Source organism: Carya illinoinensis, chromosome 16 (assembly GCF_018687715.1).
Source record: "Carya illinoinensis cultivar Pawnee chromosome 16, C.illinoinensisPawnee_v1, whole genome shotgun sequence".
Lineage (NCBI taxonomy): Eukaryota > Viridiplantae > Streptophyta > Magnoliopsida > Fagales > Juglandaceae > Carya > Carya illinoinensis.
The window spans coordinates 10,200,071-10,272,159 of NC_056767.1; the positions used below are offsets into that span (position 1 = coordinate 10,200,071).

A 72,089-nucleotide genomic window follows, 5' to 3' on the forward strand; every position below is an offset into this window, starting at 1 on the left:
TTGTAATGGCCTAAATTTTCATGATTTTCTTGTTTCTTTTTCTTTCTCTTAGCTAGGTGTAAACTCCTGTGTACCCCCTGTATACTCGGGCTATGCCTATTCTTATTAATATAAATATATTTTACTTAAAAAAAAAAAAAATCCATCAAGTGCCTTATAGAAAAGTGTGGTGGCTGTGTTGGAGGTGTAGGATAACTAAGAACGAACTCATTTAGCCTAAGTTTTGCTTGTGGACCCCATTGCTTGGAGAGATTTAAGGTTGACATAATTTCTCTCTTAAATCTTTCATTATCTCTCCTATCGTGGATTCTGGGATGGAGAAATTATAGAATTAGTGGGAAGTAGAGAAGTAGATTACTGGAAGACAGATGAAGAATGCCAAAAGGACAACTGGCACACATTTTCAAATGGAATTCCTTGAGTGCTTAAGGATGGCTACATTAATGAAGTTAGCTCAAGAGTTGTCCAACACCTATTCTTGATTTGTGGTAAGTGGCACATTAAACCATGCCATAAATGATGGGTGAGAGTGGTCAAGAAAATATTTTATGTTCTTGCCTAGGGAAATCCTTCATTTTTGGAAACCAAATGAGATTATGTAAGACTTGAAGATTATGTAAGATAATAAAATAAAAAATTATTGGCCACTAGAACTTTGTTTAAGAACATGAGAAAATATTTTCTTTTGAAATAAATCATGTTAACCATCTTGGATTCCATTGCTGATCCTTCTTTTGGTAAGATATCCTTTAAAAGTTTTTGCAATGACAAAAATTTAAAAGAGTTCCCAATACCTTGCAAGAATGTTCTGATAGCCTGGATGGTAAGGTTTTTTTTTTTTTTTTTTTTTTTTTCTCTCTCTCTCTCTCTCTCTCTTTTTGGGGGACAATCTATGGCAGAAGGAACAAGAGAATGGAGAATGACTGTTTATAAACTTTATAATGCAGCCTAAAAAGATCTGTCTGTAAAATGATACCCAATTATATTAATTTGTCAAAGTAAATTGGCTTACCATGTAGGTTTAAGTCTTTATATGCTGTCAACTATCCTTGAAAGTGTCGTTGCTGAATTTGGTTTATTATAAGTAATTTTTGTCTTAGTTGCGGTTTTCCCTAAACAGAAAGATAGTGCACAGGATTTTAGGAAATTTTGTGGAGCTGTATCAGAAGAAAATTGTTCAATCCAAAACAAGGACATCTTCTCATTCTGTTGTTGGTTTTTATGTGATAGAGACAATTGCATGATTATTTGGAAGCTACTATATTTGAGTTGCGGTTAAGATTGAATGATGGCCATAAAACTCTGTTTTTTTTTTGATAAGTTGATGGCCATAAAACTCTATTTGAGAGTTTGGTTTTAAGTTTGTAGTGGATCATGTTGGTTGTTCATAGGTCTGAGGCAGATGATCTGTGATGAGTTTTATTATCGTACTGGTGTTAGCCTGAATGTTAATTTTAAGTTGGGATACCAAGTAGAGATAAGCATTGTGCTTTTCGGTGCTATAGAATGAGCGAAGGTCATGTTTGTAACCAGATATGGCACATATACTTGTATGTTCAATAGCATCTCATTTTTACCCATAAAAAAATGTTACATAGCATCTCAATTGGGTTTAAGGTGAGAACCATGATATCCCCTTTGTTACGAGTGCATGGATGAGACCAGGGATGAAGCCAGAATTTTAATCTTGGGGGGCAGGGTTGAAGCTTTATGAGCACTTCCTTAGGAGATAAGTGAATGGATCTTTGCTTTCTCAATGAGTCTGAAGTGTCATTCTTAGAAACTCTATGTCCTATGTGACCTGAGATGGATGTTTCAAGGCCTGTTTGCCTATGCCTATGAATAATGTGATCTGAAAGGACATCACTGAGAAATCAAGGGAACTAAAGGTAAGTGACATGAGGCCAAGAGTTGACTATTTGTAATAGATTTGTATTTTGTGTTTACCATTGTGGTTGCATTGCTTGCGTGTTGGAACATGACTGAGCTTAAGTGGGAATGGAGATGTTGCTTTGTGAGTCTTTTACCAGATTTGGTGAAATGTTCAGAACCTTTTTTGACTAGTTTTCAATAGGATTTTGATATGGAGGTATGTAATTATACGGTGACTATTGTATGAGAGTAGATGTTAGAAACTAACCTAGACCGACCCAAAGGACATGCCACTAGCAGGTTCAACCCTATCCAAACCAGCTGACCTTAGAGTACATGGAACCAAAGGGCAGAGAATATGGGGTGGTGGATAGTTAGTTCCCTGAGTCCGACTGTTTCATAGGGGTAGCATAAAGTCATGGTTTGTTGACGTCACTCTTGTTGCCAAGGTATGCTTAGGCTGTGAAACCTGTTTCTTACTCTAGTAGAGGTGATGTGGTCTGTTGGAGGCTTGAAGCCATATCTATGAGGACTTCCGGGTGGTAGAGGCAGGGGCTAACAAAGTTAAGCATCCCCCTCAAGTCCTGGTTCGTTGGTTTAGGTGAGGGACAAAGGTGGATGATCTAGAGAAACATTTTTTGCTTAAAATGTTTTATTCCAGAAACTGGTTTATATCTATGTACAAAAAAATATGTAAAAATTTATTAAAGAACCGCTTTTTGCTTGAAATGATAGACTTGGTGGTCAAATTGTTTCAATTTCTGTCTTTGTTGGTGTTCAATGATAACATTTATTTTTATGTCTTGTCCCATTAGTTATGCTTTGTTATTGCTTGAACAGTCAATCCCTTCTGATTGGATGTCGAAGAATCTCTCGAAGGAAAACCAAGAAATCATTCTGCGTGTCGAAGATAATACATGGCAAACCAAGTATTACTTTCATCAAGGTCGTGGCTATGGAGGGATTACTGGTGGGTGGAAACAATTTGCTTATGACAACAACTTGGAAGAATTTGATGTCTGCCTGTTCAAGCCTGCTGGTCACATGAATTACTCCATTATTCTGGATGTTAGCATTTTCCGGGTTGTCCATGAGTTAACTCCTCTTACTCAACTGTCTTCTGCAACAGCAACACCAAAGAAGAGGGGCAGAAAAAAATTAATCTAGGGCACCTAAGCACAAGGTTGTGATTACTTTAAGATTTTCTGCCCAGCTGCAGTTTAGACTTCGTATGTGTCTCTGCGGATTTAACTTTATGTTAACTTGTCCTTTTAGCACTAAACTTGTTTCCAGACTACTACTTAAATGTTAGTATGGTTGTAAATGTTGATCCGGTTGCTTCAAGGGGGCTTTGGTGATTGTTTATATATCTAGTGGAATGGTATCTGCCTACCATGTCTAGAAGAGTTCAAACGCATCTCCACCCCCTTTCGTTAACCGTGATCAACAACTAACAGATATTTTTAGAGGCTCGGTTTTTAGAGATTGACCATGGTTTATCTAGATATTGGTTCTTCTTGGTATTATTTGGAGAAATGGTATTTACAATCCTAGGATGACAAGTCTCGCCACTCCCTTTGAAATGGTAGGTAAGTTTAGAATTCTCATGAAAAAATTACTTTTTTAATAGTGTATCTCGCTGTATTTTCAGAAGGAATGGGTTGACTTTGTACATCCGAAGATTTCATATTTTTTTTTTAAATGTCGGAAAACCTCTTCAAGGTAAGGCCATTCGGATTTATTTCTACAGAGTAAATTTTGATTCCATGCATTGCACTTTCGGAAGTTTTTCTATACAGAACTGGTTAAATAATTAGCTTTTCACCATGAGGTGTGACCCTAAAGGATTATTCGTACTTATAAGAAGTTGAATCTCAGGTCTTGAGGGAAGTGATACTCCAAGATCAACACGTTTACCGCTTAGGCCAATCCGTTAGAGATCTTAAGACTATTGAGTAATTTTATTGTCTTTAAATCATCTTTTATTTAAAAAATATTCAAAAATTGATTGGCAATGCAATCTCATTACATGCTTATAGAATTTTCCATATTCTTAGACTAGGATTAATTCATTGAAAAGACCGCATGCCTATTGTAGAGGACAAGCTAAAGCCACGTAGGCAAGTTGCCTCTTTGGCGGACCATCTTCTTGTCTGTCAGCCAATCAAAGTCGCTCTCACCTTATCCAAACTCCTATTGGAAAAGTTGCCGTTTTGATCCCCCGCTTCTTCTTCGCAAGCAAATCCCACAGCCTACTCAGATTTCTTTATAGCTTGTAGATAGGATTGAGAGAAGGCTCAGGCTCAGGAATGGCCGCTCTCAGTTCGGCAACAGTCGCCAGAGCCCTGGTGAGCTACGACAGCCAGACCACCCAGAAGAAAAAAAACAGAATGATGCACGCAAGAGGGCTGAATTCTTATGGTGGTCTCAAAGCTCACAACAATTTGGTGCTGTCTCTGGGATTGCCCGTATGCACTGAGCAGTGCTTTGCGAAGGTGGTCAGTTCTTTAAGAGCAAAATCACGTGGCAAAAGAAGAGGTGGAGGAGCACTGTTTTCCACGTGCAATGCTGCGGACGAGATATTCAAGATTGCTGCCATCATCAACGCTCTTGTGCTCATTGGGGTTGCTGTTGGATTCGTTCTTCTCCGAATTGAGGCTTTTGTAGAGGAGTCGGAAGATTGAAAACCAGATTTATTGCCTCTTATAATAAAAACCCATGTAGATTTTTGTTTTGTTTGTTTTCCTCATGATGCATGATCATGCTTTAGCAGCCTCTTGATTTGTTTTGGCTGATCCTGGGAAGGTATTACTCTGCTTATATATAATAGAGAAATGATATTTGTAGTCGTTTATAATTCACTGGCTTTAGATCAGAGTCATCGACATCAGATTTACATCGATGGTGCTTGACTGTCAAAATATATCCATTAGATTTGATGGGAGAGAGAACAGAAAGGATAAGCCTCATTCATTTCAACCATCATGACTATGCCTGAAAGTATGAGCGAACCCTTCAAGGTGCCTCTGAGCAGTTAGGTCTAGGTGTATAAATGATAAAAGGTTAAACGAGTTCTATTACATACAGTCACTTTTATGTATTTTTTACACACTTCAATAATGTGATTAGCCAAAATAGTTATCTTATATAAAAAAAAAATGACGTAACCAATCACATTAGTAGAATATACAAAAAAGATCTGTAAAAGTAACTGTACATATAGTTTTTGATATAATTTATCAAGAACCAACATGTACAGAGTTCGAGTCTCAAATCGAGTTGAGTCGTACAAGTAAGAAAATTTTATCAATTTTAATTTTATAAGTCAAATCGTACTGCTCCAATAGAATATATAGTGTCCTCTACATTTGCTTATAAATAGAATGAGTAATATACGTGTAACTGTTTTACATAACTATTTTATGACTCATCTGCTGGCAACTAATGAAATTGTGCCATTTCATAAAAAATAATTTTTTATTTTACATAACTATCGTCCATTTAAAATGGAGATGTAAAATAATTACAAGTTTATTATTTTTCATTATTGAAATTAGGGTTCTCTTGTATTTAGTGAAAAACTTTGTTTGTTTGCTGCAAAATGTGTTTTTTAGTGAGTTTTTGCTCAAATGCTTTTCGCTAAAAAAAACAAAATTATTGTAATGGATGCACTTTTTGGCTGCTGTTCCTTGTTAGTTTCTGTGAATTCAAACCCTTTTCCCACCAAAAGAAGAAAAGAAACATAGGACATGGAAGACTTGCTGTTCTACTACCATACCAAGGCAGAAACCTTGGAGATACTTGCAAAAGAACAATGTCCCAAACAGGTGGTTTAGATCCTAACAAAGAGGCAAATCTTTTGTTTGGATTGACCTCTAACCCCTATTTTACCAACAGACAAAGGACCCTCTGTACAAGTTTACAGCATCTTTCTTTCTCTCTCTTGCAGTCACATTCCTTCACTATATATATTGCCATTCTCATCTCTTGTTTTTCATTTTTTATTGCAACTTCTACTTCTTCCCTCTGGGCAATTTTTTCCTCGCCTTTTGAAAGAAGGTAACTCTGAAGATTTTTCACATTAGCCTCTCTCTCTCTCTCTCTCTCTCTCTCTCTCTCTCTCTCTCTCTATTATTGATTCTCTGGCCTCGTATCCCATCTCTCTTGCTGTCTCTGATCCTAAATCAAGTTCACCACAGATCTCTGACCACTTTGTTTCTCCCATAAAGACCCCTGCCATAGATTTGTAGACTTGTTAGATCTTCTGATTCATATATGTACTGTTTCCTCTCCTTTTTTTGTTCTTTCCTCTCACATTGACAGACAACTCACTTCTGCCAAATTGCCAGAGAAGAACATTCCACCTCCGATATTATAATTTTCTTAGAATCCCATCAATCGTACTTGGAACTTGGAAAAAGATTCTGCTTCTTTGTCCAGTCTGTCCTCAAATTTCTGAGCACCCGCTTTTCGGCTTCCAGTTGCAGGCCCTGACGTTTGAATCTTTTACACCTGCTGGTCCTTAATTTCTTCAAGCGACATGCCATCATGCTTTTGAACTATTCGAGTTTTTGTAAGTATTCTTACTGATAATCCCCATCTCCCTCTAGTTTCTACCCTTTTTCATCGTATTTCCTCAGTGGGGATCAGAGATTGGTATTGATATGTGCTCGAAACAAGTCCTCCTAGATTATCTTTCTCCCATGATCTTGGCCAAGCAGAAGTTGTGCCAATAGAACACACAGTTAATCGAAGAGACTCGTCCCTTTTGGACCCAGATTCTGAATTTGAGTACAGCATTAGCTGCAGCTTTGAGAATGAATCTTGTTCAGCAGACGAGATTTTCTCCATTGGGGTGCTTCCTTTCCAAGTTAAAGACTAGGTTCTTGTTTCCCCAAAAGAAATCCGTAGTTCATGTGAGCCTCGGCCTAGTGCTCAACTTCCTCCTCTTCCTTGTGATAACTCATCAAAGAAACAAAGTGTGGAAGAATTGTTGCTTAGAAACTCAGATAATTTAGAGAAAGAGCAAGCGTTCAAGTCTTTCTGGGGCTTCAGGAGAAGCTCTAGTCTCAACTCTGTTGAACATATTGTGTATCCCGAGCCATCTCATTAGCAGCACATTTAAGGGATAGGACAAAGACTCGGAGAGGATGACTTATATTTCATGGCTGCAAGCAAATTAAATGGGTGCTGCTTTTCTCTATCTTTCTCCTAAATACCCATTTGTGATTTTAGGAATGTTTTTATTTTGAGCAATGTTAATCTATATTCTCTTTAGTTATATATTTTATCTGACTTCGTAAACCTACTTAAATATATATATATATATATATATATATATATATAATATAACAAAAATTTTATTCACAAATATGTTGATTGACATAATAAATACAATATTGATATGAAGACTTATTACATCAACTATCTTAAAAAGATAATATTTTGAATTTGTTTACAACTGTTCTAAACTTCTAATTCTTAGTTCATTTTTATTTACAAACATGTTAAGAGATGTATGGAGTATGAGATGAAAAAAATATCTATGGAGTATGAGATGAAAAAAATATCTTGTAGATAATAATAAGATAGCTTATTAATAACAGCAAAATAGTTTGAGTTAAGAATTTATTAAGTTTTAGGAAATGAGATAAAAGAAATTGAATAAAAAATATTATAAAGTTAAAGAGTAATTATATTCATTATCCAATTTTCATCATCTTCTTATCATTCTATGATATGGCAATAGATGATTAGAGACTATTTATTATATTTGATTTGTGAACCTATCATCTAATGCCACATCATGAGATGATGAGAAAATAAATAATGAATAGATTTTTTTAAAGTTAAATATTATTATAATATAATTTTTTAAATTAATTTTATTTTAAGATTTGAAAAAATTGAATTATTTTTTATGTTTTATTTGAAATTATAATAATTAATTTAAAAAAATTGTAATGATTAGTTGGAATTGTTTGTGTTTGAGTGATATTTAAAAATAAAATAAGATTGAATAAGATAACACGGGATGAGATGGAATAAGATGAAAATTATTTTTAAACAATTCCTGTTTATCGTGTCATTGCATCACAAATATTATTTAAAAATTTATAAATAATATTTTTAATACCAGAATAATTGGATTGAAACAACTTGGAAAATCGTAAAATCCAGTTCCTTTGAGAAGAATGAATCATTACTCGCTTTTGGAGCAAAACTTTGTAATGCTCAATCATCTTAAATTAATTTTGATAATTGAATTAATAATACTTCTAATTTTTTTTTTTCTATAAAAGAAAGTGTGTTTTACGAAAACATTCAGTTCTAAGTTAATTTATATTTAAATTGGTGTGTAAAACATATTATTCAAATTATAATTTAATTTATAAGATTAATATTTAAAATTTATTTTTTTAAAAAAATAATATTTATAGTTATAAGTACGCAAGTGTCATGTAATTATTTTAAAAAAATAAATAAATATAAAATTTATATAAAAAAATTAATTTTTAATAATAAATTTTATTTTATTTTTTAAAATAACTGTATAATATTTACGTAATTTACGGTTACATATAATATTATTTTATTTACTTTTTATTTTTTAAATTAAATTGTGTTGGATAAATAATTTGTGTGAGACTGCACAAATTTAATTGCAAACCGCAGACACAAAACAAGGGTTACCCCAACACAAATATTACTAAAACATTTCTTCAATCATGAATTCCTGATACCCCAACCTTTCCTTCTTCCTCTTCGTATTGGGACAAGCCCAGAAAGAAAGGAATAAAGGTTGAATTTGCAGATCAAAATCAATTCAGTGCACGAAGAAACGAAGTGGGTTTCTTTGGTTCTCCGAAGAAATGGCGGGAGGAGTTTCTTCTTCTTCCATCATGGAGACTCTCTTCCAACGAACTCTGGAGGACCTGATCAAAGGCCTCCGCCTCCAACTCATCGGCGAGTCGGCCTTCGTCTCCAAGGCCATCGAAGAGATCCGCCGCGAGGTCAAGTCCACCGATCCCCACACCAAGTCCACCGCCCTCCAAAAGCTCTCCTACCTCGCCTCCCTTCACTTCCACGACATGTCCTGGGCCGCCTTCCATGTCGTCGAGGTCATGTCTTCCTCCCGCTTCTCCCACAAGAGGATCGGCTACCACGCCGCCTCTCTATCCTTCCACGACGACACCCCCGTCCTCCTCCTCATCACCAACCAGCTCCGCAAGGATCTCGCCAGCACCAACGAGTTCGAGGTAAGCCTCGCCCTCGAATGTCTCTCGAGAATTTCCACTCCTGATCTTGCTAGAGATTTAACCCCCGAAATATTCACTCTTTTGTCGACTACTAAAATTTTCGTTAGGAAGAAAGCCATTAGCGTCGTTTTGAGGGTGTTCGCCAAATACCCAGATGCCGTGAGACTTTGTTTTAAGCGTTTGGTTGAGAATTTAGATAGTTCGGACCCCCAGATTTTGGCTGCGGTTGTGGGGGTCTTTTGCGAGTTAGCTTCCCAAGACCCCGGATCGTATCTTCCGTTGGCACCCGAGTTTTATAGGATATTAGTCGATTCCAAGAATAATTGGGTCTTGATTAAGGTGTTGAAGATTTTCGCCAAGTTGGCTCCCTTTGAGCCAAGATTGGCGAAGAGGGTTGTTGAGCCCATATGCGACCATATGAGGAGGACGGGGGCAAAGTCATTGATGTTTGAGTGCATTAGGACTGTAATTAGTAGTTTCAGCGAATACGAATCTGCAGTGAAGCTTGCCGTAGTGAAAATTCGGGAATTGCTGGTTGATGATGACCCGAATCTTAAATATCTTGGATTGCAGGCACTTTCAGTTATTGCCCCAAAGCATTTATGGGCAGTGTTGGAGAACAAGGAGGTTGTGATTAAGTGGCTGAGTGATGAGGATCCTAATATCAAGCTTGAGTCCTTGCGTCTTGTGATGGCAATGGTTTCTGAGAGTAATGTTGTCGAAATTTCCAGGGTTTTGGTGAATTATTCTCTTAAATCTGACCCGGGATTTTGCAATGAGATTCTTGGATCCATTTTATGTACGTGTTCTAGAAATGTGTATGAGATTATTGTTGACTTTGATTGGTATGTTTCACTTCTTGGAGAAATGTCGAGGATTCCACATTGTCAAAAGGGGGATGAAATTGAGAATCAGCTAATTGATTTGGGTATGAGGGTCAAGGATGTTAGACCTGAGCTTCTTCGGGTTGCTCGTGGTCTGCTGATTGACCCTGCATTACTTGGTAACCCTTTCTTGCATAGGATATTAGCTGCGGCTGCTTGGGTATCAGGGGAGTATGTTGAGTTCTCAAGGAATCCATTTGAACTTATGGAGGCTCTGTTGCAACCTCGTACAAGTCTCTTGCCACCATCAGTAAGAGCAGTTTATATCCATTCTGCCTTTAAAGTCCTAATCTTTTGTCTGCACTCTTACATCTTGCAAAGTGAGAGTATTACATCTTCATTTCCTGATAATTTGGTGTTGGGGGTTTCAGAATTAGTGTTGAAAAAGAACATGCTAGAGGGTTCTGAGTTGACAACATGTGAAGCTCCTTCTGCTCATCGTAGTGAAGGCTTCAACCCAAGGAACCAGTCATATGAAGATCTTTCAATAAAAAATGGTGGGGATAGAACTATTAATCACGGCCAAACATCCACACCTGCTTTTTCAGAGAACATTTTCACATATGATTCTATTATTAACCTGATAAATCAAGTTGAATTGGCTCTGGGCCCGCTTACAGGAAGCCATGATGCAGAAGTATTTGAGAGAACACGGCATATATTATGTTTCATTGAGTTGATTAAAGGAGAAATAACTGAATGCTTAGTACAGAAGGGAAAAACACTGGAAAGTGAAGAAATGAAAGCTTCCAAAATCATCAAACTGATATCTGATGCCTTCTCCGAGGAGCTTGGTCCGGTCTCAGTTAGTGCTCAGCAAAGGGTTCCTATACCAGAAGGGTTACTACTTAAGGAGAATCTTGATGATTTGGAGACAATCTGTGCTGATTTTCAAGTACCTGAATCAAATTTATTTTCTCTTGGAAGTCCTTATTATGGGGAGGAGGTTGGTGTTTCTTCCTTTGGCCTACAGGACAAAGAAGAGTCAGAACCATCTAATGAGGCCACATCTCTGCTCACAGAACACCGTAAGCTACACGGATTATACTATCTAGCTTCAGAGAAAAATGAAATTGTAGGAAATGATTATCCACCTGCTAACGAGCCCAAGCTTCAGGTTAATCCTAATAATGATACAGAGGATCTGGTTAAGCTTACAGTGCAATCACTTGCTACCAACAAAAAGCCAAACCATGCAAAGACTAGGCCTGTAGTGGTGAAATTGGATGAAGGAGATTTAGTAACTGTTACAGCCAAAAGGCCAGAGACAAAGGATGATTTGGTCTCTGGTGCTGTGCGGGAAGTGCTTTTAGGAAGTGACACCCGAACTGCTACATCACAAAGTAATCCATCTGATAAGTCATCCAGTAAGAGAAAAGGGAAGGAAAAGATAAATGTTGATCGTTCCGAATTGAAAGAAAATCTGGGTGATTCAGAAAAGCCTAAACATGAAAATCCAAGTTCAAGAAAAAACAAACACCGTATTAGTGGGAAAGAGAGAAGGCATAAGAGTGCAGGAAAGATTGGTGAAGAAAGAGAAGAAAATGGTCAGAAAGGGATGCAAAAGAGTAGTCATCGGCACGCTAGGCACAAAGCTCCGCATAGATCTGATGCACCCTTGAATGTGGTTTCACAAACACCTGTAATCCCAGATTTTCTTTTGTAGCATTAAAGATCATGACTCATTATCTTGCCATCAGATGCCACAGAGAACTTTATTGTCCCCTGTATTCGATTGCTTTGTATGATAAGGTGAGTTCTTTATAGATTTTACAAACTTTGTTGTCTGGTGAGGGCTCGCAATTGTCTTAAGTATGTGGAATTGGTTTTCCCATCTTACACAAAATGAATCTCATCAAATTAAAATTTCAGATGTAAGGTTGCTTCGCTCCTGTATAACAGTAGTGTGGAAGCTTTCTTTATGAGCTTTTAACTTCTTGAGTTTCTTTGTCATTATGCTTATAGTTTGAGGTGCTCTTGTAATTCTTGTTTGTTTTGCTGATGAGGTACTTGTTATTATTTATTTTTATGATTGCTTAATTCAGAGAAAGAGGAGGGAGAGAAAGAGAGATGAGATAATAAATGATAAGTTCAATTTCAAATTCTTGCTTTGCTTTCCTGATGAGGCCTAACCCCAAACTTTTACTTGCCTGTATTGAACTGTAATCTTTGTTTCTCTCCCTTTTATTTTGATCAATTAGTTTGGAAAATGGTTTCAAATAGTTAACCCAATCACTAGGGGTTAAGGCATGGTTGGATAAAGTTGACTTGGACCCAGTTTTCTGCTTGCTTTTTTTGTCTTTTGTTTTTTCAGTGGGGTTGTTTACCGCATAGGGTGCAGCACATCTAGCTAGAGTCTGGATTTGAAATCACAGTATGTTTTAACAAGGCATAACTAACAGGGATATTCCTGCCTTCAGATGGATGCATGTCGGATCTGGAATTATAGCTTACTGAATTTTGTTATGACATAGCTTTCAAACTAAACTTGTCCATACTCCTCCGACTTTTTTAGAAGAGTAATGTTAGGTGCAAACTTCGTGCAAGTTCTTTGTAAAAAAGTGACTCCCACTAATAAAATATATATATATATATATATATATATATATATATATATTTATACTTTTTCAAAGTGGGATCCGCTTTTTTATAAAGGTTTGTGCAAGACTTATTTATTTGAGACTTGTTCAAATCATTTCTCTTGTTAGAAATGCATAACATAAATCACTTCAAATACACAACAGAATGGAGACGGCAAATGTCCTCTTACAACATATACAATGCTTAGAATTGAAAAATAACAAACGAAAAATGGAATGAAAGTTTATTCCGGACTCATGTCTCACTGTAGAGTTGAGGAAGGAACTACCGTATAGGTTGGTTTTTGCCAGTATGGATTACGATATTGCGTCTAAAAGGCGCAACAAGTAATTTAGCAGTGGACTTGAATGTTTCCAAGCGTTTGGAAGATCTTTCCATGCATTCATCCTCTGTATCCTAAAGAAAGGGAGCAAAAGAAAATTTTCATAGCAAAACAGAGGATAGGTAACTGACTCTTGGAGCGGAAAGAAATTCCTTGGGGATGCTACCGAGTTAGGTGGCGCTTGGGTACCATGTGCGTCGAAAATGGTGCATGAGCTATTTGAAAGGAGAACGGTTTTAGTCATAAGGAGATTTCATAAAAGTAAATTCATAAATTGATGTGTTTTGATTTTGTACATTAGATTATAAAGTTATTTTTCATTATAAAGTAGATCTAATTTATCCTATAAAGTCATGTCAGTTTATGAAATTATTTTTGTAAAATATCTTTTTAACTGTAGCACTTCAAGGGATATGGTAGATTAAAGGTGGTCATACCATTATAAGTTCGCATGAAAGATGGTGGTGGGAATTGGAAGGCAGCATATAGTGTGTATTTTCTTTGAGCCAAAAAGGCGGTCACTCAATTTGAGAGACCCTCCGAACACCCGTTACACTTGGGAGAGAGTGATCTCTCCCTATACTCCTTTATCATTATCCCTCCATTCTTTTACTGTCGACATCATTTTTCTCTCTACTTATCCTCCATGCTTCCCATTTTCTTCAATCAATCGAGATTCATTAGAGCTACCCAGCTTCCATTTCTCATCAATCCACAGGGTCACCACCATTGGAATCCTTTCTGCCAATCTACCTAAAACTCTCGCACATAGCATCTTTTGCCTCATGTGCAGCACACATGCCTCTGCATGGGTGCATGTGAACCCAAAATGTTGCTATCTTTGGCGTGATCTAAACTATTTTTGCTGCACCACCTCCATTTCTCTTCACTCTTATGGTTCGGGTTTTTTCAAAGACTTTGGAGCTGGATTTGTTCTACTCTACCGCCTATACACACCACTCTGGAAGACTACTAACATCCCTGCAGTCCACCCACCCACTTCGCCCATATTCTCCTTTTGATCGGCGGATGTCCTATTTTGTATATATATTTTATTTCTTTTAGGAAACGTGACAAATAGAAATAGAAGAATTATAGACATAAAATTATTATATAAAATTAAATTTATAAATTGATATAATTTTATATTTATTTTATAATAAAAATAAGTTTACAATTTAATATATCATATCAAATCACGTTATTTTATGAGTTTACTTTTATGTAATTTTTTTATAGTTAAAATATTTCTCATTTAGAAAATGATAAACACATAATTATTTTTATAACTATATTTTTAATGATGGACATTTTTACGAAATAACTTATAAACATAGTATTATTTAATATAAATATCTTCATTTTAAAACATGGTTATATAAATAGTTGTCAAAAAGGGCATGCATGTAACATTACTCTAAATATTTTATACTTTTTTGATCTTATATATATATATATATATCACCCAAAAATAATAAATCTATATTAAATCTATATTTTCATCAGGTGGGGTTGAGATGTAGGGCCGCAATCTTCCAACATCTCGGGTAATAAAAATAATAAATATTGTCAAATTGTAAAGCTATTAATGAAAATTATAAATTATGGTTTGAAATCACTTGAGTTAGCCGCCGTATTAATATATAAAATATTTTATTTGTTAGTATATATATTATATAATTATATAATATATAAATATAATTTTCAAAATAAACACCTTGTTCTTGTAAAATTACATTGTTTATTTGTGCATTAAATTATCATAATTAAATTTAAAAATAATCTTAAAGGTCATTTGATCATCATTAAGCAAGCTGACAATTTAAAAGTTCGAAAAAATTCATTTAAAATTTTTTTTTCCATATATATATACACTAATTAAAAGGCCACATCCAGATTATTAAAATCAAATTATGAACAGAGTAAAAAAACAGAATTTAAAATTAACATTTTTTTAAACAGATGCGCCAATCTCTCTCTCTCTCTCTCTCTCTCTCTCTCTCTCTCTCTCATGCGATGAAGAACAAACTTGTACAAAATTCATCAGCAATTTCTTAACACCCAAAACTGCAATTCAATGCTCAAATGGCACATCTGCAAAACCTTGTCACCTGTTTCTTATCTTTTGCTCCGGTTTAGCCCTCGGACTTACTCTTTCTACCTGAGGGAATTCTCCTTCAACCTGAAACTCAACCAGCTTCTTCTTCCAATATCTCCTAAAATGTCATCATCTTCTCCTTTCCTCTCATTCAAAACTGCCAACATGAATCTCAGCAGCCGATTTGGGTTGACAGAGTTTTTGAAACCGCCCCACGTTATTATGCACGACATGGAAGACGAAGAGCTGCTTTGGAGGGCTTCGATGGTTCCTAGGATTCTTGAGTACCCATTCAAGCGCACCCCAAAAGTCGCATTCATGTTTTAGACTAAAGGGCCTGTGCTGTTGGCTCCACTCTGGGAGCTGTTCTTTAAAGGGGTACATGAAGGTCTGTATTCTATATATGTGCACCCAAATCCTTCTTTCAATGGAAGAGTGCCCCAAGGTTCTGAAGTTAAGCTCAACATAAAAATGTCCTAATTGAGTCAAACGCGAGCAGCTAAAAAGTTGAGTAGAGTCTGAAGTTAATCTGGGTACAATCAAAACCCGATTACAATCCTAGTTGTGTTTGTTCAACAAAATGCAAATAGAAGTTAAACATCGTAATTTGATTGAAGCAGTCGTGAAACACACGAGATATAAAGTCTACCAAGTAAACACATCAATTTCCGTTCAAAATCTTGATGGGTTCTATCCAAACAGATTTTATCTGTATCCAAAAAAATGAAGTCAAGTGTCTAAACAGACTAATCTATCGAGAAATTTCCAGAGACCACATTAAAAGACGACGTGGGGAACAAATAATTTGAGACTTTGGCCCCTTGGAGAAAATTATGCTGTCTTGAAGACCTCTCTGCGTTACGAAATCTGCAGAAATGATAGCCGTCTGTCTTATGAAGAGGGTCTCTGACACGCAGCAAAGAGCTGACAACTAATAAAAGCCATCACCAGTGAAGTGAACAGTTCAAAGCCGACCACCTTTGGTAAGTGCCAGCCCAATCCTCGCCTCAGATAGCTGCAAAAGAAGAGAAAAATATAACAGAATGAATGAATGACTTAAAAACAGTGAGTTTTGCAATGGAGCAATCATACTGATCGGTAATTAAAATATATGATTATTAAAAGTTTCAAGTGTTTTAATTACAATCAAGGCTAAAAAAATCTTGTCAAGTAGTAATGGTTCTATTGTAGTTGGAACTATTAGGACAAACACCCCCATGCGCTTTGCCTCATTTTGCTTTTAAAATCCCATTTTCAACCTTTCGACTATGAACTTTGGTCCTATACAAACCAAGATTGTTACTGTCTCTGTTAAGGTTTTAATTTTTTTTTTCTCTACAATTATAACCTCAGTTTCTCTCTCCTCTTTCTGCACCATCTCCATCTCTCCCCTCTCTAACTTGCATTCCCTCTCTCAAACTCCATGGCCATGGCCATTGAGGGACCTCTTTGGCATGGTCATGGAGGTTGGTTCCTGTGGCCATGGAGATTGAGAGAGAAAAGTACAGAGTAGAGATAGGAGACAAACTAGAGTATGGATAGAATGACAACATTTTCCATTTGAAATGTTGATGGAACGAGTAACAAAGTCTTCAATAAAAGAGGATCATGGCTCAAGTTTTTAAATCATAATAAATAAATAAAAAAACTGCGGTCTTAAAATCAAAATGAAGTAAAACACGGATTATTTATCCAAATTTCCTTTATAGTTGGGAAAAATATAAACCAACTTCTACATAAGGCAGCACTAGGAAATTTGAGAAGCAGACCTTGTAATAGATGGCATGGTTGCCACTATCCCTGCACATGCGTATATTATGGGAATCAGAGTCCTGGGTTTATTTTTCCGGAGCCATATCAAAGAACCCAATGCGGCTAGGGATATACTCAACACCTGAATTCAGAAAAAGGAAGCAAAATATCAATAAGGACACAAACAATAATGAATTTCCACAGAAAAATTAACTTAACATGCATATTAAAAATTAAAAAATTATAACAGCCAAGTTTCCAAATCAACAGAATGGCCTATGGATAATCCTTTGAAATCTGATAAACATTCATTACGTGAATCTTCAGATTATCAAAATGGGTATTATTTGTTCAAGACCACTTGGAACTAAGGACATTGTCCAAAGCTGCAACCACCAAAAAAAAAAAAAAAAAGAAGATAAACAAGAAGAAATAGATATACCAGATTTGCATTTGCTTCAATGCCTTGCAAAACGTAATCCCATGTAAATTCTAGTCCTCGAGCACCCACCCAAAGCGGTGCCAGTCTATGCAGAACAGAATCAGCAAAAGCCCACCCTAACAACAGAAGAAAAGGCGTCATAACCCTCACATATGTGGTTGCAGAAAAGAGATTATAAAGATGAAAAGTACTTGAAAGTTGATCCAGACCACTGGTCTCTCAAACATATTATTTTAATGTCTTACTCACCAAGTCCAACAGCTTGAAATTTATGATTCTGAGAAATGTTCCTGTGAGTCAACTGAGTCAAGGCAAAGTAAAGGCCAGCAACATCTATAAAACCAATGAGAGCTTTCAATAGTTCCTGAAGACAAAAGGTACTATTTATTAAGGTTAGCAACTCAAATTCAATATGAAAACAAATGACTGCATTGAATTTAAATATCAAAACATTATGCTGGAGCTTTATTTTACTCTCACTTGTCCAAAGAGCAATTAAGAGCTGTCAATTGTGCAATAATCTGATAGAAAGGCATCCAAAGCCAGCACTTGTAACCACTTGACATGGTTTAAGATATTGTAAGAGGTTTGTCAAATGTCAGCTTATGACTACCCAAAACAGAATACCTAACAAGCATTGAGTATATAATATTACCATGCTATATGCTTTCCATCTTCAATATTAGCATGTTTCAATGTCTGATCTAGACCCTCAAGCACCATAGACAAGTATATCTTTCAAAACTAGGTATCCTCTAAATATATGCTGCAGATGTTTGGTTTAGCTAATTTAAGACACTAGTCAACTTGAATTTGAGCAATTCCAGCTTGTTCTTCCCCCACACACCTACACCAAAAGCTAAGATAGGTACGAGATTATTTAATCCATGTAAAGCCAAAAATAACAGAGAAAACCCAAGAGATCCACCAAGATTTTAATTTTTTCTTCAATAAGTGGGTGACATGAGCAGCCTTTGAGATAGAACCTTCAAAATTGTATATTTCATAATTTGTAATATTATGGAGTTTACATCCCTTCCCCCAAGCACTCACGAAAAGAAAATCTTATCCTTTCTATCTATGTAACCTAGACTGTTACAACTTCTCTACATTCTTAGAGCTGCTTTTAGTACCAATACCAAAATTGCAGTATTCTTCACTCAACAGAAGATTTCTCCGTATTAGCATGAATGACGGTCCTAGAGTACAAAGAATAGTAGCTACCAACACACATATGGAGGTGGAAAAGGATTGGGTCGAAATAGTAAGTGTCTTCCTTTAAGAATAGAAGTTGTGGTGTTGACATATTGGAACTCGACATCATTAGAGAAATCTGTGAGCCTTTTCTTCAATATATACAGCAATAGTATTCTTCAAGTCATGCGAAGTACACTAATGCAAGCAATTCATAAGCCAAAAGACAAAAGTACCTGATATGGATCAAAGCTATCGTTCTCTGATACCTTTAGGAAAGTTGCCAGGCAAACAAGCTGCCAACATATTTACAGCCAAAAGAAAAGGTGGGTAAAGGCATAAACAGAAGACAGATAATTAGAGGGAAAAATCCCAGGAAAGCAAAACAAACATATGGTAGAACCAGGGATGCAACTTGAAGGGTGTTATCCAATTCAGAGTTTTGTTTATAGCAATGTCGACAAACCTTTACTAAAGCTGTTCCGAGATAGACAAGAGCTGCTTTAACAGAGGTACCTAGTGTATCGTATTCGGATCTGCACATGTACACTAGTTACTACTGCAAAACCAATTTATATATTGATATAGCAGATAAATCACATAAATCACATAACAAAGATCCCTCTATGTCCAATAAATTGTTCCAACATATAAAAGTTTCAGCAACATTCATATTGATAATTCACTTATTAATTCGCTTGTTTCTGCAAGCCTGGCGTGTCAACACACCACTTGTGTTCAATTCACTTATTACATAGGAAATTTCTAAAAAAGTGTTCTTCATACACAGGGAAACACCAACGGTGCATAAACAGATCGAGTGTCTAATAAGTTAGGGTTTCCGTTACAAGATAGCAATCCGAAGTCAATGAACATAAATTTGAGCCTCGGAAATGTAACAAATGGGAAATCATGAGAGCAATGGGGGAAAATTACAGATATATATTCTAACAAAACATGAAGAAAAACAGAAGAAAAGAAGAAGCGAAACTCACAAGGGAGTGGCAGAGTAGTAAACGGCATGGGGGCCGAATGTGAGGATTGCACAATTGAAGAAATGAAAAACCGTCATTCTTTCTCTCTTCTCTCTCGCTCACTCTCTCAGCAAGTCCGGAGCGAGATCAAGCGGGTTAGGCAACCCAAGCACAAAAGGAAGGAAGGAAGGAAGGGGAGAGAGAGAGAGCAGATGGGCTTGAAAGTCCACTTGATATGGCAAGACCCAATAAACTGAATCCAGCTGTGTTTGCCTGTCTAGGCTTTGTTAAAGAGGCTTGGGGCTTGGTTTTGGTTTGGAATATAAAAAGACAAGAAGGCTTAGCCCAATAAAAGAGGGCCCAAATAAAAATACCATTTGATACTGGTCAGATAAAACTCAAATTGCTAATCTCAAATTCACCAAATCTCAATGGGAGTATACATTTTCTTTATCTGCCTTAAAATCCCAAACATGATTGCCAAAACAAAAAACCAACGAAAAAAGAGCATTGAAGAGTAATCATCAGAAAATTTTGTCACATCTATCGTAGTTAGGAGAAGATTATAATTTTAGGAGTTCTTATGCAATTCTTAGGCCTGTTTAAATTCGTAAAGTGTTTCATTTTATCTCATCTCATCATTACAACTTTTTCAAATCTCAAAACATTAATAATGTTAAAAAATAATATTCTAATAATATTTTATTCAACTTTTATTTTTATCTAAAACCATCTTATCTCTGAATCCAAACCAGCCAATGGTTTTCCGACCACATGCAACTAGAGAAATAATCTCGGGTGATCCAAATAAAGGACGCCTCCAGTGTTTAAGTTAGAAAAAAAAGTTGTGATCTCTTTACGCATAATGATTTGTAGTGCATACCTAGGGTATGTTCATGATAATGCAAGGCGCCACACATGGTGAAGCCTTCCTCGAGGATAAGCTACTAATGAAGTTGATAGTGTCTTGCCATTGAAGGTATCTCTATTGGACTTATTTTACTGGCGTAAACCTCTACTGAGATATGTCTTGTCGATTAAGGTTTTTTTGCCCACCACGATGGCTCCTTGCATTATCTTATGATCCTAAACGATGCATTTTACTTATTTTCAACCTTTCGTCACTTTATATCATGTGAACTTCTTGTGATTGTTCCTTTGGTTGCCTAACGGCCTTTCCTCACTCACATCGTACACTTCTGCCTAACTAGGAGAATTATTTTTAGAGAAGTACTAGATCTATAAAAATATCTTATAAAAGTAAATTAACAAATACGAGGATTAATCACAGAGAATTACAAGATCCACAAAGATATGATTTTATAAACTGACGTGATTTAATATAATGCATTTTACGATAAATAAAAATTTACAATTTAACGTATCGTATTAAGTTACATTAAATTAGAAGTTTTACCTCTGTAAAATTTCTTTATAGACGAAACATTTCTTTCTTCCTATTTGTGTCTATGCTGCGACATATGAAGTATATACTTGTTTGGCACTAAAACTTGCCAGCAATCAACTTCAAAAATTCCTGATTTCCCAATCTGATCGATCTGCATCTTTATCTATACTATTCTTTATCAGTCATATTAAGGTTGTTGACCTAACATTTTTTATTCTTTGGTAAGAATATGACACAACCATGTGTACTGTCTTCCAATTTCCAATTTGTAAGCTTCTCTTGTATTTTCTGAATTAATCCACCAAATTGAGACTCCCATAAAGGGAAAAAAAAAACACAATTCTTTGAGTAGATCAATTGCACTCATGACCACCTTATCATAAAAGCATGCTATTTAGAAAAAAAAAAAAAAAAAAACATTATTCTTGTTCTTGGTCTAGTTTTTAATTCAAGGAACTTCATGATCAAGAGGTAACAGACAGAATATTTTACAAATAAACACTTAGATCTAAGAGAAGATACAAAATGACTTCCAATATTATATATACTGATCAGTGACAGCCTCATTTTATAAGTATTTTCTTTTTTAATTTGAATTTTAAACTTCAAAGTTTAAAATTTTCATAATTTTTCAGTAGCTAACACATCATCACATATAATTATGTAAGTAAAATTCTAAGTATAAAAATAACATTTTCATTTTTTTTATTTATCCCTTAATAATTCGCTACTCTTTATGTCGTTTTCATAACTATTAATCTACGTACGCTTAGAACAATACATAAACAGCAATTTTTTTTGTTCTTTTCATACGTGAGATCAACTAGAACAAACATCATATCATAAAATAGAGAACAATAGTTAAAAAACATGAAAAATTAGCTTAATTTCTAGTCAATTTAGCATGAAAGTTCAAACCACATACGACATGTAAGAAGCTTATAATTCCTCTCTTCCTTACGTATGAACCGAAAATGGGGAATAATTTTGATGGATGTGGACATCTAAGGTTTCAGGTTTTCTTGCATATTCATTGCCGATGAGACTGACTGATCACAACTTGAAAGGCTTGAAAGTAGAGTGCAAGTATTCTTTGTATCACTGTTTGAAAATGTCAGAGAAGAGAAAAGCAATCAATACAAATATTGGAGAGACAACATTAATGGGAAAGAAATAATAATTGTACGTACCCATCTCGTGGTCCATACGACAACCATGGGAAAAATAATAGAGAGACAGTTTGACGAGTATATTTGAACACACACTTCTCTGCAGATAAAGGAGAGGTGAAAGAAAAGAAACAAAAGCATGCAGATCAAAAAGAAAAAGATTACAAAGTGAAAAAGAAAAAAAGGGAAAAAGGGAAAAAAGTTGAGAGCGAAAGCTATGGGGATGGGTACTATTACAAGATCATGACAACGCCATCAGCTTTGAAAGTTTTGGAAAATTGCATGAGAAAATTATAGAAAACGAGAAATATGAATAAAAAGTAAAAGAAAGAAAGATCAATGATAAAAACAAAGAGCGGGATTCACGCGTTTTATATAAAACAGACAAATTCTTTTACTGTTTATTGCACTGTTCAAGTCTGTGAATTCTTTTCGTTGGTTGTAAGAAAACAGAATGCTTTGTAGGCATAGTTTTTCACAAGTGCATCGAAAAGAAAATTGGACCGTTATTATTATTTTTTACTATAAAAATGATTATTTTTTTGTTAAAATAGACTTATTTTAATAGGTAATAGTTAATTTTGTAAGAAATAAACAATAATAACTGTCAAGTTTTCTTGTAGTGACATAGGTATGTACGCTCGTTTACATCGAATAATTTAAGAAAAAAATTCTCTAATTCTGTGGTTTTTTGAAATTATTTACACTTAAGAGGATTCGAATTTTATATCTGGAGAGATCACACTACTAAAATTAAGGGCATGTTTGGGGTTGCGGTAGGAATATTAAAAGTTACTTAAATATTCTTAAAAGCTCTTTAATAAAAAAATTAGATCGTTTGGGTATTACATATTAAAATATTTTTAATCTCAAATAAGTTAAAAAATACGTTTGAGTGTTTTTTTAGATAATGCAGAACGTAATTCGAATTTTAAAAAGACTGTCAATAGACGAAAATATCCATACAACTTTAAAATAATTACAACTTTCAAACTTTTAAAGATATGATCATAACTTTTAAAAATTCAAATAATCGTCATTTTTACTTCAAAAAATATTTTTTTTTTAATTTATTTTCAAACAAAAGTAACATTCTTGAAAATATTTTAAACATATAATTATTAAATAGTAAATAATTTTTTAATAATATAATTTATTATTTAAATTATAAGTCATAACTCTTAAAATTATAAGATATATTTTTCATCGTAATCTTAAATATGCACAAAGACTTTTACTGTATGAGCTAACCTAGAAATCGATATTTTGAGTCTATCCCATTTTTAAATTTTTTTTAATTATATGAGCTGTTGCGGCTATGTGGAGACATCTTGCAGAGATTTTTCACTCTCTCCTTTTATATTTATATTTGTAGATTTTAATAAAATCTTAGAAAAGCTACAAATTTTAGTGGTAAGTATGGTGATAATATCATCGTTTACCCTAGCTAGGAGATAAAGTTTTCTACTTTTTTTTCCATCCTTCTCTGCCAAATGCTCTGATGACTAGATAAGCTCTGAAAACCAAAAAAAGGAAATGATTGTACGGCCAGCTGATTTCAGTGACCACTTTGAAATTCTCAACAACTGGTTCCAGGCAAATAATGACCATCTGCCTCTCAGTGGCCCGACTTTGATGTTTATTAACAAATTCATTTTAAAAGTTTATATTTCTCTAAGAGAAATAAGGTAATTCTTATAGTTGAGCCTGTCATTCAGGCCATTGTTTTTTTTTTAATATATTTAAATATTTTTAAAAAATAAAAAATATATCAATATATTTAAAATTACTTCCTTAATCATTAAATTAAAAAAAAAAATTTATTGAGCGATATACTTGTACAGTACATCTTAGGCATCATAGTAACTTTTTCAAAAAAAAAATATTCTAGTCATAAAGTTATTATATAAAAATAATTTTATAAATTGATGTAATTTGATGTAATTTGTTAGATTATAAAATTACTTTTATCATAAAATAGATGTAATAGATCATATAAAATTAAGTCATTTTGTAAAATTATTTTTATATAATCTTTTTGTAGCTCTAGCATTTCTCTCTATCCAAATAGGTTAATTACGTGTATAGTTAAAATTTGAACTCAAGACGTCTATTTTGATATTATGTAAAATTATTATTTATTTTAAAAAATTAAACAGATAATAAAATAAATTTTATATCTTAACATAAATAAAAAGCTCTAAGCAATATGGCTGATTTTATTTTTTGAGCAATATTACGTCTGCCTAAAAATGTAAACCAATTTGTTCTTTGTCATACTGAAGATCATCACAGTACTTTCTCAGGCTTTTTATTAACATTATTAGGCCTTTTTCCAAGCCTTATCGTATCACTGTCTTTTTTTTTTTTTTCCTTAAAAGAAAAATGAAAATGATGGTACGTCGTTTGAATTTATTTTTTTATTTTGACTATTTATGTATCTAATTTTTTTTAATTTTTTTTCTTTATTTAAAGATTTAAAAAGAAATTTTTAGTGTATTAATATATTTTTTTATTTTTTAAAAATGTTTAAAAAAAATTATACTAGTAGAAAGGCACCGCTTTCAAAGTTGGGCGGACGACCACCACCCAAAAGAAAAGGAAAAATATAGTTACAAGTATAATTGTGTACTAATATGATGTGATTGGTAAAAAAATAAATTTTATTGAAAACAATATTAATTTAAATTTTAAATATGAATAAATAAGTATTGATACACAGATTAGTATACGACTGTATTTATATATAGAAAGAGTTTTGCTACATACAAGCACAGTCACGTACTAATCTGTGTACCAATATTGATTTATTTATATTTAAAATTTAAATTAACACTATTTTCAATAAAATCTACTTTTTAATCAATCACATCATATTAATATATAAATTAGTACATAATTATATTTGCAACTATACTTTTTCATATAAAAAACTCAAAAGAAAATGGTGTATGTGTTGTGAGATGGTACAAATTCGTCCATGAACTTCATGTATGGAAGCGCTAGATGATCATGAGCTGTGATCAACGGTCAACCCAAACCAACTGACGATAGTTGCCAACCTTAACCAAACAATTTGATAACTATTTGGTAATTGAGAAATAATTTTTGCAGTCAGCAGATGCAGTTTACGTGTAGTCGGTTGTAAAAAAGTGAATTAATACAGGACCTATATAAAAAAAAAATTATTTTTATAACTTTTTTTTATTCATGTAGGTCTCCTTGAATATAAAAAGGTTTTTTTATAATTTTTTTTATTCATTCCGTACAGTTGACTGCACGTCGACTGTATTTGTCGACTGTATGTAGCAAAGCCCTTAAGCTAGTGAGAGTTTGCTAGTTGGATTCAGAAATGATATGAAATAGTTTTAAATGAAAAATAAAAATAAAATAAAAAAATATTATTATTTTTTAATATTATTATTATTTTAAAATTTAAAAAAATAAAATTTTAATTTAAAAAAATTAAATTATTTATTATATTTTATATAAAAATTTAAAATAATTATAATAATAAAATGAGATAAAATATTTTATGAATGGAAACATGGCTTTACTTTTATAAAAATTTGTGTAGAGGTAACTTTTGTTTGGACGTCGAGAGTGTGTTTTTGGTTTCATTATGTTAGGCTTTAAGCCTCGTGAGTCGCGACCACCTGCTTTTTAATTTTTTTTATTTTTAAAAACAATTTGTATAAATCTTAAATAAATAAATCTCGAGTCATTTTTTTTTATTTTTGTAAAAAAGTATAATAAAACCTATTCTATTTTCGTGCGACTCACTTTTTTATTAATGACTTATAAAATTTGTTTATTTAAAATTTATACCTAATATTATTCTTTTATTTTTATCAACTTTAGACTCTCACCTCTCTTTTACTCTTTATCCTAGCCTAGATTTGCTAGCTAGCTAGGCCTCAAAGTCACCCAAACAAATATTTGAAACTCATTGTAAAGCTAATCCTTCCCCTAATAAAATCAATTTGGAACTTGCATAGGAAGGAGTGTAAAAAAATATTTAAAAATCGATTAAACCGGATTAGACCGAATCAATTTAGTTTGTAAGCATTTCGATGCGATAGTTATTCTTAAGAACCAAAACCAGTTATAAATTAGTGTGGTATCGATTTTCAGATTTTGAAAACTAATTTAAATCGAACTAGACCGGTATATATATTTACAATTTTTTATATTATATATATTACATGCCAAAATTACTAATTAATATAACATGAAATTCTAATTTTATTATTTAAGTCTATTAATTTTATAACATAAAATTAATATAGGATGTTATATAACATAAAATTAATTTTATAATTTTTAATTTAACATTTGATTGAACATATCATTTTTAATCTTAAACATAAACATTAATATTAAATTATTAATATAAATTTACTTTTGATATATATATATATATAAATGATAAATACATTTTTGGCATAATAAATTATAATATATATTATTTTTTTAAATATATTTTTACACTTTTGATTATATATATATATATAAAGTCTAGAACTTATATAGACTATAGTTAAATTCAATACTATACTAGTATGTGTTAATTATTATAAAATAATGTATTTATCCTATAATACAAATAGACTAACAGTTTAGTATATTTAAATATTATATTATTACTAACACAGATAATTTGTAAAATCAGAAAAACTGAACCTAACCAAACTGAAACCGGAACTTCCAGTTTCGATAGTGAATTGGTTCGGTATCGGTTCTTAAATTTTTAAAATTGGTATATACCGGTTCGGTTCTGAAAAATATATACAAAACCTGACCCGTTACACTCCCAAACTTGAACATGAAAATCTATCCTAACCTAATCTCAATTCACCTATATTACAATATGAAACTTAACCAATTCGAACGTTGCAATCTCAATCACTTGAATGATTGACGTTCGATCAATAGGGTTACTATGTCAACCTTGACATTATTTATAATGATCCAATATTATTAATAGTGCTTCTAGTACCTTTATATTTAAAAGAGCTTAGTCAAGATTGAAATTGGAACTTATTAAATCAAATCAATATTATAAAGTCCTGTAACACATGATGGCCGGGGAATTGACCAGCCTATGAAATTCAGTCCTTCAACAAAACAATCAGAAGCTAGGAAAAAAAATAAGAGAAAAAGCTATGAAATTCAACACAATTAATCTAGCCACTATATATAGGACACGTTCAAATCGAACCTTCCTCAAAATCAAACCTTCGATCGATGTCATGACCATTACATTGTCTCATGAGATTCTAACAGCTAGCTGCTACATACATATATGTGTGTGTGTATGTATATATATATATATATTATGAGTAATGATCGATACCGGCCACACAATAAATTTCACAACATATTTTACAACGCATGTTGTAAAATAAGAGTATTTATATAAATTATGTTATTTTTATAAGGCATTTTATAAAAATATTTCTCATTTTAAAACATTAATTCTTGTAAAGTGTTGTAAATAATAATGCATGTTTATCATTTATATATATATATATATATATATTACTGTGTAACGTTCAGAATGTTTTTTGTTTCTTTTTTGATACCTTAAATATATATATATATATATATATAAATATATATATATATATATATATATATATATATATATATATATATATATATATATATATATATATATATATATATATATATATATATAAGGGAAGATTCATCTGATCTAAGTCAGTGATGTCCCATGCACGACTTAACTCATTCGGAAAATCGATACCTAATTAGGCGCGCTAATTTTATTGCTTTTCATGAGAGTGATCATGATGGCTTCATCAGAAGTACGCCTATTTTTGTATAAATATCGATAATTCCTCTGAAGACTAGCGAAGCTTGCTGACCTAAACTTACCTACCAAATTAAGAATATATATAGTCCTTACATTTGGAGAGAATATTTGGATATCATGTGCATGCAACGAAATATGCCATGAATACGATAATTAGGTTAAAAGAAGTATGTTGAATGCAAGGAGAAAAATGTGATATATATTTCTTGCTCCGAAACCTAAAAATTAAAGTCATGATCATCACCTATATAAGAAATTTGTGTGTCTATATGCATTAATAAAATTACATAAAGTACTCATTCATGTACGTACCATACATAAAGTCAGCACGAGCTAGATCATTAGTCATACAATAATAATTTGAAGTGATATATATCTTTGATCAATTTTCAAGCTAGCTAATTAAATGCGTGCATGCGTATCAATTGACGAAAGCAAACAATGATGTTTTAGCTGCATATATTTTTTGTATATATGCACACACACAAATATATATATATATATATATATATATGTAATATATATATAGCGAGAGAGAGAGAGAGAGAGAGAGAGAGAGAGAGAGAGAGAGAGAGAGAGAGAGAGAGAGAGAGAGAGAGAGAGAGAGAGAGAGAGAGAGAGAGAGAGAGAGAGAGAGAGAGAGAGAGAGAGAGAGAGAGAGGATGTATTCCGACAGTAGAAAAACACTGAATCTTGAAAAACACAAAGTTTGAGATATGTTTCTCAATTAGAAAAGATTATGTGATCAGCTAGGGTTTACTTTCTTTCTTTTTTATGAATGTGATCATCAGGGTGTACTTACTTTACTTAGGCGATCTAACTTCAATGCACTCTTTAACCATAGTTGTGTAAACTCCCTCCCTCCACATCTCTACTTCCTTATAATCAACGAGTCAAAACAAATAAGAAAATGCTAGATAATATATGCAAACGACTCTGCACACTCTTTTTAAAAAATAATGGAACCCACCATTAAAAAAATATACTTTTTATATGTAGATCATAAATTTTCCTACAATATTTTAAAGAATTCACGGAACTTACATACCCTAGCTATTTAATTATGAATAAAATGAATTAAGTAGAAAGTTAAATATAAAACCAAAGTGTTGAAAAAGTTGCTTTCATTTCGCATGGATTCTTTGAACCTTTTGAGTTGAGAGTTTCGACGACCTTGTTCTAGCTTGTTACAGTACTCAAACTCATGATTATTTTACTCCATGCATGATTAACAGTAATTACCAAATTCATGACCAGTGTTGATCATCAAACGCTTGTTTTATTTTGTATAGACACATAAAACCTTTTGAGTTATGCGTAAGTGGGAAAATTATCTCAAGAGATTTAGCATTAATCTGCAAATCTAGATATTTCGTGAAATTCACTAGGAAAAAAAATCTATTTTTAATGGTAGATCTGTGTTTTTATTTTTTTACGTAACTACACAAAATATTCTCATCATCCTAAACTTATGTATATCTAATATAAAATCGATTATTTTCACCACGATTGTTAATAGCAAATTGATTACTATATATATAAAATATATGAGAAATGATATTTGTAATCATAAGTATGCAATTGCGCATGACCATGCATTCACTTTTTTAAACTCCACTATTTTTTAATAATCATAAACTCCATTATTTTTCAAATCAACTGTAAGATATTTACAAACTTCACAACTATACCTAGCATTATTTACAATATATTAACGTGTCCGCCTTGGTTCATGTACCATTTTTGTCGAATCTCGTTACCTAAATATTTATCATCTTGGAAAGATAAAAAAGAAAAAAGGGTCATATATATTAATGTACGTAGCTAGATCGAATAATATTGTACGTACTTGTATATATGCTAGCTGCAATATTGTACTGATGTTGATGATCCGGTGCTGCACATCCACCTAAACGGCGTTGATTCCGGTGATTCCTTTCCTTTAGTTTTTGTCATCTTCTTGAGTAGTAGTACCGCATTGCATGGAGGTGGAGAAGGTGAGACTCCAATTTCAAGGCGACACAATGTTTGTTTGGCTGTAACCTAATCTCACGAATAACCATGCAGCATGAAAGAAGCTCTATATTCTTTGAATTAATCAAAACATTCAAATCAAATAAATAAAAACACTACTTGCTTATATATATAGTCAGGCCGGACTAATTAATTAGTTTTAATTAAATGTCAAACTAACAAATTATTTTTTATATATATGCCTTTTGCTCCTTTCCCCAGATACTACCCTCAACACAAAAGAGCAGGATGTACGTAGCACCAAGACCCGTCCCGATATATATATATATATATATAAGAACAAATATATATATATATATATATATATATTTTTAACGTACATTTAAAAAAAAAATTCACAAGATCACTAAAAAAACACTTTCTAATTAATCATTAAATAAAAAAAAAATTGTCGAGACCGATCGAGACCCAACAATTGGCGACTCTGGCATTTTTGCAACACAAAAATAGGTATAATAAAGGTGATTTGTTTATACGATCGAGAAGTCCTATAACTACAAATATATTTTATAAAAAAAATTTATAAATTGTAGTTTTATCATGTAATATATTAGATCTATTTTACAGTAAAAATAAATTTACAATCTCATATATCAAATCAAACACATCAATTTATGAGTTTAATTACTTTTGTAAAATTTCTTTGTGGTTAATATATTTCTTTATACATATAGAAACTCGGGTATTTAAATGAACAGTGCACGGATAGTATGTAGATCACAATTAAAATTTTTTTATTATTCATGTACTGTTCATAAAATATATATGATCACTAAATTAATATATCTATATTCTCTATATTTGCACGATACAATATTAATTTTACATGGTTTTTTCATAGTCGAGCTGCACTAATTAAGGTATATACTGCATGGGATGAATTCTAATTAGTGCATGCAGCTAAAAGAGATGCATGAGGTGATAGAATTTAACTAATAATTAAAAGGACAGATCAAACTGGTAAAGGTTAAGATGCCCTATGGAAATAAGTACGTAAGAATAGCGCTTCAAGGACAAACCTAACGAGGTCCTTTTGTCAGAAAAGAAACAGAGAGAAAGAAATATTTAAGATTAATAATAGATCGAAAACACATGAAAGATAGATCATATATCAAAAGGAAGTAATCAAGTGCATGGTCCCATGTTAAGACAAACACATGGAATGTGGAATATAGCCCAAGCATTCGACAACTTTGCGAGTGATCCATACAGAGACATGTTGACCGGATAATACCCACCCTGCAAACAAAACATCACGCAGAGAGAGAGAGAGAGAGATGTTTATGGTTTTTTCATTTCCCGAGAATCTAGAGCGCATCAGGCGCTGACCGCAGCATCGGAAAGAATTAACAAAAGGGTTTAACATATTCTAGCTAGTCATCTTGTTGTTTCTTTGTAATCGAGCATAAAAATAAGGGCATAAATAATAAACAAACTAGCTGCAATTCGTGGGGTTTCGAGCTTTATACATATATAAGTAAATTAAGCAGAGAATGGATGCATATGCAGCATATTAAGCGGGGGGATCTGAGAAAATAAGAACAAAGGAAGAGAACAAAGAATAGCTCATCACCAAGACAAGGTCATGCATACCCAATTAATCCATAATTCACGCGATGAGAACCCTTTTGACGCCGGAAAATATGGTCTTAACTTCGTTCTGGGTTGATCTTAAGCTATATTGAAGTTGCAATTCCGATAATATATCAATGAATAATTCTATTTAAAAGTCTTTATACTGCACGCTCTAATTTAAATCAAATCAAATTATATAATATGAGTTTTGTGTGGTGTAAAAGTCTTCAAAGACCAAGATCTTTTCAAATTTGGATAAAATATTAGGGGTTGAAGGAAAAAATTAAGAAAGTTTTTAAATTCCTTGCTATTGGAATAAGAGAACTATATATAAAAGTTTTTGTTTTTTTCACACAAGGGGTAGAGCCAAAGGAATAATTATAAGACACGGGGAGGGAATATTGGGGGAGTCCAGAGGTGATCAATAGGTTGTAGATTAGAGAAATTAACAGTAGTAGCCGTTGAATTGAAAGCAGCTTGAGGTTAGAGTACTAATTTCTAGTACCATCCCCACGTGACGTGCTTATATTTTTTAATTAGTAGGATCACTCTTGGTCTCCTCGCACGAAAATCATCATATTTTCAGACCAATTTAATTTTTAGTCGTGTTTTAATTAATGATCATGATAATCAAGCTTTTAATGTTATGTTTTACCCGAAATTTTGATCGATTGTCCATGATATTTTGATCGATTAAATCAAGAAGCACATGATATTAAATAAAAAAAAAAAAGGATCATCCTTAAAATTCTCAACAAGAAAAACGTTTATTTTGATCGATTTTTTGCAATGATCAAAATGACTATTTGTTACAAGAATAAGTCTGTTTACTTGCTTAGCAAATAATCATTCTCGTCACAAATAATCATTTTTTTTTATATAGTCAAACAAAATCTTATTTATAATTAGAGAATTAAAGAACTTAATATTTGTTTAACTTAGTTGAATTCCTATAATAAGAGAATTAAAGTACTCTTAACTTAGTTTTCTTCTCTAGTATAGGAGATTTAGTTCTTTAATTCTAATCATGTGACAAATTAATGGCTTACACATGGATCAAATTACTTTCATGCCATTGATTAGATAGCTAAGTGGAGTTTTGAACACTCAAGTCATCTTTAACAAATTCAAGTTTTCATTCAAATTGTCCCCCTTGCTTTTTTATGTACTTGAAATATATATAGTAATTTGGGCGGTGTAAGATTAAAGAGGTGTACCAGACAGTCTAGACCGATCGAGTTGGCCTATATACAGAGATATGGGAAAATTTAGAAAATTTTAAGTCTCGGAAAATAGCTGATCCTGTGCTAGCTCTTTCTTATCTATTGCATGTACTGATCTATAGTTATTCCCTATTAAGAATATAATACAAATAATTAAATTTATATATCTTTTCATCCATTTAAATTTTTGGAATAAGTGAAAATTTTACATGATATCAAAACAGGAATCCTAAGTTCGAACTCCGACTATATATTCTATTTCATTTAATTAAATATTTCACGTGGTGATTTTAAGACACTCCATAGCTTAAAATGTTGAGACAAATGGTAATTTTACATTCCTCGATCTTTTCTCTCACATAGACCGTATTTTAACTGATATTATTCCTTGTTGGGTCCGCTTGCACGTATGTGTACACTAGCTCCATCTTCTCAATTATTCACTGCGTGTCCTAGAGACCACGACCAAAGACTTGGACCAGACTTAATTTGCTGCAACTGTTCTTGTAAAAAATTAAAGACCAAGCTGGCCGACTAGCTAGCTAGCTATAGAACTACCTAGAAATGGTCGGTTAATTTGCTTGAGTTAGGGTCTGACTAAATCCCACGATGTTCCTTTTTAATCAATATTCGTCGAGTTATTAGCAGTTTAAAAACTATATATGTGCATGCAAGCTGCTTGTTTAACATTTTTTGGGGAAAAGGGAAGTAGCTGGCCGGGGTGGGTTTTGAAGGTGCTTATTTTTGGGGATAAAGTTTTAATGTCAAAACCTCACAACAATGCATGAAATAATGTGTCATGAATCAAATCTTAGATCTTGTTTGGTTACACGGTTTAGATGAGATGAAATGATTTGATTTTGTATAACTAAAACACCATCCCTAAGATTCCCAATAAGTCATTATCATGATGAATATATATATATATAGAGAGAGAGAGAGAGAGTACCATACAAGCATTAAACATTTGCAATAAAATTAAGATAATTTCAAGAGAAATTAATTAATTCTATGGCTTCAAGAAATTGAGTTTTACCATAAAAATCCTTAAAATAATTCTTAATCAAGCCACGGGAAAGCAAGAACTAAACCCTCATAAGGGCTTTCTTTGAACAGGGATATTATTTTGGCTGCCAGTCAATCGTCGTGATGGAAAATAAATTAAGGGAATATTCCAATTCAAGAAGGCCTTAAAAGGGAAATGAATTATAATAAAATTACTAGAATCCCATCCAAACAAAAAGAGAGGGGAATTTATATGGGTTTGGATCCATTGACGTACAGATAGAGAGAGAGACTCCATTATTACTCCTCAGAATTGTACCATAGCTAGCCTTCTGTTTTCTCGACTTCCAACCATTATAATTACAAGCAGAAACCACCATTATATGCCTGCCTGCCTGCACCTCCTTTCCCATTTCCTACTACAACAGATAGGTAGAAAAACGGATCCACCTCTCTTTCTCTCTATCCGTGGAAAGGTCTCTGATTCCTCTGCACCGTCACATAAATACACAGAACTTCCTCTTTTTTTACTAACCCTACTCTGATGACTCTTCTCCTCAAGAAAAATAAAAAATAAAACTTTTCTTTCCAACCTTCGTCCCAAAAACTTTTGCTTCCTTTCTCAAACTTCCTGCCCAAGCACTTTTTCAAATCAATGGCTAGCTAGCTAGCCAGTTGTCTAGCTCTGAAATTGATTACACCTCTCTCTCTCTCTCTACATATATTTTTCTTTTTCAACAACCCCAAAAGGATCCTACTAAAAAGCACCTTCACTCTCCCTTAATATAGTCGATCAAATCATGAGGCACTCATACTATAATCGCTGCTTATCATATACAGCACCTTTCTTTTTAAGCTCTCACACCATCCCCTTTGGAGTTTCATGCAACCAATTTCTTGCTTTCTGAATGTTTCTTTTCTCTTACCTATTCCTAGTACTGATGCCTCCTCCTCGATCACTTCCCCGACGAACTCTCTGATCATGATCCTGATCTCTCCCTTTCAGTAGTTTAAGAACTTTAGTAGTGGCTCTTTGCCCAAGCCAGATCTCCAATCTACACCAGCTTAATTAATTTTCTGCATGTTCCTCTGTCAAAAACCTACAATAATGATACCTCCATCACCCTTGCCTGACCTCTCGTTACAGATCAGCCCTCCTTTGATCTCAGATTTTGAAGCGAAAAAAGAAGCAGTCGTGATCATCAGCTGTGATGATGGAGGAGTAGTACTTGCAAGAAATAAAGCAGCACTCTACAGCGATAGGAGCTCAACTACCACCGACTCCGGAAGCAGTGAAAGCGATTTAAGCCATGAAAATGGCTTCCTCCTCCACCCAGATCATCAGATGATCAGGAGTACTACTTATAACAATAATAACAATCGTGGTCTTTCTGAGGCGCCCATGTTAAGCTTAGGGCTTGAAATGGCTGATCATTTGAGTACTCCCCCACTTGCAAAAGTACTGCCAAGAAACCATTATTATCATCATCATCATCACAAACACAATCATCATCCTCAAATCTACGGCCGGGAGTTCAAGATCAGAAATAACCCGAGATTGACAGGAGGTGCTGTGAAAAGAAGCGTCAGAGCTCCCAGAATGAGATGGACTACGACCCTCCATGCCCATTTTGTTCACGCAGTAGAACTTCTTGGCGGCCATGAAAGTAACATACATAGCACGACAACTCGAGCTATTTAATTATTCATGTTTATTACTTTTGATGCTCTTTAATTCCATTCTTCATCACAAAAAATGTTGATAATCTTCTGTTTTTCCTACTTTTATTACTAGGAGCAACACCGAAGTCTGTATTAGAGTTGATGAACGTCAAGGATCTAACCCTAGCTCACGTGAAGAGTCATTTGCAGGTGGGATTCCTGTGTTCAATCCATAATCTCCGGTTTCTGTGAACTTAGAATCTGGTTTTGTATCCTTTTATTTGTCGTGTTCTATATATTCGTGTTGACAATAACGATACGTATAGTAGTGGGGTGTGGAGATGAAGGGGCTTAGGACAAAGATGGAGTCTAGAGGGAAATCTTTACAATGTGGAAAATTTTCTCATTTTTTTTTTTCTCCATTGATGTTCATGCAGATGTATAGAACAGTGAAGAGCACTGACAAAGGATCAGGTAATTTGTCAAAAAGGTCCCTCGGTTTTAATTTCTCCTGCTATTATTCTCTTTGTTGGAGAGTATTGCTGATCCAAATGCGACAGAACTCTATCATTTGATCCACTGTTTCCCAACAGACAATAAAAAATTATTGATATGAAAAATTATATATTGTTCAATGTTTTTTGCATTCAATACCATGGCCCGTTCATGATGATACATTATTATCAACCGATGATTTTGGCATGTTAGGACACCTTGAATATCTTATAATTTTGTGAATATTAGTGACATATTTTGAGTGAAGATGTTTTATTGAGTTTTAGAAAAAGAAGAGAGAAAAATTGAATAAAAATATTATAAATTTAAAAATTATTTGAATATAATTTTTTAATAATAATTTTCTTTTAAAGTTTGTAAAAGTTACATTGATTTATGTGTTTGATATAATGATTAGGTGATAATTAGATAAAAATATTAAAAATTAAAATATATTTAATATTTCAAGAGAATAAAATTACGAAAAAGTTCTCAAAACGGTCAAACATGTCTTTAATCAGCCAATGCTAAAGAAATATTAAAATAAATCATAAAAAATGTTATAGATATATTATTGGTATCAATTTTCTTAGGCAAAATGCAATTACTTTTTGTTTTGTGGTCATTTATAAGCGTGCATGCTATGATGCAAAGAAGAATTAGATTTTCTTTTTTCCTTTTAATTAGATTTTTTTTTTTTGGATTTTACTTTTTGAAGTGAGTTTTCTTTTTTTAAAAAAAGAAAAATAAAGATGGCATCATAATTAATGCTTTATTTGGGTGGGGCCTTTTGTTGGTTACAAAAGTGGGGATCAGGAGGACAGCCCTTAGTACATGAGGTGAATTATTGGGAGGGTGTCTGATAAAGCTAGAGCAAATGGCTCTATCTATGATTAATAATATTGCAGGTCAGGGGAAGACACATATTGTTTTGAACCCAAGGCCAGGGTTGGACCTTCCTTCTCCTCATCATCAAAAAGCAAACATTCTGACACTACTGCCAAAATCCCAAAGGTGAGAGAGTGCATGTATCGGTACTGCTATTGCATTTAATTTTGCAACTTCCATCTCAATTACTTCTATTTTAATTTCTTGCCTTTTCTCATCGTGATCATGGGTATGGACCATCATACACTTTCGCTTTGGTTATTTCTAGAATGCCAGATCGATCACTTGGAAAATTAGAATTAAAAATGATATTTACAGTATTATGATACATGATTTTCGAGTACTTATTTTGAAAAAAGGTGGACAAATCTGTAATTTATATAAAAGAATTATTTTCTAATAATGGATCTTACTTTTTTAAAAAAGAGTATACAAAATTTACATATTTTAAAACTGTATCTAACACTACTCACAAATCGTTTGAGCAATGTACTCAATACTCAACCATTCATGATATTGCAAGTCCATGATAATCTGAAAAGATATAAATATATAAAGTAGATCTTACACTACTTATTGAATATCATGAATATTGCTTGACCCATTTTGTATGTTTATCTCTATCCTACTCAAGTCTATAAAGTTTGAATAATAACTTCAAAGAATCCAAATCGTTACTGTATATGGACAATCAGACAAAAAGGTACTCGGAGGAATAGGATTAATTGATTTATGCATTTTAGTTATGTTATTACAAGCTTGGTATATATATGTAACATACCACTTACTGTGAGACACGTAAGTTGATGTGGCAAGTTTCTGCATCAGCGATGTTTTTAGTGTTCCAAAAGAGAAGTTTGTAAATAGATTTATTCTATGAAGATGTCCTAGCTAGCTAGCTCGAAAACAAGGTTTCTTATTTTGTTGTACTTGATATTAATAGTGCAAGTTTACCCATGACCTAGTACTAGCTAGTACTAGAATTTTTTGATCACTTAATTTTAATTAGCATTGTCGATCCGATCATGGATCATGGGGTCATATCTGCAGCACTCAAAGTTAGGGCTTAATTCCATGGATGTTCTCTGCAGTAGATTTTCAATTTGTACTTTATATTATATATATATTAACAACAAATTTATGATCCACACCGCGCAAGCTAGCACTATGTGGATAAAGATCCCCGACAATTTTTGCAAGTACTTTTTACAATTAGAGACATAGATACAACATACGAACTCCAAAATATTTATTAATGTTACCTATAGACAATGTGAATCCTCGAATTAAGTATCGTGGGATCCACATCATGTTGTGTCTACTCCTCTAATGGCAGAATGTCTTGATCCATGCATGCATGTGCAAGCATTATTGGAAGTACTGCATGTTGGCCTCATTACTATACCTAATCTTCTTCTTCTCTAAGTTTGAATCACTGTGACTATATATGCCTCAGACAGTTTTCTAGCTCTTTTGTTCCTGTATTTGTTCCTAATATATGATTGTTTATTCTTTCCATGTATAAATCCGTGACCAGAATGGAGACAAGCAGTGGGAGTAGTAGCAGATCTCGTGCAGGAAATAATTATGCTTTGGCACATTTTCATGATTTCGAGGCAAACGATGCCAAGGTATATATATATAGATGCAGCATCATGCATGTTTGTCATGTCATAAAAAAACAAGACCATATAAAACATGTTTAATTAATTTTTTTTATATTGACTATTGTATATATATAGTTTCCTTAATGTGATTTATAATATAATGTTACATTTTAATGATTAATTACAGGTACTGGATAGACACAATATTAATGCAGACAGCAGCTTGAAGGAGATGATGATCAGGTTGGATGATTCTAGCAACAATATGCAGTCACCATCGAATACTTCGCTTAATCTGGAGTTCACCCTTGGAAGGCCAAATTGGCAAATGGACTCAAAAAACTTAATCCCTGATCTTAAATGTCATAACAATACGATCATGAGCTAGCTCATTTACATGATCATGCATGATGTTCATGATCTTTTGTCGTCGTACGTGAATATATGGAGATTTTAAAATAGTAATTGTCTACTCTGCATGTTTCTTATATAATTGAGTAATATTAATACACCTACAGTATATAATTATGTTTTAAATTGAGAGTATTTTTGTAAAATGATGACACTTCTATAAATTAATTAATTTATATATAGTATATTAGATCTATTTTATAAAATAATTAAGGTACTGTATATATATATATTTATATTTTATAAAAATAATTATAACTAAACCTAGTATCATGCCTTAGCTAGCAAACACATTGGGCTACGTACAGTCGTCATGATTACAAAATCATTTTGATGGTTTTATCGAAAGTATCTAAAATTCGTGAAGTTCATCACGCATGATAGGTTTCGGGTATGGGACCAATATGGGCCATACTCGGTCCATGGAAGGCCCATTGTAGGGTCCTGATTAAGGACATGTGGGTCAAGGAAATTGTATAAAATATCTATGGGTACATGCAACTTGTGAAATGGTTTAACTCAACCTACGAATCGGCTCCATATCTACGGCATTTAAATGCGCATTTGAAAAAATGTCTCTTGCATTCAATGAAGCAAAAACAACACTATTTACTTCCAAGGATTTGCTGGAAACTTAGATTCATGCATCTATCTCTCTCCCACGCCAAAAAGGTTTAAAGATATATACACTATAATATTTAATGCTTTCCTAAGCATAATGTGTAGGCCTCAACTTAATATGTTCTCTTTTTTCAAGCTCTATCATGGAGTTTGGACAATGAACCTTCTTTTTTTTTTTTTTTTTTTTTTGAGTATAACAATGAATCTTTATTGAAATAACTGGAAACAAAGTTCACTCAATACAGTATTTCTCACTAAGCACAGTATTTGTAATTTGCCTAGGACCCTCCTCTATCCACACTCTTTCTTCTATACTAGACAAAGCTAGTTTTGCAAGTATATGTGCTACTTTGTTAGCATCTCTGTACACAAATATTATAGACCAATCCGGCCTTCCTTTAAGTAACTTCTTTGCATCTTCTATGAACACCCCATAATCTGTTAGAATCTCCTTATCACTGCTCAGGTCCTTCACAACAACCTGTGAATCCCCCTCCAGAATTACTCTGCTCAGCCCCAGTTCTATACACAACAGAGCAGCTCTTCTAGCTGCCATGGCTTCAGCAGCACAGGCCCCCATTTGACTCTCAACACCCGAGCATAGACAAGCCAGAATTTCCCCTTGATCATCCCTCACAACAGCCCCCAATCCAATTCTTCCATTATTGGCATCAACTGCAGCATCCCAGTTAACCTTAATCATTCCCACCTCAGGCTTTTCCCATCTAACAACCTCTCTTCTCACGGCTCTAGCACCCAAACATCTCTGCTTGATCAAGTTTGCATCCTTAAATTCTGACATAGCTAGTTTTGCAGCTTTGAAAACATTTTCTGGAGCATCAAACTTGTTTTCAAACACCAATAAGTTCCTTCTCAACCATAATCTCCTCATGGTATAAGCCATTAGCTCTACATCCTCTATTCTTAATTTCTGAACCATAGAAGCCCATAATTCTGCAAAACCCCATTCCGCATTGCACCATTTCCTAACAGGACTTTCATCCATCCCCCATACATCCGCAGCTACAGAACATCCCCATATCATATGTACAGCTGTTTCCACCCTCCTCTCACAAATAGGACACATGTTAGAATCAGATACTTTCCTTCTATGTAGATTTTCCTTAGTAGGTAATAGTTCTTGACCCACTCTCCACAAAAACAACTTCACAACACCTTGCACATTTAAGTTCCATATTTGCTTCCACATCTCCTCCACCTTATCTTTCCCTGAACCTTCCCCCCTATTCCTCCTAATTTTTTCCTTCCCAAGAAAATATGCAGATTTGACAGAAAATCTGCCATTCTTTGCTGGCCCCCACACCATCTTATCTTCCACACCCATTCTACTAATTGGTAACTTACAAATCTGTTCTGCATCCATCTCATTGAAAGATTCAGAAATCAAATCTCTCTTCCAACAGCCATTCTCAACATCAATTAGCAAGCACACCTTAGCATCAAATGGTAAAGAAGTTTGAGGAGATTGTACCTTGTATGAACTCGGGCATGGGAGCCATTTATGTTACCATATACTGATTTTCCTTCCATTTCCAACCCTCCAAAAAGTCCCCTCTTTGACAAGCTCAATGGCAGACCACAAGCTCCTCCATATGTATGAGGGATTATTTCCAAGCTTGGCATCATTCAACTCAGCCCCTCTAAAATATTTCTCCTTCATAATCTTGGCAACCATCAAAGAAGGGGAGGTGAGCATTCTCCAGCATTGCTTAGCAAGCATTGCTTGGTTGAAACATTCAAGATCCCTGAAGCTTAACCCCCCATCCCTTTTTGAATCCCCCAACTTGTCCCAGCTTCTCCATTGAATCTTGTTATCTTTCTCTTTATGCCCCCACCAAAATCTGGCCATGAGTGAAGAGATCTCTTTACAAATTCTTCTAGGCAACATAAACACACTCATTGAGTATGTCGGAATAGCCTGGATCACTGCTTTCAACAGAATTTCTTTCCCTGCTTGTGATAGAAACAGGTTCTTCCAATTATTCAGCCTTGCCCATACCCTTTCCTTTACTTCCCTGAAAGTGTTATACCTAGATCTACCTATCATGGCAGGTAGACCTAGATATTTCTCATAATTCCCACACACAAGGACCCCTGCTTCCCTTTGAATTTGTCTTCTTACTGCAGTAGGTGTATTTGAGCTGAAAAAGATAGTGGATTTCTGTAAATTGAGCAGCTGTCCTGATGCCTTCCCGTACAACTCCAACAGCTTATGAATCCTCTGCCATTCTGCCATAAGAGCTCTCCCAAAAATCACACAATCATCCGCAAAGAGCAGGTGACTAACCCTTGTTCCACCTCTGGCCACTGCTACACCCTTTATTCTTTTTGACCTTTCAGCCACATTAATTAAGGAACTAAGTCCTTCAGCACACAAAATGAACAAATAAGGAGAGATAGGATCCCCTTGTCTAATCCCACGAGTTGGCTTAAAAACTCCACCCGGCTGACCATTCAACAAGATTGAATAAGAAACTGAATTCAAACACTGCATGATAAGCCCTATCCATCTCTCCCCGAACCCCAATCTCCTCATCATTTCTTCCAAAAACTTCCATTCAATCCTATCGTATGCTTTAGCCATATCCAATTTGAGAGCCATACTCCCCACCCTTCCTTTTTGTCTTGTTTTCATTGTATGGAGAGCCTCATAAGCGATCATGACATTATCTGTTATAAGCCTCCCAGGAATGAAGGCACTCTGATTGCTGGAAATCAGAGATGGAAGCAACTTCTTCAGCCTATTTGCCATTACTTTTGAGGCCAGCTTGTAGACCACATTGCAAAGACTAATGGGTCTAAACTCACTAGCTTTCAATGGGTCCTTTACTTTTGGAATAAGAGCTATATACGTATGGTTGATGGTGCCATTTAAGCCTCCATTACCATTCAAAAAATCCAGTATAGCCTTACTTACCTCATCACCCACAATGTGCCAATATGCTTGAAAAAAACAAGCACCATACCCATCGGGTCCAGGAGACTTTAGAGGAGCCATCTGTTTTAATGCTGCCTCAATTTCCCCTCTAGTGAACTCCTTTTCCAGCACCTCATTCATGTCATTAGTAACCCTTGGCACCACATTGCTCAAACATTCATATATATCATCCAAATTTGGCCCCGATGATTCAAACAACTGCTGAAAATGGCTTTTAAAAACCTGCTCAATTTCCTGCTGCTCAGTCACCATCCTTCCATCCATATTCAAGATACCTTTCACCCAATTTTTCTTTCTTCTTTGGCTAGCACAAGAGTGAAAGAATTTTGTATTTTTATCCCCCCACTGGTACCAATTCCTTTTCGCCCTTTGCTTCCACTTCATATCTTCCTGCTCTAAAAGAAGTCCCAACTCTTTCTGCAGCCTTTTAATCATCACAACATTATGAGGGTCTTCTTTATCTTGTTCAACCTTCAGCCTTTCTGTTTTTTCCTTAATAAGGGTCTCTTCACTTTTTCCTTTGGACAATGAACTTTAAAGAATCCAGATCCACGTCTTTTTATTTAGAATTGACTATCCAGTTCAGACAGATTATTGATATGTTTTAATTTATAATTTAAGTTTGATATCCAATTTTAGGAAGATTTAAGATAGATTGGAATGCTAATATGCATCCAATATTAGGATTCAATACACTAGTACTTATATATCAAGTCATATTAATGAGTTTCGAGACTAAACATAATCTATCTATCACGTTGGGATTGATGAAAGTGACGAATCAATAAACATCTTGTTCTGGACTTATTTCACTACAACCTATGTATCATCACCTGTAACCAAAGAGTATCGTTGCTTGGGGGGTCTTAGGGAACTCTCTCGCGGTGCCTAAGTCAGTAATTATGATGGAAAATTCTATTTTTAATACTAATGATTCAGATAATTTTCACATATTTAGGTTCTCTGTATATATAGGGTCTGTGAGACTTTTGTTATTATGTGATAACTGACTTATCTGTTATTTGAAATTCAAGTTCTTGGTATGAAAGACTTATATATAATCAAACAATAGCTTTCATTGCCTGATGCTCTCCGGCATCTATCTTCTCTTTAGTTAGGATGGACCGGACTTTAAAGGTGGGCCAAGTTCTCAAAGGATCGTGGGTTAGTAGCCTGATTAGTAATCCAGATTTAATATACTATATGAAATCACATCAATTTTTACTTTTATTAGAAAGTAGATTTATTGTATTGCTCCTTTTGTAATTATCATTTTATCTTCTTCTTTTTTTCATCCATGGCATATTAAAAATTTTCAATTATATGTATTTCATTAAAATGAATAATCGGAAGAGGATCGTATTTAAGCAAAATAAAAAATAGAAAAGAAATATAAACTTAACAATTAACGTGACTAGTTTGTAAAAATTCTGTGCTAATTATATATAAGTAATTTGTCTCAACTTGAGAAAAACAAATTAAAACAAAAGTAATTTATTAATCATAATTCAAGGTTCCTGCTATATATGATTTAAATATTTTTAAATTCTTTAGTGAATATTTTAAATCAAAAATACATTTTCTAAAATTATAAATAATTACTTTTTATAAAAAATATTTTAATCACAAAAAAGTGATATAAAAATAAATACATAAAATAACATAATTTGATAAGATACATTAAATTATAAAATTATCATAAAATATATTTAATAAATTGTATAAATTAGACACATCATTTAATAGATTTATATTCTTTTATATCGGCAGCCGACCAAAACACGTTGGCCGTTATCGGTCCAATAAGCTGCCTGCAGAAATAGAAGTCAAAAGAAGAAAAAGCATAAGCACGTGCAGTCATTGAAGGAAGATGGTTTGAACTTTGTTCCGTTCGTACGTAGGGTTCATCAATGGTGGTTGTGGATACATTTTCTTGTTAAAAATATAAAATATAATAAAACTTGAAATAGAAATTAGAAAGAGAACAAGGGAGATAAATTTTGAGAGTTACATTTTCATTTGAGTAATGTTAGGAATAAATTTTAAAGAGATAAATTTCAAATAGATAATTCGTAAAAGAGTAATTTTTTATTTTTATATATTTTTAAATGAGGCCTATGTTTTTACAAAAGAACTGTGCCGGAATTATATATTTAGAGTTTGTACAAATTATTTCTTTTTTTATTATTGTCAATTTGATTAAATACAAAATATTAATTCTTATTTATAAAGAAATTACATGAAGATAAAATAAGGTAAAAGCCTTCATTATAATGAAAATTAAATCTCTTAATTTGATAATTATAAAATCAAATTAGAAGCTTTGAATATTACCGTGCATGGGATATTCGAAGAGGTAGAAGACTCCATTGTCGGCACCTCAAGGACTGTTGATATCATGTAAGCAAAACTAACATGTCCTGTATGTGGGCATTCTGTTTATTTATATAGAAATTACATAGGAATTATAAGGAGGAACAACTATGTACAGCTAATCTACCAGCTGTATAATCTGCTATACATGATAAGTAACGTATACAAAAATTGACAGATAAGAGATAAAATCATGTAGAGAAACTAAAGGAGGAGAAGATCACGGCAGCATGTCTGAGAGCATTACGGAATTTCCTTTTCAAGACTTCTCTCTTCAGAAATACCTCACTTCCATTGTATATCGTGGATGTTAATGGGTCATTGTAGGCACAGTGAATATATATATATATATTGTTGGTTTTTAGATTAAAATATTTACTGTTAAGTAAAAAAATAATGCAAACTATTATTATTGTTCAATGTATTGGTTTGGTTGTCAAGATTTAAATGATAACGTGTTATGGTGACTTGAACTAATGCATGCCTCTTGGGAATAAGAGCCTTAATCACTTGGCCACCAAACAAGGGATTGTGCAATTTAATGAGTTAGAAACATTTTCAATGTATTCTCTACAATTTGAAAAGTTGTAACTTCTCACAACTGCTCTTTCACAACTGCTCTTTCATTTTAGTTATAATTTTTCACAAGTGTCCTTTCATTTTCTATAAATAGGGAACCCCACCTATAAATTTACATACTCCAATTCTCTATAAAAATTAGAGAAACACTACCTCATTATTTTATCTTTCTTTCTTTATTGGCTATTTTATATTGGGTTCGATGATCTCTTTTTGTTTGCACTGACAATGAGATTAACGGAAATTTACATTGTGGTATGTTGAGAGTAGACTGTCAATAAGCTTAGTGCATGTTTAAATTTAGAGGCGATGTAATCTACTTTAAGAAAAGTGTCTATCACAACGTGCCTTAACATTGGGTTCTCTTTTTCTAATTTGTTCTCGTTATTTTAAATATTCTCTAATTTATAAAGTATTTGCATATATATATATATATATATATATTTTATTATCCAAATATTTCCCAACACGCGCGCGCACACACACATATATATTTATATTAGCATAATTGGAATCTAGACTCTTGAAGATAAGAATAGTTAGTGGTCCTCGCTCAAAGAGCTTCACTACATAGTGAATAAAGTCCAATTCGGATACAAAAGTCACCCAACTCATCTCAACTTATCTTATGTAATCATTACAAATTTATCAAATTTTCAAACAAAGTATAATAAATAATTCAATTTTTTTCAAATTTTAAGATAATAATAATATTAAAAAATAATATTTTATTCATATTTTATTCATATTTCAACTTTCATCTTAACTCACTATTCAAACCTAGTAAAGCCCCACTTTTTAGATACTGGTCACTATGTCCAATTTTCAGAAAATAATCATCCACTCCCATCCAAAGTAGGCGCATGACAAACATCTATAGGATATGAAAATCCTATAAAAGGAGGTAACTATGTAAGATGGAAAATCATTTGAAAAAGGTGAAGAAAATAGTCTCTCTCTTAAATTTTATTGGAGATAAGAAAAGAGTAATTAACTCCTCCGAATGGTAGAATTCTCCCTTGATTGAAAAATGCACGAACATAGACATAAGCTGCAATATTATGCAAGTCCCCTATGGAAGGAGTACTACTGCAATAATGGTCCAAATTGTGACCCAAAATAATAAAAAAATTAAAGAGCCAAAATGTAGAACTAAATTTGAGTAGCGAGTTTTTTTTTTTTTTTTAATATATATACACACATTTAGGAGACGAGGGTTTCGAAGTCATACCTCCATTTTAGAAGTTGGGGATTATACTAATAAGGTTATAGGTCTTTTGATGAGTAGAAAGTCAGAACCGACATTGAATTAATATATATTTTATATCTAAAGCATCTAATTATAATCGAAATTCAACTAAGGAAAATCCTATTACATATTTTAATAATTAATTAATTAATTAGGTACTTACTCCCTTTGATGATTATGTAATATTAATTTGCTCAATTACTTCTGAGGTTGATTGGAATTGGATAACTTTAAGCAATACCACAAAAAACAAGGCATCCACGTTGAATTGCTTGGAGAGTTGCCTTTGATTTTGCTTTTTCCTTTTCTTTTTTTTTTCCCCTCCTTTTGTACCCTTGGACTTTCTAATTGGTTTTTGAAATGTAGATGAGATTTGAGACTCTCTAATTCTTTATGCATTTTTGCTCCACGACAAAAGAACTTGATTGGATAAGTTCTTAATTTATTATTACAAATGCAATAAAATCATGACAACCGGGGCAGGCTCGGGACTATGACGAGACGTGCCTAAGATTCTCGTTCGATATGATTTGACTTTATCTCTCCTTATCTTTAAATATAGTTTTTAAATTAATCGTTACAAAATCTTTAAATTTTTAAATAAAAAATAATTACAATTTTTTTTAAATTTTTAAATAAAAATAATATTATAAAACTATATTTTTTATCATATTTTAATTTTATAATATTTTTTATTTAACTATTTATTTTTATTTTTTAAAATTAAAAATATTTTAAATTCAAACTATTTCATTATTACCTACAAATTATATAATTTATTACTATTTACAAAATTTTTATTTTATCTCATGCTCCAAATCAGCTCTAAAGCTTTCACTGGTTGTGTTTGCCATTATTATATAATCTCCAACCTCATCTGATCGAGTCAAAGTCAAGAACCATGTGAGACTAATTTATCAACATAATTAATCATTATATATATAGCATCTTAATCTACAAAATGAGTATTTTAATTTAAACATGAATTGCGAGAAGACAACGAAAGTGGGCCATAGCCAGCAACATAATACCGATATTGGTTTAGGCCGTGGTTTTCTCAGTACAAAGAAAAAACGAATATTGTTAAATTTCTTTATTTATACGCTTAAATACTTTCGTAATGTGAGATATAATTTTAAAGGGAGTAAGTTTTGTGCATTTTTTTTATATAAATTATAGATTTTTTTTTTTTTTTAAGTGGGTGCACGAGACGTTTTAAATATGACCATTTCTCTAAATTATTCTTATTTTGATTTTTTTGTTAATATTTATAATAAATCTTATGAAAAATAATGTATGATAGTCTGATACAAATGGATGGCCAGCAAGTGAAAATTGGAAGTGAAGCTGATGATCAGAGAGCTTCTCACAATCAAAGCTAAGAAACCTCCCCAGAAAAGCTGGTTACTGTCTTGAGATACATTAATGGATTTCAATCTACCAAGTCTAAACACAATCATAGCAGGATTATTCTCCATAATAATCCTTTCCTACTTCATCCAAAAGAGGTTTGGAGCTTCTAAGAGCAGAAAACCACCCGAAGCTGCCGGCGGATGGCCTCTGATTGGCCACCTCCATCTGTTAGGAGGGAAATCCCAGCTCCCCCATATTGTTTTGGGATCCTTAGCAGATAAATATGGATCAGTTTTCTCCATCCGGATTGGAGTGCATTCAGCTTTGGTGATAAGTAGTTGGGAACTGGCTAAAGAGTGCTTCACCACCAACGATGTTGCCCTAGCATCTCGTCCAAAACTAGCTGGTGCAAAGTACTTGGGCTACGACTATGTCATGATCGGATTCAGCCCCTATGGCTCTTACTGGCGTGAAATGCGCAAGATAATCTCCCTGGAGCTGCTCTCGAACCGCCGGATCGAGTTACTTAAGGATGTCCGAGCATCAGAGATGGAGACTTCCTTGAAAGAGCTGTACAAGGTTTGGACAGAGAAGAAGGATGGATCGGACGGCGGCGGCGGTGGAGTTTCGGTGGAGATGAAGCAGTGGTTTGGGGACTTGGCTCTCAATGTGGTGCTTAGGATGGTTGCTGGAAAACGGTACGTTGGTGCTGCTGCTACAGCAGACAAGGAAGGTCGGCGATGCCAGAAGGCGTTCAGGGAATTCTTTCACCTGATGGGGCAGTTTTTGGTCGGGGATGCTATTCCTTATCTTGGGTGGACATGTGAAGGCCATGAAGAAAACAGCAAAGGAGATGGATTGTATGGCTACAGAGTGGTTGGAGGAGCACCGGAAGAACAGGGTTTCAGGTGAATCTAAACAGCAGCAGGATTTCATGGATATAATGTTGTCAGTTCTTGAGGGTGCTGACCTTGGTGATTTTGATGCTGACACCGTCAATAAATCCACTTGTTTGGTACGTGTTTCTCAATTTATGAAAATTATTACTTGCACAAATAGCCTTCAAATAGGTTATCATCATTCAAACAATTTAAACAAAATCAGATCAAGGACTGGAAAAGACTACGCGTGAGTCAGTATTTCGAGACACCATTAAAGTGAGTCTCTCAATGATTAAAAATTATTAGTGTTTTGGTTTCTTATAACTATATATAATAGGTATGGAAAATGCTTACCGCTAAATTTTTTTTTTAGGTTTTTTTTTTCTTACTTATTAAGAAATTATTATTTAATAATATTATATATTTTTTAAATTTTTAAAAATATAAAAAAATGATGTAAAAAAAAAAATAGCCTAGCAGGAACCAGCGGTAGGCGTAACTGTTTCCAATGGGTATTACGCAAGTGGTGTGCTTATAAACTTGTACTGTTATTAATAAAACTTCATGTGCACAAAGAGCCAGGCAAACAGTTTAATTCTATACATCGAATAGAGATATCTCTCATTATCTAACTAATTGAATAGTCGGAGAGACATAATCGCATCATGTGGGTCCTCTAACATTTAGGTGTCATTTGGATAGTGGGTTGAAATGAAAGTCATATCAAATATTTATTAACGTCATGTTTCATACACATTTGAGACCCCAGTTTAACAACTTAGGTTTGGGCCTTCCTACTTGTACAATTAAGCAAAAAATGGAGGCTCGGGCTAGCTCTGTGGGAGTCAGGGGGATTCTGATGTTTAAATTAAATAATCTCCTTATAGTTAGTGCTAGAGTATTTGAGCTTAGAGAGCTTTCTTGGACTTAGGTGGGGATTTACATACCTGGTGGTAGGGGTGAAAACCGACCCGTTCGGCACGGTTATTAGGTAAAACTGCCGCCGACCAATAAGAGGGAAAATGGTGGATGGATTGACCGTAACCGATCGACGGGGAGGAGAACAGCCGGTCGTATCGACTCCAGCGGTTCTCTGGCAGTTCACAGTCGGTTCTCGTTTCCCCTCCGGCGACGTCGTTCGTCTGAGAGAGTTGCAGAGGAGAGAGAGAGAGGGGGTTAGAAACGCAGAAATGTAGAAGAATAAAGGAAGAAGACGACTGTAATATCGAAACGGCGCCGTTTGGTTTAATACCAGACGATGCCGTTCTAATTTTTTTTCCTCACCTTATAGACAAAATGACGCCGTTTGGTTTAATAACAAACGGCGTCGTTTAATCTGTGTGTAAAACACAAACGTAGGATTAAAACGACGCTGTTTCACTTAAACTTGAGTGGAATAACGTCGTTTCATATTGATAAAATTTAAAAAAAAAATATTATTACATCGGCTGGTTCAGCAGTTTGAGCCGGCCTTAAACCGTGACCAAACCGACGATAGGCGGTTTTGCTAAAACTTTGCCACCCGCCGACCGGTTCCTTGGTGGTTTTGGCTGGTTCTACCCTCCGGCGGCCGATCTGAGTCGATCATAGCCGGTTTCACGATTTCTTGTACACCCCTACCTGGTGGTGTGATCCCAGGTACCCGTGAGCCGTAGCGTGTTGGTGCCTCGGACGTGGTGGACGATCTCTCACCTTGTAAACATGGTCGTGTCGCCCCATACTCGGGTTGTACTACTAACCTCCTAGCTTTTGGTTAGGCGACATGTGGGCCATACCGGATCGTGGCCACCCAAATGAGTTTGTACCCCTTCTTGTTATGGCATGTTAATTTCGCTAGTCATTAAATGCAGCGGACCTCTCCACTGACACGCTTTTGGTCATCTGGAGGTGGTAATGGCCACTTCTAACATTGGGGGCTGGGCTTGTTGGCCATTAAATGTCCTAGGCCTTCTTACTCGGAACTCCCACACTCAGTGTACATAACTTTTCCGTGGCCATTGGTGCCATCCGCCAGGCCCAGCCCTTTCTACTCTTTATCCCGATTCTTCTATTGAGGGTTGGTTTAGCTCATGGGTTGGGTATTCGAAGAAGGGTCAAGGGGTCCCCAAGAGAAAGGTCCTTGGGCCGGGTTGGGCCTCTTTTTGGTCTTATCACGCAGGCACTTTGGGAGGGAAAAATTCCTTATAATATTATTATTATTTTGAGATTTAAAAAAGTTAAATTATTTATTATATTTTGTGTTGAAATTTAAAAAAATTATAATGATGATATGAAACATTTTCACTTTCCAAATAGGGCCTTAATACTATTTGCAGGATTTTGGTCAACCCCATATGAATATTTTAAGTTTGTCTATCTCGCTCTGCATGGGACCATTCAATTGAACCAAGAAACTAGAAAGAATTCCACTTGCCAATTATATCTATGTTAATTAGCTAGGTTTAACATGTCTAGAGTATAGGTTGACATTTGATATACTACCAATAATTGGTAATTATGCACAAGTACTGACGCAATCGCGCCATATTTTAGAACATGATATCAGGAGGGACAGACACAACCATGGTTTCTCTAACATGGACACTCTCTCTATTATTGAACAATCGTCATGCCTTAATAAAAGCTCAAGAGGAACTTGACATGCATGTGGGCCGAGGAAGACTAGTCAATGAAGGAGATATCAGCAAGTTGTTCTACCTCCAAGCCATTGTCAAAGAGGCACTAAGACTATACCCACCTGGACCTCTCTCAGGACCACGAGAAGCTGCAGAAGACTGCACCATTGGTGGCTTCCATGTTGCAAAAGGCACACGAGTAGTGTTCAATCTGTGGAAAATCCAGACGGACCCTAAAATATGGTCTGAGCCATTAGAGTTCAAGCCAGAGAGATTCCTCACCACCCACAAGGATGTTGATGTCAGGGGTCAGAATTTTGAGCTCATCCCCTTTGGCAGCGGTAGGAGAGCTTGCCCTGGTATCTCTTTCGGCCTTCAGATGCTGCACCTGACTCTTGCAAGTTTGCTTCATGCCTTTGAGATTTCCACCCCATCAAATGCTACTGTTGATATGTCAGCTACCTTTGGACTTTCAAACATCAAAACCACACCACTTGATGTTGTCCTCAAACCTCGCTTGTCACCTAATCTTTATATGTGAATGTTTAGCATAAATGCTAGCATCCGTACAGGATTTGCTATTTGTTTATCAATCACACCGACTCATGCATGTGGTGCGATAGCTGGTGCATTTAAACCACATTATAAATCAGTGTGAGGAATCAAGAAGTAGATAAATCATGGATGAAGAACAATATTTCTAATAAAAACTAGTAATATTAGAGTTCGGCTTGGATTCAATTCTAGTTGAAATTGAATCCGTTGAATTTGCTTGAATGCCCTGTATTATATTTTGATTTAGTCAATGATATATATATATTTATATAAATATAATTCTGTGGCACTCAGCTTAATGCTAGCATTGTTCTACCGATTATAGATCCAGTCAACCAGGAACTGAAGTTTAGCGTTTCGAATATATTTTTCAGTCTCTGGCCTCTAACAAGGAATTACAATGGCATGCAGGTTTTGTTTTGTTTTTGTTTTTTAATTAATTTAGCATATTACATCGGACATATTACACCATAGCAATTGCAAATATCCTTTGCTGATCTCAAGCCTCTTAACATATACACCATAGACAACTCGAGACAATCAAATTAAACAACATGATATATTGTCCAAAGGATGAGAAAACTCCAAAGATGGACATTGTGCATGGTTTAAAAAAAGTTGTTGGAACGAGTACAGAAGTGCCTCGCATTTCAAACCGGCTCACATGCATGGATGGGATGCGCTCTCCTCTCAAGCAAGCCTCTAAGTTCTTGTTTAGTTATTAGATGATATGAGATATTTTCAATAATAGTGAGATTTTTGAATTAATATCAGATGATATGATTTATAAAAAAGTATATATGTGTTTAGATAGTGAGATGAGATGAAATGATTTTTAATTTTTAAGAATTTGATAAAATGGTGAATCCCACCAATCATTTAAAAGTATTTTTAATTATTGGATGTGAAATATTATGAATATATTAAAAATAAGAAATATCTATTATTAATTTAAAAACTCATACATATTTTGACTTTCACGAAATATATTTTTTGTAATTGGCCGTGATTATATCAATATTTCTAAATATGAACACATTTCTTTGTTAACCAAAATTAGAGTAATGATATTTACAGTCATGGTTGTGCAAGTGTCGTGCAGTTTTTAAAAAAAAAAATGAATTAATATGGAACTCACATGAAAAAAAAAAACTTTTTAATCGTGAATCCCACTATTTTTCAAAGCGATTGTGTGACGTTTGTACATTCCATGACTGTATGTAGCATTACTCTCAAAATTATTCTAAGTATGACCTATTTATTATATTATATTTTATAAAATTTGAAATATATTTTTTAAATTATACATTACAAATAAAATAAAAAGATTATAATAAATAATTATATATATTAAAATTGTGGTAGTTATATGTACTGTAGCGGTATTATTGTAGAGGCACATGAAACTTTGTAACAAATTAACTGTAGTGGTACTGTATCATTACTGTAATATCACTGTAGCAATGATTGAAAAGTAAAAAATAAGATGATGTACAGCTGATTAATTTTCTTTTTGTCGGTTTAAAATTTTCATCTCAAATTTAAAATTTTTATTTTATTATTATAATTTTTTTAATTTTTATATAAAATATAATAAATAATTTAATTTTTTCTTAATTTTCTTAAATATCAAAATAATAATAATATTTTAATATTTTATCTTAAAATTCAAAATTATAATTTATACCTCATTTATTTTTTAGAGGTGTCTTCTTGTTCCTCTTTCATCTAGTTAAAATAATTAAAATGAGATAAAATGAAAAATTTTATAAAAGTCAACGAGAGATTAAAAAATAAATAATGTTCCAAAGACTTTCCTTCTTTTATTTTTTTCATTTTTGAAAATTGGTATTTTCAAAGAATTTGAATGATTGAATGGTCTCACATTTCAAACCGACCCATTTAGAGGTGTCTTCTTGTTCCTCTTTCATCTAGTGCAAGGTGGAAAAATCCAAGCGAACGAACATTATTTATTTTTTAATCTCTCGTTGATTTTTATAAAATTTTTCATTTTATTTTATTTAATTATTTTAATTATTTTAAATTTTTATACAAAATAAAAAAATAATTTAATTTTTTAAAATTTTAATATAAAAATAATATATTTTAATAATTTATAATTTTAATTTTAAGTTATCTCCTCTCATTTTGTCGCAGTTTTTGAAAACATAACATATTAGAACGGTCATTATAATCTCTGTGTATGTAGCACGGTCCAAAAGGAATATGCCACCTAAAATGTACTCTTTGGTCCACCCTTTTCATTCGTGAGCCAACGTCATTATGGACCAATAAAAAACATCTAAAAAAGACGAGAGAAATTAAAACTTAAGACAAAAGCCAACATCAAACCACTTAATGAATTGGGGAAATTCAAATCAAATTACACCTCTTCTTTTTATTTGTTTTTTCTTAGAATTCAGCAGGGACCCATAGGCCTTCGGCCATGAAAGTGGGTGGAGCAAAAACTCGAGGAAATTAGGGAAGCGGCAAACAACCAACTGTAAATAATACAATCCAAACAATACATCTGTAACTACAATCCAAACAACACATCTGTAAATACCATTAACATTGCAAGCTGTTTGTACTCTTAAGTAGGAATTTGCAGTAAAGTTAGGCTATAAGGAATAAGGTCAACAACATAAAATTCCTATACAAGAAATGGAAGAGGAAGAAGAAGTTACCTTGTTGGCTATTGCTAAAGAGAAGCACGAACCTGAGTCTCGTGTATTAGATTATAATATTACTTATTTACATTCTTTACACGTGTAGTGTATGTTTATTTTATTCTTTTGTATACAGTACCTTAGTGAGATATAAAATGTATAAATAGGAGACTTTGAGTCTTGTACAGATACGGATATTATTTTTCTAATGCAATGAATGACATTCAGTGGAAAGAAGAGAATTTAATATGGTATCAGTAGAATTTTTTCCGCAATTACCCTTACTTTCCCTTACTTTCCCTTTCGTGTTTCCAGCTTGTTTCTCTTTCGTGTTTCCAGCTTGTTTCCTTTTCCGTGTTTCCAGCGTCTTTCTTTTCTTCCGAGATTTTCTGTTTCTCACGTCCTTCCTATGCGATTTCATCTCTTGATTTCATTCGATTATTTTTTGTTTGGCTCCTGATCTTGTTGTTTTGTGAATTCGATTTCAATTTGATTTCCTTGATTTCGATTTTCTTTTCTTTTCCTCAATCATAAACCCTAGAATCATGCCTGAGACAGATTCATCCTCTTTTTCCCCTCCCATTCTCAACGTAGAAGCCGATCCTCGAAGTCCTTTCTATCTAACGACTGCAGATCATCCTAGTGTGCTTCTCGTCAGTGAGAAACTCCACACAAGCAATTACCATTCCTGGAGCCGATCTACGTTTCTTTCCTTGAAAGCGAGAAACAAGTTAGGTTTTATTGATGGATCTCTTCATCCTCCTGCTCAAACTGATTCATTGTTTTCTTCGTGGAGCAAATGTGACACTATTGTCCTCTCCTGGCTCCTAAATTCGTTGTCCCCTAAAATTGCTCAAAGTGTCATTTATATTGATACTTCTCGTGCGATGTGGCTGGAATTGAAGGAGCGTTTTTCTCAAGGGAACGGACCTCGTGTATTTGAGTTGCAGACTGCCATCTCTGCCCTACGACAGAATCAAAGCGATGTAAGTACTTACTTCACTGAATTGAAAGTGCTTTGGGATGAACTGTTGAATTATCAACCTCTACCAATGTGCATCTGTCGAGGCTGTACATGTAATTCATCCAAGACCTTTGCTGCATATCATCACAAGAGTTATGTGATGACATTTCTCATGGGGCTTACTGATGTATTTGATGCTGTGAGAGGTCAGATTTTAATGATGGAACCTCTGCCATCTATTAACAAAGTTTTTAGTCTTGTTATACAAGAAGAACGCCAAAGGCTTCTTAGTCAGAGGCATACTCCTTCTGTATCTGTTGAGTCTGTTGCTTTAGCTGCTAAGCCAGACACTGTAGTTAGGAATTTTAAACTTCCTACACGAAGCAAGGTCACCTGTAGTCACTGTGGCATTTCTGGCCATACAGTTGACCGGTGCTACAAAATCCATGGATATCCTCCTAACTATAAATTTCGAGATAAGACTAAAGGTGTTAATGCCACTGCCAATGCTGTTCAGAACACTGATTTGACTTCCTTGTCGCTCACTGCGGATCAGTGTCAACAATTACTAGCCTTACTCAAACCAGCTGCTTCCTCTCCACCTTCTTCAGTAAACATGGCTTTAATTCCCAATTTTTCAGGTAAATCTAATTCTGTTTGTGCCTCTGTTGATTCATTTCACTTGAATTCTTGGATAATTGACAGTGGTGCATCAGACCACATGATTCATTCTCCTTGTTTCTATACCAGCAAGCCTGTTATTGTCTCTCATTCTGTCAAGTTACCTAATGGTACATTTGCTCAGGTCACACATATTGGTGATGTTGCCTTAAGTTCCTCTCTTATTCTCACCAATGTTTTATGTGTACCTAGTTTTACGTTCAATCTTCTATCAGTCAGTAAAATTACTCAAACATCACAATGTTGTTTGATCCTTAAACCTCATCATTGTTTCTTGCAGGACCTAGTAACCTCGAAGATGATTGGGATGGGTGAAATGCAAGATGGCCTCTACAGATTGACTTTTCCTCAGTCATCTATCATTTCCAGGGAATCTTCTACTCCTACATCTTGTTTTTCCATTCAATCTAATGTAGCCTTGTGGCACTTTAGATTAGGTCATTCATCTTCTTCTAGATTGCAATCTTTACGGCAGTTTATTCCTGTTTTGCATTCTAAATTTGATACTTGTACCACTTGTCCAATTGCAAAACAGAAACGTTTATCTTTTCCTATTGGTCATCATAAATGTAATGCATCATTTGATTTGATACATTGTGATATTTGGGGACCAATGGCCTCTTCTACTTATGATGGTTTTAGATATTTTCTCACCATAGTAGATGATTACTCTCGGGCTACGTGGGTATATCTAATGAAATCTAAGTCTGAAGTTGCATCTTTACTACAGTCTTTCTTTCTTCATGTTGAAACACAATTCAATCTCAAAATCAAAGCACTTAGGTCTGATAATGGTCCTGAGTTTGCTTTAAAATCTTTTTTTGCTTCCAAGGGAGTGTTTTACCAACTGAGTTGTGTTGCAACTCCACAACAAAATTCTGTTGTGGAGCGTAAACACCAACATATTCTTAATGTGGCACGATCCCTTCTTTTTCATGCTAAACTTCCTCTTTGTTATTGGGGAGATAGCATCCTTACTTCTGTTTATTTGATTAACAGAATTCCAAGTCCTATTCTTTTGAATAAGACTCCTTATGAGCTTTTGTATCACAAATCACCATCTTATACTCATCTTAGGGTGTTTGGCTGTTTATGTTTTGGCTCAACACTCTCTCATGCTCGTTCTAAATTCTCTCCTAGAGCTATGAAGTCTGTTTTTCTAGGTTATCCTTTTGGTGTTAAGGGTTACAAGTTGTTAAACTTAGAAACTCAGACTTGCTATGTCTCTAGAGATGTAGTATTCCATGAAGAAGTATTTCCTTTTGAATCTTCTTCATCAACACCATCCTGTGCTACAGATTATTCTCTTGGTCCTCTACCCAATCCTGCTCCTAATTCTGATTTTAATATTACTGCTCCTTCACAAACTGAAATCAGTAATATTAATTCAAATTCTTCATTAATTTCTCTTAGAAGGTCATCTAGGACTCGACATCCTCCTTCGTACCTTCATTCCTATCACTGTCAACAGGTTGCTGCTTTGCATTCACCTTCTCCCACTGATCACAAGGTTGCTGGTCTTCCTTCCTCCCACATTTCTCACCCAATCAGCAGGTATTTGACATATGATAAACTCTCTCCATCTCATAAATCCTTTGTTCTCTCTACGTCTATTCTTGTTGAGCCTAAATCTTATTCTCAAGCTGTCAAATATCCTGAATGGAGGGAAGCTATGCAAGCTGAAATTTCAGCTTTAGAGCAGAATGGCACTTGGGATTTAGTCCCTTTACCTCTTGGTAAACGCCCAGTTGGATGTAAAGGGGTGTACAAGTTGAAGCTGAAGTCTGACGGGAGTGTAGAAAGATATAAGGCTAGGTTAGTAGCCAAGGGTTATACCCAGCTAGAAAGACATGACTACTATGAGACTTTTAGTCCAGTAGCCAAACTCACTACTGTGAGAATTTTTCTTTCAATCACTGCTGCCAAACAGTGGCCAATTTTCCAGCTAGATGTAAACAATGCCTTCTTGAATGGTGAGCTTCAAGAAGAGGTTTACATGTCATTGCCATCTGGTTTTGACAGCAAGGGGGAGTCAACACTTGTATGCAAACTTAAGAAATCCTTGTATGGCTTGAAACAAGCATCAAGGCAATGGTTTGCAAAATTCTCATCGACTTTGTTGCTTAATGGGTTTACTCAATCAAGATCAGACTACTCTTTTTTCAGCAAGCAAGAGGGTACTTCAGTTATCTTTCTTCTTGTGTATGTAGATGACATTTTAGTCTCAAGTAATGATATTGCTGCTGTAGAAGCCTTGAAGTCATATCTGAACAGTCATTTTAAGATGAAAGACCTAGGTCCTTTGAAATATTTCTTAGGCCTTGAAGCAGCCAGATCTGCTAAGGGAATTCATCTGTGTCAGAGAAAGTATTCTCTGGAAATTATTGAAGATTGTGGCTTGACTGGTTGTAAACCAGCATCTTCACCCATGGAACAAAATTTGATTTTGAATGCTGAAAGTGGGGATGAGTTAGAAGATCCTTCTCAATTCAGGAGATTAATTGGTAGGTTGATTTACCTAACCATTACAAGACCCGATATTGCTTTTTTAGTGCAAAGATTAAGCCAGTTCATGCATAGGCCTCGGGTACCACATATGGCAGCAGCAAATAGGGTGGTTCAATATGTCAAAGCCACAGTTGGCTTAGGATTATTTTTCTCATCTGCTTCCACTAATTTCCAGCTCAAAGTGTACACAGATTCAGATTGGGCAGCATGCCCAGATACTAGGAAATCTGTCACTGGTTACACTGTGTTTTTGGGGGATAATTTGGTCAGTTGGAAGTCAAAGAAGCAACAAACAATTTCCAGATCTTCGGCTGAGTCAGAATATAGGGCAATGGCAGCTGGGGTTTGTGAAATACTTTGGCTGAAAAATTTGTTAGCAGATTTTGGGATTTCACGCTCACAGCCAGCTTTAATGTACTGTGATTCACAAGCTGCTATTCACATAGCTTCTAATCCAGTATACCATGAAAGAACAAAACATATTGAGATAGATTGTCATCTTGTGAGGGAGCAGATGCAAGCTGGCGTGATCAAGCTATTTCATGTCAAAACAGGTTGTCAAATTGCTGATGTCTTGACAAAGTCTCTAGGCTTGAATCAGTTTAACCATCTCATTGGCAAGATGGGACTATTAAATATATATAGTCCATCTTGAGGGGGAGTATTAGATTATAATATTACTTATTTACATTCTTTACACGTGTAGTGTATGTTTATTTTATTCTTTTGTATACAGTACCTTAGTGAGATATAAAATGTATAAATAGGAGACTTTGAGTCTTGTACAGATACGGATATTATTTTTCTAATGCAATGAATGACATTCAGTGGAAAGAAGAGAATTTAATATTGTGCAATAGGGTTGAGGAGAAGTAGAGAAGAGAAAAAGTTCTATGAGTGCCTTGCAGCTGACAGCTAAATGGTGAGGCTGTGACTCGTCAGGGAGGTGGCCACGTGGGTTAAGGTTTTGAAGATGAATTTGAGGTTGTGAATTTGTGAGGCAAGGGCGAGAGTCTGAGATGTGAGAGTTGCGGGGCCAGGGCGTAGTTTAGTGAATTAGTCTTAGTGTTTTTTAGTTTTTAGCTTAAAGGTAAAATTGTAATTTTAATTTTCTTAACGGGTTGACCCATTAGTGACCCGTTAAGCAATTATGTTTTAACAGGTTAACCCATTTTGACCCGAACTCATTAAGGTTAAACTCAAATCCGATTTTATTATGTTGCGTTCGTATTGAGTTAACGAGTCGTGTCATATATTGTCACCTTTACTTAAGAGCAAATGATAAGGCATGCATGCATGAACTACCACGCTCAATTTTTGGAGACATTGCAATATTATTATGCTAATTCATCGACCCCTAATAACAACATTTGTAACTCATCTCTAAGTGAAAGTATTGGACAACATTAAACGTGTAATGAATTTAGATTAGAATTACAACCATGAGAGTTCTTTAATTAATTGGTTTTATTTAATCCTTTACGCTCTTAATTAATTATTAGGGATTTTACATTGTCGGATTTTTTTCTCCCTAAGCGTGTGATATTGTTTTTAATAGAAATAGTGCTGTACGTTTTTTTTATAAAAAAAAAAAATCACATACTGAGCTACATCTACATATATACCATTAATTTTATATTCATCTTTGCTAAATACATGGAACTCGTCAACCCCTAATATCCCGATACATTTTAGTTATAAGAAATAGGGATTATTTCAAGAAAAATGTTACATTTAGTTATAAAGTGCGCAAGAGCTACGCTATCATTTTAAAAAAGAGTGGAGTCTAATATTAAAAAATTAATTTTTTTTTGTATGTCCCGTATTTATTCACTTGTAGTGACAAGGGATTGTGCCATTAAATGAGTTAGAAACATTTTTAATGTATTCTCTACAACTGGAAAAGTTGTAACGTCTCACAACTGTTCTATCATTTTAATTGTGACTTTTCACAAGTGTCATTTCATTTTCCATAAATAGGGAACCTCACCTACAACTTTACATACTCCAATTCGCTACAAAAATTAGAGAAACACTATCTCATTCTTTTATCTTTCTTTCTTTATTGGCTATTTTATATTGGATTCGATGATCTCATTTTGAGTGCACCGACAAGAAGATTAACAGAAATTTACGTTGTTGATTGTTGGGAGTAGACTGTCAAGAAATTTAGTATATGTTTAGATTTGGAGGCGGTGGAATATGCTCTAAGGAAAGTGTCTATCACAACTTGTCTCAACACTCAGTTCTCTCTTTTTAATTTGTTCTCGTTATTTTACATATTCTATAATTTATAAAGTGTTTGCATATATATATATATATATATATATATATATATATATATATATATTTTATTATCCAAATATTTCCCAACACACACACACACATGTATATATTTATATTAGCATAATTGGTATGTAGACTCTCGAGGATAAGAATGAAATAATTAGAAATCCACTATGGAAAGCTTACTAGAGATGAGTATATTATTCATCTATAAATAGCCGAAGCTTATTACAGAAAATCAGAAAAAGAAGATCTTGGATGATCACGTAATTACATGAGATAAGATCGCGTAGTTAAAGGTGATATCATTTACAAATATTTAAATACAAGATTTAAAATACAAATCTATCCAATATATTGCAGCACACCAAACTCCATCATTTTATCAAATTTGAATATTGTCTGGAACATATTAATGTTTATCCTCAACATTCCTCCGCAAACAAGCAGGGAGATCCGACACAGATAGTTTGTCACGAAGAATGCAAAAATAATCAATAGTGTGTCCCTTAGTAAAAATATCCACAGGTTGTCGGGAAGTCAGAACATTTTGTAGGATGATATCCCTGTTGGCAACCTTTTCACGAATGAAGTGGTAATCCACTTCAATATGTTTAGAACGTGCATGAAATATGGGATTGGAAGCAAGAGCCAATGCACTGATATTGTCACACCAAATAATGGGAGGAGAATCAATTGACACTTTCAACTCACACAAGAGCATACACAGCCAATAAACCTAAGCAGTAACAAGGGCTAAACATCTGTATTCCTCCTTAGTACTAGATTTGGAAACCACGGGCTGTTTCTTAGCCGACCAAGAGATGAGATTGGGACTAACATAAACACCATAATCACATGTCGATCTTCTATCGTCAGGATACCTGTCCAATCCGAGTCACAATAAGCATTAATAGAAAAAGGGCTAGACTTATAGTAGAGACCATAATCAAGTGTTTGCTTTAAATATCGCAGCACACGTTTGGCTACCGTCCAATGAGTAGTGGTTGGAGCTTGCATGCGTTGACATAATTGATTTACATAATATGCAATACCAGGACGAGTGAGTGTGACATATTGTAAGGCACATATAGTGTGTTGATATTCAGTAGGATCCGAAAGGAGGTCTCCATCAAATTTGGAGAGTGTTGAACCTAAGGTTTCAAGTTTCCTGTAATTATAAATTTATACATGGATTTTGATGATAACAAATAAATTCAAAGAATAAAAGAGTCTCAAGTTCAAGTTGTCCGCACAATGGAATCAAGCACATCAAGGAACCAAGTATGAGCAAGAAGGGAATAAGTTCACATTAAAATCATAGAGTAATGTTGTAAATCTCTTAAAAATTTGAAATTAGGATTAAGATTAAGGCTCAAAATTCATATTTTATCATAAAACATTAAAATACGTTTTCTACATGTGCATGAATATTTTGAAAATTAAATTTGAAAATTTTGAAAGATGATTAATTGTCATCTTTCACATGTGCATTACATAATTAAAGGTTTGAATTTTGAAAATATTAAAGATGATTGATTGTCATATTTTATATGTGCATGTTTTATTTGAATATTTTCAAAAGTGATTATTTTTTTTTACTTAGTCAAAATGTAGATGTTTTTGTTTGAAAAATTTGATAAGTAAAGTGTGCTCCTTTTGTCATATGTAAAAAGTAAAAAGATTAGGTTTGAATTTTTTTAAAAAGTAAAGTGTGCTCCTTTTGTCATATGCCAAAAATAAAAGATTAGGTTTGAAATTTTTGAAAAATGAATGATGTTGTTTATGAAAATTGAAAAAGAAGAACCTTTTATTTGAATTTTTTGAAAAAATGAATGATCTTGTCTTTGACATGTAAATCTTTTTAAATTTGAATATAAAATCTTATATGCCTATAAATAGATCATTTGAAAGTTTCACATTTACAACACCAAAAGCATACAACATTCATTCAAAAATTTCATTCTCTCTTCTCTAAGTATTGAGCCTTAATCCTTATTCATTTCGAAAGAAATATAGTTTGTGTTGTATTGTTCTTATTTCACTCATTGAGGAGTGTTTTCTGATAATCTACCCACTATCAGCTCTTGTATCAGTAAAATAGTGTGTATAACTCTTGTGTGTGTAGAAAGTGTTATACACAGAGAATAGTTGAATCACCATGTGTAAGGTGATTGCAAGTGTAGAGGGTGTTCTACACGGATCCTTTGTAGCGGTGTTGTTCAAAAATGTAATAGGTTTCTATCTCCACTTGAAGGAGGTTGAATAGTGAATTTGGGGACCTTCAAGGGGTAGCTTGAGGCGAGGACGTAGGTAGTGGGGCCGAACCTCGTTAACATACTGAGTTTACTTCTCTCTTACCCTTATTCTTTATATTTATTGCTGTTTTGTATTTTGTTTATATTTTATATTGTATATTTGATTTATAATTGTTATTTTTTTAAATACAACTCAATTCACCCCCCTCTTGTGTTAGTCATCTGGGTAACAGAGAGTTTAGAACCCGAGACACGAGGAGCACAATAGGGTCGGATTCCAAGCATTTGTGCACGATCCAAGAGGTTAATAATATACCGAGTTTGCCGAAGATGTAAACCTGAGGCGTTGTGGGTAGCTTCAATGCCCAAAAAATAAGATAACTGTCTAAGATCCTTCATAGAAAATTCAAGTTGCAAATTAGCAATGAGAGAAGTAATAAAACCCCGATTATTGAAAGTGACAAGAATGTCATCCACATAAACGAGTAAAAATACATGCACCGAGTCATGATGATAGGTAAACAATGAGGGATCAACTTGTGAACTTTGAAAGCCGAGAGACAATAGAGCATTGGAGAGTCAATTAAACCAAGCTCTAGGGGCTTGCTTCAACCTATAGATCGATTTATGAAGCTTGCAAACAAAATCAAGATTAAGAGGATCCTCAAAGCCTTTCGGTTGTGACATATATACCTCTTCCTCTAAAATTCCATGAAGAAAGGCATTAGAAACATCAAGTCGTCGAATGTCCCAGTTGAATGAAACAAAGAGAGAAAGCACCATACGAACGGTAGAGGGTTTGATGACCGGATTAAACGTGTCATGAAAATCAATCCCACTCTATTGGAGATAACCAACAGCCACTAATCTTGCCTTGTGACGATCAATACTACCATCAAGTCGGCATTTTAGTTTGAAAACCCATTTGCATGGCACCACATTTTTATCAGGAAAATGAGAGCACAGAGACCATGTCTCATTTGTTAAGAGTGCCTGAAACTCACTTGTCATGGTTGAATGCCACTCAGGTGAAGAAGCCGCTAGAGCATAGGTGCGAAGCTCGGAAATGTTGGTACCTGCATGCAATGCTTGAAGAGGGTGACAAGTAGAATATAAATGAAAACCAGGGAAGGTACGTGGCTTAAGACTACCAGTCTGGGATCTAGTTATCATGTGCAAGGAAGGGATGGCGCTCATTTTCTGGTCATTCAGGCAAAGAAGGAAGTGAAGGTGTAGTAGTAGGGTTAGTCTCGAATTAAATAAACCTGGGTGATGGTGGAGATGAGTCATGGTATTGTTCGGGTGGAGGTCTGCCGAGATGAGTAGTAGATGAGGTAAAATCAGGTTGTGTAGAAGGTGTAGGGACGGATTGTAAGATATGTAAGGGAGGAGGAAGAAATAAAGTTTGAGAGTTACTTGAGGAGTTCACGCCACTGGTAGGTTCGATGATCATGGATTGTGCACGAGCAAGGAATACACATTCATAAAAAATCATGTTTCTGGATAGATAGACACACTTGGAGGATGGTTCAAAGCACCGAAACCCCTTATGGTTTGAACTATAGCCAATGAAGATGCAAGGTATGCTACGGTAAGATAATTTGTCATTGGTGTAGGGGCGAAGATAGGGAAAACATTGACAACCAAATGCTCAAAAATATGTGAAGTCAGGAGGAAGATTAAGAAGGCATTCATATGGTGAGGAAAAATCAAGAACTTTGGTAGGTAATTGATTAATAATAAATATGGAGGGTTAGAAAAGCATCTACCCAAAATCTCTTAGGCAATCCCAATTGAGCAAGAAGAGTGAGTCTCATTTCCATAATATGGCAATGTTACCTCTCGGTGAGACCTTTTTGTTGAGAGGTATGAGGACAAGATAGGCAATAAAAAATTTCATTTGCACTCAAAAACTGCTTAAAGATGATAGAACAATATTCACCACCATTGTCACTTTGAAATTGTTTAATGATGTCATTAAATTGTTTTTCCACTAGAAACTTAAATTTAACAAAAGTAGAATAAACATCGGATTTATTAGCAATGAGAAACAACCAAAAAAAAAAAAAAAAGAAGAGTGGAAGTGGACCAAACATCAGAATGAATTATTTCTAAGGGAGCAGTTGATTCGCTTGACGAATTAGAGAATAGTAACTGCTTAGCCTTTCCTAGTTGACACGACATACAAATGGATTGTTTATTTATTGAACCACTAACAGGAAGAGAAAATTTGGAGACAACACGCTGAAGGATTGCGGCGGAGGGATGTCTTAAACGAGAATGCCAGGTGGAGATAAGGGCTTTGACACCAACAATCATGGTAAGGGCATGGAACTTTGATGAGGATAGTTGATGAAGTTGATTGGGTACAATCCATTATCACTTGGCCCCGTCAGTAGCGTGTCCCTCGTCAAGATGTCCTTCATAGAAAAATTAGAGCTAGTGAGTTCAAAGAGAACATTGTTATCTTCGCAAAATTTATTTATAGAAAGAAGATGAGCAGAAACTTGAGGACAATAGGCAACATTATTCAAAGTTAGAGTAGAGGAAGGAGTTTTAATTGAAGCATTGCCAGTGAGAGATATAATCAAACCTGCCCCGTTACCTACGCCCACAGCAACGTCACCTTCATAAGGTTGATAAGTGGCAAGATTGACAATATCTGAAGTCACATGAATAATGGCACTGCTGTCTACATACCACTGATGTTGATTAAGATAAGCGGTGTTTGCCTCAGCAACCATGGCAGCTAACTTAGTTGGTGGATGTTGTCCCTAAAAAGAATAATTCATCCGGTTGAAACAATCTAGTGCTTGATGTCCCTCACATTTGCAGATTTGACATGGAGAGCGGGACCGAGAATCAAGCGGAGGAGTTGCATGTGATAATGGCAGTAAATGAGGCGGGAAGGAGTTGTGCCAGAGCCATTGGATTTTGATGCACCTGAGAAAAGATTTTTATTGTTGTTGTTGCGAGCACCTGGTTTGGAGCCAGGTTTATGTGAATAGAGAGCATATGATCCGGCCATGGGTTAATTGATTGAGTATGAAATTTTTGCTTGAGATCATAGTTCAATAATTCAGCATGAAAATCCGAAAAAGGCATAGACTTCTTCTTAGCAAGTAACATATATGTAGTGACAAATGAGTGAAAAGAATAGTTTAAACCATTGAGAACAAAAAGTATCAAATTAGAATTATCAATGGGTTTCCCAACAGCCGATAATTCATCAGCAAGGGACTTAACTTCATCAAAAAAATTTGGCAAGACATGGAGCCTTGTTGTAAAGATTGCAATTTCCTCTTAATAAGAGAAATCCAAGATGTTGAAGGAGCAGCAAACCGTGCACCAAGGGCCCGCCAAGCAAGCCGAGAAGTCTCCAGTCCATAAATGGTGGAAACCACTGCAAGAGATAGAGATGAAACAATCAAGTCAAGCACCGTTTGGTCCTTATACTGCCAAACCACATAAGTAGAATTAAGAATACCTTGGGCCTTTAGTTTGTCGTTGGAATATTGAGGAGGACAAGGGTCGGAACCATCAATGATTCCCAGGAGACCATAGCTTCAAAATAAAGGAAGCAATTGAGCACTCCATGCAAGAAAGTTAGTATCATCAAGCTTGATGGCTATAACATGAGATGGAAGATGAAATGCAGCAGAAGAATCTTTAGAAGCAACCATGGGATCAACAAAAGCTTTAGCTATAAGTTGTTCTAGTACCATGAAATAATTAGAAATCCACTATGGAAAGCTTACCAGAGATGAGTATATTATTCATCTATAAATAGCCAGAGCTTATTACAGAAAATCAGGAAAAGAAGATCGCGTACGATCGTGTAGTTACATGAGATAAGATCGTGTAGTTACATGAGATAAGATCGCGTAGTTACATGTGATATCATTTGCAAATATTTAAATACAAGATTTAAAATACAAATCTATCCAACAGATTGCAGCACGCCTAACTCCATCATTTTATCAAATTTGAATATTGTCTGGAACGGAATAATGCTTATCCTTAACAAAGAATAGTTAGTGGTCCCCACTTAAAGAGCTTCACTACATAGTGAATAAGGCCCAGTTTAGATACAAAAGCCACTTAATTTATCTCAATTCATCATATGTAATCATTACAAGTTTATCAAATTTTCACTCAAAATATAATAAACAATTCAATATTTTTAAATCTAAAAATAATAATAATATTAAAAAATAATATTTTATTTAACTTTCAATTTTGATCTCGACTCATTATGGAAACCTCCCATAAAACTAAAGCCCACTTTTTAGATAATGGTCACTAAGCCCAATTTTTAGAAAATAATCATCCACTCTCATCTAAAGTAGACGCATGACAAATATCTATAAGATTTGAAAATCCTATAAAAGGAGGTCATCACTATGTAAGATGGAAAATCAATTGAAAAAGGGGAATAGCATACTCTCTCCAAAATTTTATTGGAGATAAGCAAAGAGTAATTAACTTAATCGTCCTAATGGTAGCACTTCCTTGACTGAAAAATGCACGAACATAGACACAAGCTGCAATATTATGCAAAGTCCCCTATGGAAGGAGTACTACTGCAATAATGGTCCAAATTGTGACCCAAAATAATAAAAAAATTAAAGAGCCAAAACGTAGGACTAAATTTGATCAGTACAGAGGTTTTTTTTTTTTTTTTAGTATATGTGGGAGAGGAGGATTTCATTTTTTTTTTTTTAATATATGTGGGAGAGGAGGATTTCGAACTCTAGATCTCCATTTTAGAGGCTGGGGATTATGCCAATCAGGTCACAGGTTTTTGGTGGATAGAAAGTTAGAACCATTAAATGGCATTGGACTAACATGTATCCCATATCTAAAGGATCTAATTATATTCAAAACTCGACTAAGGAAAACCCTATTTCATATTCTAATAATTAATTAATTAGGTACCTAGTCCCTTTTATGATTATGTAATATTAATTTACTCAATTATTTCTGAGGCTGATTGGAATTTGATAACTTTAAGCAATACAACAAAAAACAAAGCATCCCACGTTGAATTGCTTGGAGAGTTCAATTTTTTTTTTTAATTTATTATTATTATTATTATAATTATTTTTTCCCTCCTTTTGTACCCTTCTACTTGCTAATTGGTGTTTGAAAACGTAATTGAGATTTGAGACTCCCAATTTTTTATGCATTTTGGCTCCACGACAAAAGAACTTGATTGGATAAGTTCTTAATTTATTATTATAAATGCAATAAAATCATGACAACGAGGGCATGCTTGAGGACTCAGACGACACATAAAATTTTTATTTAATTTTAAACTAATCATTATAATTTTTTTAAATTTTTAAATAAAAATAATAAATAATTACAACTTTTTCATATTTTTAAATAAAAATAATATTATAAAACTATATTCTTACCATATTTTAATATTATAATATTTTTTATTTAATTTTTTCTCTTTCATTTCTCAAAACTTAGAAAATACTGAACTCAAATTATTTTACTATTATTTATAAAATATATATCTTATTAGTATTTACAAAATCTTCATTTTATCTCTTTCTCCAAATTAGCCCTAAAGCTTTCACTGATTATGTTCGCCATTATTATATAATCTCCAACCTCATCCGATAGAGTCAAAGTCAAGAACCATGTGAGATCACTACTTTATCAACATAATTAATCATAATATATGGCATCTTAATCTACAAAATGAGTATTTTAAACATGAATTGCAAGAAGACAACGATAAGGGGCCATGGCCAGCAGAATAATACCTATATTGGTTTAGGCCGTGGTTTTCCCATTACAAAGAATAAACAAATATTGCTAAATTTCTTTATTTATAAACTTAAATAATTTTTTTAATATTTATAATAAATGTTAGGAAAAATAATGTATGATAGTCTGATACAAATGGGTGGTCAGCAAGTGAAAATTGGAAGTGAAGCCGATGATCAGAGAGCTTCTGATCACAATCAAACCAAAGAAGCCTCCCCAGAAAAGCTGGTTACCGTCTTGAGATACTTTAATGGATTTCAATCTACCAAATCTTAACACAATCATAGCAGGATTATTCTCCATAATAATCCTTTCCTACTTCATCCAGAAGATGTTTGGAGCTTCTAAGAGCAGAAAACCACCCGAAGCTGCCGGCCGATGGCCTCTGATTGGCCACCTCCATCTGTTAGGAGGTAAATCCCAGCTTCCCCATATTGTTTTGGGATCCTTAGCAGATAAATATGGATCAGTTTTCTCCATCAGGATTGGGGTGCATTCAGCTTTGGTGATAAGTAGTTGGGAACTGGCTAAAGAGTGCTTCACAACAAACGATGTTGTCCTAGCATCTCGTCCAAAACTAGCTGCTGCAAAGAACTTGGGCTACGACTCTGTCATGATGGGATTCAGCCCCTATGGCTCTTACTGGCGTGAAATGCGCAAGATAATCTCCCTGGAGCTGCTCTCGACCCGCCGGCTCGAGTTACTTAAGGATGTCCGAGCATCAGAGATGGAGACTTCCTTGAAAGAGCTGTACAAGGTTTGGACAGAGAAGAAAGATGGGTCGGACGGCGGCGGCGGTGGAGTTTCGGTGGAGATGAAGCAGTGGTTTGGGGACTTGGCTCTCAATGTGGTGCTTAGGATGGTTGCTGGAAAAAGGTACTTTGGTGCTGCTGCTACAGCAGACAAGGAAGCTCAGCGATGCCAGAAGGCGTTCAGGGAATTCTTTCACCTGATGGGGCAGTTTTTGGTGGGGGATGCTATTCCTTATCTTGGGTGGATGGATTTGGGTGGCCATGTGAAGGCCATGAAGAAAACCGCAAAGGAGATGGATTGTATGGCTACAGAATGGTTGGAGGAGCACCGGAAGAACAGGGTTTCAGGTGAATCTAAACAGCAGCAGGATTTCATGGATATAATGTTGTCAGTTCTTGAGGGTGCTGACCTTGGTGATTTTGATGCTGACACTGTCAATAAATCCACTTGTTTGGTACGTGTTTCTCAATTTGCGAAAATTAGTACTTGCACAAATAGCCTTCAAATACCTTATCATCATTCAAACAATTTAAACAAAATCAGATCAAAGACTGGAAAAGACTACGCGTGAGCTGTATTTCGATACACCATTAAAGTGAGTCTCTCAATGATTAAAATGTCAAGAGTGTAGGTCGTTGACATTTTATATACTACCAATAATTGGTAATTATGCACAAGTACTGACACAATCGTGCCATATTTTAGAACATGATATCAGGAGGGACAGACACAACCATGGTTTCTCTAACATGGGCACTCTCTCTATTATTGAACAATCGCCATGCCTTAATAAAAGCTCAAGAGGAACTTGACATGCATGTGGGCCGAGGAAGACTAGTCAATGAAGGAGATATCAGCAAGTTGTTCTACCTCCAAGCCATTGTCAAAGAGGCACTAAGGCTATACCCACCTGGACCTCTCCCAGGACCACGAGAAGCCGCAGAAGACTGCACCATTGGTGGCTTCCATGTTGCAAAAGGCACACGAGTACTGGTCAATCTGTGGAAAATCCAGACAGACCCTAAAATATGGTCTGAGCCATTAGAGTTCAAGCCAGAGAGGTTCCTCACCACCCACAAGGATGTTGATGTCAAGGGTCAGAATTTTGAGCTCATCCCTTTTGGCAGCGGTAGGAGAGGTTGCCCTGGTATCTCTTTCGGTCTTCAGATGCTGCACCTGCCTCTTGCAAGTTTGCTTCATGCCTTTGAGATTTCCACCCCATCAAATGCTACTGTTGATATGTCAGCTACCTTTGGAATGACAAACATCAAAACCACACCACTTGATGTTGTTCTCAAACCTCGCTTATCACCGAATCTTTATGTGTGAATGTTTAGCATTAATGCTAGCATCCGTACAGGATTTGCTATTTGTTGATCAATCACACCGACTCATGCATGTGGTGCGATGGCTGGTGCATTTAAACCACATTATAAATCAGTGTGAGTAATCAAGAAGTAGATAAATCATGGATGAAGAACAATATTTCTAATAAAAACTTGTAATATTAGAGTTCGGCTTGGATTCAATTCTAGTTGAAATTGAATCCGTTGAATTTGCTTTAATGCCCTGTATTGATTTCTAATCAATTGGGTTAAGCCAGTTCCTGTATATTTTGATTTAGTCAATGATATATATATATATATATAATTCTGTGGCACTCAGCTTAATGCTATCCTTTTTCTACCGATTATAGATCCAGTCAACCAGGAACTGAAGTTTAGCGTTTCGAATATTTTCAGTCTCTGGCCTCTAACAAGGGATTACATGAATGGCTTGGTTTTGTCTTGTTTTGTTTTTTTCAATTAATTTAGCATATTACATCGGACATATTACACCATAGCAAATATACTTTGCTGATCTCAAGCCTCTAACATACCATAGACACCTCGAGACAAACAAATTAATCAACATATATTGTCCAAAGAATGAGAAAAGTCCAGAGATGCAGATTGTGCATGGGATGAAAAAAGTTATTGGAACGGGTACCACTACAACAAAAATAGGTTTTAGTGACAGATGAAGTTGTTACAAGAAATGGAAAAAATGTCACGAAATATATTTGGTGACGGTTTCTGACCGTCACCACCACTGTCACGTAATGTGCGTCACGGATTACATTTGGTGACAGTTTACTGTACAAGCGTCACTAAAAATATTTTTAGTGATGGTTGGGGATGTGCCGTTTGAAATAACGTTCGAACGTATTATTTTCTGTGACGGTTAGAATCTGTCACAGAAAATAACGTTCGAACTTAAAATTATACGTTCGAACGTAAAAAAGACG

The 72,089-nt window shown here is 34.3% G+C and overlaps 7 protein-coding genes and 1 pseudogene across 8 annotated transcripts in view; 7 read left to right on the plus strand and 1 right to left on the minus strand.

The window, feature by feature from the left end:
• LOC122299812 (B3 domain-containing protein REM16) overlaps positions 1–3,395 on the plus strand; it is a 12,279-nt gene extending 8,884 nt beyond the window's left edge. For both annotated transcript variants that reach the window (XM_043110270.1, XM_043110269.1), the window contains one exon: positions 2,713–3,395. In XM_043110270.1, coding sequence (XP_042966204.1) covers positions 2,713–3,039 — 327 coding nt within the window. In that variant the 3' untranslated portion in view covers positions 3,040–3,395. The remainder of the gene's footprint in view (positions 1–2,712) is intronic.
• A 654-nt stretch (positions 3,396–4,049) lies between these two features.
• LOC122299813 lies at positions 4,050–4,733 on the plus strand. The gene has a single exon (XM_043110272.1). It carries the CDS (start codon positions 4,182–4,184, stop codon positions 4,554–4,556), a length of 375 nt encoding a protein of 124 aa, XP_042966206.1. The 5' UTR covers positions 4,050–4,181; the 3' UTR covers positions 4,557–4,733.
• Positions 4,734–8,543: 3,810 nt separating this feature from the next.
• Positions 8,544–11,956, plus strand: LOC122299296 (AP-3 complex subunit delta-like). Its single transcript, XM_043109449.1, has one exon. The coding sequence runs from the start codon at positions 8,745–8,747 to the stop codon at positions 11,679–11,681; it is 2,937 nt and encodes a 978-aa protein (XP_042965383.1). The 5' UTR covers positions 8,544–8,744; the 3' UTR covers positions 11,682–11,956.
• A 3,667-nt stretch (positions 11,957–15,623) lies between these two features.
• On the minus strand, positions 15,624–19,589 carry LOC122299930 (transmembrane protein 147-like). Its single transcript, XM_043110416.1, has 7 exons — positions 19,420–19,589; positions 18,891–18,960; positions 18,661–18,720; positions 17,480–17,594; positions 17,231–17,346; positions 16,806–16,930; positions 15,624–16,051 (listed from the first exon to the last, which is right to left on the minus strand). The coding sequence occupies exons 1-7, from the start codon at positions 19,494–19,496 to the stop codon at positions 15,928–15,930; spliced, it is 687 nt and encodes a 228-aa protein (XP_042966350.1). The 5' UTR covers positions 19,497–19,589; the 3' UTR covers positions 15,624–15,927.
• Positions 19,590–33,957: 14,368 nt separating this feature from the next.
• On the plus strand, positions 33,958–38,791 carry LOC122298456 (probable transcription factor KAN4). The gene is made up of 6 exons (XM_043108195.1): positions 33,958–35,318; positions 35,447–35,523; positions 35,751–35,787; positions 36,717–36,822; positions 38,234–38,327; positions 38,491–38,791. The coding sequence occupies exons 1-6, from the start codon at positions 34,733–34,735 to the stop codon at positions 38,689–38,691; spliced, it is 1,101 nt and encodes a 366-aa protein (XP_042964129.1). The 5' UTR covers positions 33,958–34,732; the 3' UTR covers positions 38,692–38,791.
• Positions 38,792–47,706: 8,915 nt separating this feature from the next.
• On the plus strand, positions 47,707–52,121 carry LOC122298545 (annotated as a pseudogene).
• Positions 52,122–54,621: 2,500 nt separating this feature from the next.
• Positions 54,622–56,800, plus strand: LOC122299803. The gene is made up of 2 exons (XM_043110256.1): positions 54,622–56,173; positions 56,494–56,800. Exons 1-2 carry the CDS (start codon positions 55,114–55,116, stop codon positions 56,526–56,528), a joined length of 1,095 nt encoding a protein of 364 aa, XP_042966190.1. The 5' UTR covers positions 54,622–55,113; the 3' UTR covers positions 56,529–56,800.
• A 12,377-nt stretch (positions 56,801–69,177) lies between these two features.
• Positions 69,178–71,462, plus strand: LOC122298646 (cytochrome P450 CYP82D47-like). Its single transcript, XM_043108483.1, has 2 exons — positions 69,178–70,256; positions 70,508–71,462. The coding sequence occupies exons 1-2, from the start codon at positions 69,300–69,302 to the stop codon at positions 71,129–71,131; spliced, it is 1,581 nt and encodes a 526-aa protein (XP_042964417.1). The 5' UTR covers positions 69,178–69,299; the 3' UTR covers positions 71,132–71,462.
• Positions 71,463–72,089: the final 627 nt, after the last annotated feature.

Bases quoted from the DNA above. Each gene is read 5' to 3' on its own strand.
- LOC122299296 (XM_043109449.1), top strand. From the start codon at position 8,745: ATGGCGGGAGGAGTTTCTTCTTCTTCCATCATGGAGACTCTCTTCCAA.
- LOC122298456 (XM_043108195.1), top strand. From the start codon at position 34,733: ATGTTCCTCTGTCAAAAACCTACAATAATGATACCTCCATCACCCTTG. The intron at 35,319-35,446 runs GTAACATACATA...TTTTATTACTAG, and splicing joins ACTTCTTGGCGGCCATGAAA to GAGCAACACCGAAGTCTGTA. The intron at 36,823-38,233 runs GTGAGAGAGTGC...ATCCGTGACCAG, and splicing joins CTACTGCCAAAATCCCAAAG to AATGGAGACAAGCAGTGGGA.
- LOC122299803 (XM_043110256.1), top strand. From the start codon at position 55,114: ATGCCTGAGACAGATTCATCCTCTTTTTCCCCTCCCATTCTCAACGTA. The intron at 56,174-56,493 runs GTAAATCTAATT...TGTTTCTTGCAG, and splicing joins TTTAATTCCCAATTTTTCAG to GACCTAGTAACCTCGAAGAT.
- LOC122299813 (XM_043110272.1), top strand. From the start codon at position 4,182: ATGGCCGCTCTCAGTTCGGCAACAGTCGCCAGAGCCCTGGTGAGCTAC.
- LOC122298646 (XM_043108483.1), top strand. From the start codon at position 69,300: ATGGATTTCAATCTACCAAATCTTAACACAATCATAGCAGGATTATTC. The intron at 70,257-70,507 runs GTACGTGTTTCT...GCCATATTTTAG, and splicing joins TCAATAAATCCACTTGTTTG to AACATGATATCAGGAGGGAC.
- LOC122299930 (XM_043110416.1), bottom strand. From the start codon at position 19,496: ATGACGGTTTTTCATTTCTTCAATTGTGCAATCCTCACATTCGGCCCC. The intron at 17,347-17,479 runs GTGAGTAAGACA...TTCTGTTGTTAG, and splicing joins ATTTCAAGCTGTTGGACTTG to GGTGGGCTTTTGCTGATTCT. The intron at 16,052-16,805 runs GTCTGCTTCTCA...CTTCTTTTGCAG, and splicing joins ACCATGCCATCTATTACAAG to CTATCTGAGGCGAGGATTGG.